Below are 72,089 nucleotides of genomic sequence, written 5' to 3'. Positions count from 1 at the left end.
GGAATATGCAGACATATATATATATAGATTTACATATCTGTGTATATATATATATATTCCATATGTTTGTATACACACATAGATATGTACATATGTATTCATATAAACAATTTCTAAAATCACGAAAATTTTATAAGATCAAATAAGCTTTCCAATAATAATTTTTTCCTCGATATAGCCTTAGAATCCATTCAGTATTCTACATAGTAGCTACTAGACAAATAAAATGAATAGACAATTATTCAATTGTATAGCCCTCTGGATAACTGAATCTCCCAAAGACTTCCTCCACTTCCCCCACCAAGCCATTATCCTTTATTTGTTTTTACTTTAACCTCATCAATTATCTGTACACTTGCTCTAATTTTTTCCATTGGTTTCTATTATATCATTTGCAGACCATCTATGTTGCTTTTCACTGAGCACTGATGGAGGTTAGTGGCTGCTTTTGTTTGAGAGGCTATTCACTGTGACTGAGAGATGTTTGCTCGGGGAGCAAGCCACGAGGGTGCCCACATGAATGTTAAACCACCCATTTCTTCCTCAGACATATTGGTCCTTTCAGAGTGGTTCCTGAGGTCACTGGTGGGGCACTGGAAGGGATGGATGCACAGCTGATTTTATTAGGGGCTATGTAGATAAGGAGCAGACCGTAGTTGCAAGGTCAAATATTTGACCAAAAGTGAAAACAAAATAAAGCTGGATGTTGAAAATAGGAGAGGAAAGAGAATCTTTTAAAAGAATGACATAAAAGAGCCAAACAGAAAAGAAACCCACTATCGTTTCCATGAGAATCTTTAGTTAGTTTCTGTTCTCTCCTTTTATGACCATTTCAAGTAACTAAGTACATATGGCATGTTTGTAAGTAAAGCAGTCGATGAAGTTAGTTACACCTCTGCATTTATGGCCATGCCCCTGAGTATTATTAACTTTTACACTCCCCATAAAATATAATTTATCACTTAAATAATTTGCTTTGTGTCAGGGCTCAGTGTGCTCCAGTGCTTTCCTGCTCATTAAATGAGATATTTTTACTTAATGAGCCAAGGATGTCCTTTGCATTTAACATTAGAATTGATTTCAAACACTTCATTTTTATAACACTTTGGGTATGTGATTTCAAAAATGTGGGTTTCATCTCAAAAAGTCAATGGGAAACAAATCAGAAATTGTTAAATGTGGACAGCATTTTAGGTGATAAGGAAAAAGTTTGATACGTGGTGAAATCCGGAGATTTAGAGCAGTGAAAAAGAAATCCAAACAAAACAATATCCTCCCACCCCCTGCAAAACCTTATAACAATGTCCCGAAGTAATCAGACTTCCTTCTTAATAGTAATACAGAAATTTGAAGATTAATATAATAATGTTTAGGGGGAAAGTCTATCCTAAATAATTCTGAAAGCAAGATTGAAAGTCTGAACCCAAAGCAGTCTTAATACCAATATGGATAAATAATATAGTTATCTTCTGATTGATCATTAGGGGGACAGGTCTAAGGACTGGACCTTTGATATCATTTTTAGAGAGAACTCCCAGGTGGGGAAATTCTCTCTCACCAATTCATGTCAGCAACTTTTCTGCAACCTATAGTTTTTAAAGAGTTAATTAGCTTACTGAGAAGTTAAGTTACTTGTCCAGGGTCATGTAGTCAGTATCATATCAGAAAGGGGACTTGAATTCATTTTTCTGGGTTCCAGGCTGGCTCCCTATCCACCCTGCTAGGCTGGCTTTTGATTTGATTTTGTCCGCATGAAAATGATAAATGGCTATTTGAGCCTTCCATTCATCTAGCTAACTAAAGATTTCAGATTTGAAAGTTTCTACTTAAAAAAATTGATAGATGTCTTATGTAATGTCCAAAGAGAAATAAGATTCCCTATAAAGGTGGAAATTCTCCAGAAGAAATGTATGGATTTCATCAAGCTACAGAATACTATAGTGTGTTTTCAGAAAGACATACGGTCTCTAAAAAGAAACCAGTCTAGCCAGCTGCATTGTAAAAGCAGTAGGGATAATAATCTCTTAAGACAAGGACATTTGAATAGGTGCTGATATATAGTGGTGAAAGCAGCATTCACAGAAATGAAAACATAATATCAAAATTATGAGGCATTAAGACATTTTAAAAGATTTCTACAATTTTTTTTGCATGATAGTAAACTGAACAGATTTTCTGTTACTGAAGAAAGTATTTATTAATTAAATTATTTTATTGTAAAAAATAGCTGTTTTGAAAAAAAACTTTTTTCTTGGGATATATACTGAATTTATTTCTTACTGTGAGGATATAGAATTTTCCTAGCATATGGCAGAAACAACACTGGGAGACTCTTTTCTCCCTTTGTTATGCTATGGAAAGGTTAATAAAAGAAGCAAATGTTCATCTGTGATATATGTTGACACAGCTTTTTAATGAACCATGGAGACCTAGTATCTGCAGCAGTTTTAAAGCCAGCACTCTCTTAGTTCAGGTTTGATATTGGAATGAAGGCATCCTGCAAGCTAAAAACATTTAATAGAGGAGACATTTGCAAGTCATTGAACATTTAATAAAGGAGGTTTATTTGCCCTAACACAGCAAAGATATATAACAAGGATACATTAGTGTGACCAATGTTTCTTCTCTGGATACAGTTCTCCTTAACTCCATCCAGAATCATATTATTCAGTAAGTCATTAGGGTTTGAGAATTCACATTTTCTTTTACACCTTCAAAGTCAAATAATCCTAGACTCATGTGACTTGGATTTTCTATATCCCTAGATAATACGGAAGCTGCATCAGGAAAGCCAGGGCCAATCAGGACCTTCAGGACAAATTAATCTTGGGCCTACTCCCATGTTGGTTGGGGGATAAAATGGGGAAAGAGAGGGACAGAGAAGGGAATAAGTATTTATAAAGTTCCTATTATCATCCAAGTTCTGTGTTAAGTGCTTCTTACTAATATTATCTCATTTGATCCCTCACAACAACCTTATTATCATCTCCATTTTATAATGAAGGAAACAGACAAACTGAGGAAACTTAACTAAAGTTAAGTGACTTGTGCAGCAAGTAAGTGTCTGAGTTCAGATTTGAATTCAGATTTTTCTGAGTCCATTTATAATGCTCTGTTTAATGCACCATCAGTTACTGCTGCATTAAAGAAATAGTGGTCTTATCACACCTAACAATGTAATATGGCCACAAACCACCATAAATTCTGAAAAAATTAAAATAGAGAATAATCAAAGGCCAATGGAGAGACTCATGGTGGGTATAAGAAGATTATAGAATATGGATGAAAATGACCTGTAGGAAAGAATATATAATAGATATTCTATTATAGACATAATAGATATTATTTGAGATCATATCTTCCAATATTATATGTTATAAATTAGAAAAATTCTATAGTCTTACAGTAGAAGATAAATTCATTATAACATTATCCAAAGAAAAACATATTTCAAAATAACTATTTTTTCAATTAAAAAAGCCTCTTTCAAAATAAAACAATGTATAATCAGAAAAGGAGCAGACAGATCATGTAGTTGAGAACCAAAGATTGTAGATTTAACTGAATACTGAAGTGAAATACCCATGGAATTTTTTTTTTTTTGCTTTCTATTTCAATATTTTATTGATTTTTAAAATTGTAGATGTATATATGTGTATCCTGTATATTGAATATACTATATAATATGTGACACATGACATCATTTTATATGTAAATATTTGTTGTCAAGTTGTTCATTCATGTCCAAATCTTTGTGACTTCATGGATCAATTGTCTGTATGGTTTTCTTGACAAAGATACTGGACTAGTTTGTCATTTCCTTCTCCAGTATTATGCAGACAGGGATTAAGTGACTTGCCCATGGTCACAAAGTCAATTTTGAACACCGGTATTTGAGTCCTTGAATACATTGTATCTTCTCATTGACTCTGTCTTCCCCCCACTTCCAAGTAAAAGCCTTCTTATGACAAATAAATACAATAAATCAAAACAAATCAGAATATTGGCTATGTCCATAAATGTATGTCCAATTCTACATCTATTGTTTGCCACTTTTCTTCTAAGTGATGGAAGACATACTTCAACATCAAGTTCATAAACATGGTTCATCGGTGTTCTGAAGTCTTTGGATATTGTTTGTATTTATATTATTTTATGTATGAAAAGTAAAAAAAAAAAAACTAAGGGGACGGTATCTAGTGAATTGAGTAGTATTTATTCAAGGACATGGATATGAATCTCTACAGCATGGAAAGTCTTGGATGGTTTGCAGTCTGAACTATTGCTGGAAAATGCTTTGTTATTGAGATCATGGATCCACTAAAGTAACAAGAAAGATATAAAATTTAAAAAAGGGAGATGGAAAGGAAAAAAAAAAACCTCAGAAAAATGGATTTCATTTAGTTTCCAGCCTAGAAAGAAGAAGTGTTTCTTGTTTTAAAAGACAAAGATTAAGATCATAATTGTGGTTTTATTCTATACAGAAGCAATTAAAATAAAAAATAATTTTCCACTTTCCCTTCTTTTATGTCACTTGAAAAAAATAACAAAAAGAGCATTTAAATTAAATTTTTCAATTAAAAAATTTTAATTTAAAATAATTTAAAATTAAAAAAATTTATTTACATTAAAATATGTAAAATTACATATTAAATATGTAAGTATTATACTTACATATACAGTGGCTCATGTGTTGCAGGTGGGTTTTTTTTTCCTGGAAAAACACCACTGCAGTTTACTTTTTTCCTGGTAACAATTAAAAACAAAAAGAATATTTATCATTCAATGTATACTGGTAAAATAATAGATTCTACTGAACAGAATAAACTTAAAAGAGATGAGGCAATAGTTGGAAAATAGTGGAAAGTTGAAATGAATTATATTTCTTTTAAGTCAATCAAACTTTCTTTAATGAAATTAGGAAAGCCCTAAATGGTTTTTATTTATAAGATAGTAACTATATTGGAGTGCAACAGTTACATAGCACAGTGGATAGAACCTTGAAGTCAGGACTCTTCCTGAATTAATATCTGACCTCAGATACATATTAGCTGAGTGACCCTGGACAAGTCACTTAATTCTGTCTCAGTTTCCCTCATTTATAAAATGAGTTGGAGAAAAAAAAAGTCACACCATTTTAGGATTTTTTTTCCAAGAAAACTTCCAAATGAAGTTGCAGATAATTGGATATGACTGAAAAATAATTGAACAATAAACAATATTGGGATTGGTACATGTCTATGCATCTGTACTAAGCTGTTTCAGACAAAATCCACTTTAACTAAAACATGGGTGAGACATGAGGATTTTTCAAATGCCAAACTCTAAAGGAAGAGTCACATTAAAAAGAGGCAAGGAAAACTATTTGGCAAATCGAATAGGTTAGAGTCTATTTGGAAAAATGGAAATAAACAATAGATTTGGGATCAGAGGACCTGAGTTCGCAATCTGCTTTAGTTATTAACTATCTGACTTTGAACAAGTCATGTAAACTCTGTGGGATTCAATTTTCTGCTTTGAGGAGGTTGAACTAGTTGCCCCCTGTTGTTATTTCCATCAATAGGTCTTGAATTTTATCATTCTTTATTGATAGTGACTATATCTCTTGAACAGTGTAAGAGATGAACAAAAGCTTTTGTTTATTTATTCATAATAGCATTTTATTTTTCCAAATGCATGCAAAGATAGCTTTCAACATTCATCTTTGCAAAATCTTGTGCTCCAGATTTTTTCTCTCTCCCCTTCCCCTAGATCACAAGCAATCAAATATGTTTTACTTGTACAATTCTTCTAACAAATTTCTACATTTGTCATGCTGTGCAAGAAAAATCAGATCAAAAGGGAAAGAAAAAACAAGAAAGAAAAAGAAATCAAGGAAAAAACAAAAGATGAAAATATTATGCTTTGATGCATAACAATTTATGTGTCCCAGTTTTCCTACATCTCCAACATTTATCATTATCTTTGCCTGTCACCTTAACTAGTATGAGATGTATGAAGTAGTACCTCAGAGTTGTCTTAATTTGCATTTCTCTAATCAATACTGATTTAGAGCATTTTTAAATATGAGTAGAAATAGCTTTAATTTCTTTATCTGAAATTGTCTATTCATATCATTTGACCATTTATTAATTGGGGAATGGCTTTTATTCTAATAAATTTGAGTCAATACTCTATATATTTTAGAAATGAAGCTTTTATCAGAAACACTGACTATAAAAAATTTCCCCCAGTTTTCTGTTTCTCTTCTATTCTTGGATGCATTGGTTTTTAATGTAATCAGAATTATCCATTTTGCGCTTCTTAATATTCTTTAGTTCTTCTTTGGCCATATTTTCCTCATTTATCTACTAAATCTGAGATCTAGACTATCCCTAGTTTTTCAAATTTGCTTATAGTATCAACTTTATGTCTAAATCATGAGCCCATTTCAACCTTATCTTGGTATGGTGTATTAGATGTTGGTCAATGCCTAGTTTCTGCCTTACTATTTCCTAGTTTTCCCAGCAATTTTTGTTAAATAATGGGTTCTTATCCCAGAAGCTGGAGTCTTTGGGTTTATCAAAGACTATATTATTATAGTCATTGATTATTATGCCTTCTGAACCTAACTTATTCTACTCATCTACTATTTCTTAGCCAGTACCAAATGGTTTCCATGACCACTGCTTTATAAAATATTGTTTTAGGTCTAGTACAGCTAGGCATTTTTTCTTTGCATTTTCTTTTATTCCTTCTTTTGCATTTTTTTCATTAATTTACTTGAAATTCTTGACTTTTTTGAACATAAGCCTTTAAAAGAAGCTCTGATACTTGAGAAATGAGACAACTAGAAGGCTATGAGAGCAATGAGCTTCTCTTTACCCTTCACCCTCTAAAACTATTTCTCAATCAACATTCACAAAATATCTACTATATAAAAAGTATCAGTAATGGAAAGACAAAAAAATGAAACAGGTCTTGTCATCAAGGAGATTACATTCAACTGGGGAGATGTAACATATACGTGATAAATAAACACAAGGTAATTTGAGGAAGGAGAGGGCACTGCTATCTGATGGGGGTAAAGTGATTTTGGCGTAGGATGGATCCAAGAAGGTTTTCTCTAGGAGGTGACACTTATGCTCAGGCTTGAATGAAAATCCATCAGACAGAGAAGAGGAGAAAGTGTATTTCAGGTTTGAGAAAATAAGATAGGAAATAGAAGGGCTTGAATAAAGAATAGCAAGGAGTGCAGTTTGAAATAAAATTGTGAAGAAGGTAAGAAGGAGCCAGATTGTAGAGAGTTTCACATGTCACACTGAGGAATCCATAGATAGACTGCAGGACATAGAGTCATTAGAGGCTCTTGAGTATGGGAGATAAACTGATTCTCACAAAGTCACACAATGGCAGCATTATTACTCAAACACAGCGTTTTTGACTCCTGGGTTTACAGTCTTTTCACCATGTCAAGCTGCCTTATGCCAGAGTAAAATCAAGTCAAAAGGCATTTATTAAACAACCTCTATATACCAAAAATAGTGGTATATATATATATATATATATATATATATATATATACACACACACACACACCACACACACACACACACACACACACACACACACACCCCAAACTCCATGCATGGGTTCCTACCTTCTAATTGTAGATTGTAACTATTCCAGATTTTACATGACTCCATTTTTGAATCTTTGTGGCTTAGAAAAGTTCATCAACTTGAATGCAAGGCCATGGTGATAAAAAGTTGAGTTAGATTGATCTAATAACAGGCAATCACTTAATGTCAGATCAAAGTCTTTGTAACAGCATAGCTGAAACCCACTGGCATAGGTTTTCTAGAACCCAGGGACATCACCTTGCCATCTTGAGAACTTTAGTGAAGGATTAATGGTGTACTCATATTTTATTTAACAAATAATAAATAATGTGTCCCATTTCTGCATGCTATTTTAGACCTTTACTGTAAGAAAGATCATTATCACCTCCAACAATTTGATTTCTAAAGAGCTTTAGTTGTCAATATTTATATCAGATTCCTTGTTTTGTTCTAATTATGCTTCCTATTTTCCCTTACAGCTTTCTTTTTGTGGTCAACATCACATTCAATGAGTAGCAGAGTGCACTCATTTAACAATTTCGTCCCTCAAAACCAGTTTGAGATAGAACAAGATTATTGTTGTTAGGCTTTTTTCCCCTCTTTCTGTCAGCACACAATACAGTAGAAATCCTAAATCAATAACACTTTTTATTCCTACACAATTGATGCATAACATCCTTCTTCACATGGAGGTTTAATGTGTTGTAAATTAATTATCTGGAATGAACACAGGGTCAATGGGCCTTGGTATGACCGGGATGTAATGTTAAAGTGTTCCATTTCCTCCCTCCACTCTTCAGCTCTTACTGAGTCTTTTATACATGTCAGTTATGCCATCTTCCGCAATTGGCTCCCTTAGGGGTAGTTAATGCCCCTCTAGGGATTGATCGATAGAAAAAATTTTGCTTTACCATAAATTTACTCAACTATTTTCTGTCTTCCAGGCACAAAAGGGACATTTTTATTCGCCATACCTCCAGCAGTGCATTTTCTATTAAGAAAATTTAATTGAAATGAATCTCACACATTTTGTCTCCATCCAGAGTGTTATATGAAAGATCCAAATGGGGCACATGTGGGTTTTATTATCCCGCTCTGCCAACGGGGAAGGGAAATAATTGTTTATTTTCCTCCCACTCCAGACCAAAGAAAGATAAAGTTATCCACCCCGTGATCTAATTGTGGAAATGAAGGCAGTTCCATTTCAAATGAAATAAAAACAACTCCAGTAAAGTGGAGTCTTCATCAGGAGCAAAGCAATTAGAAAGCAGAAATTCACTAAGTTTTAAAGTACTCAATTTTCATTTTCTTCCCTTTAAAACAAGACAAAGAGCGACAAAGTCCATTATAATTTTGAGGTAGCTCTGCTATTAGTAGCTATAGAAACAAGGTAACCGTAGTGAATACAGGCTAGACACACACACAGATGCAAGCACATATATACGCACATCAATGCAGCTAGGATAATGAGAAGACAAACAAGACCTTTAAAATTCTTATCTTGTAGTGATGTCCCTGGTTAGTTGGGTGACCCACTGGGAAAAGAAAGGTCCAACATCACTCTGTCGTGTTTCAGTGGCAAGTCTGGGAATTCACTGGGATGTGTTGTTCCCCTACCAGCAGCCACCCATCCTTCAGTAAACAAGGCTGCGCTGAAACTGCACTCACATCAAATAACAGGAAGCCCCCACTAGGGTCAACGCCATGATTTCTTTTCAGATGTTCTTTCTCTTTTGTCAAATGATGATGTCAAGTGCAGGGGTGGTGAGTGGAACCAAATCTCCTTTACTTCCCTTGACAACGAGGTCAACAGCACTTGTAAATTCAGCCTATCCCAGCTGCAGCTGTGTCAAAAGTTGCGAGCTCAGCGGGACGCTGAAATGATACAAGGAACAACGTATTTCCCGAACTCTCACTTACCATGTATCTAGGGAAAATGCTTCTCTTTGATCTTAGGACAAGTTCCTAAGGAAGATTTTTCAGCTCAGGATTTATCTCCACATCTGCTCTTGGGTCATCAGAGCTCCTCTGAGTGTCTCCTGATTTTGAGATGTGATCTGAGTGCCACACAAGGAGCATTATAGGTAGATCTCGTTACCTTCCATTCACAGCTTTCAGGAGTCTGAGTCCTATATAAAAAGAAAAATCACCTATATATCCTTGAATAATAGAGTAATAGGTAGCAGAACTATAATTCTAATGAGACCTTCTGATTCTGAAGGCAAAGTTCTTTTCTCTCTCTCTCTCTCTCTCTCTCTCTCTCTCTCTCTCTCTCTCTCTCTCTCTTTCTCATATAGTGGAATATGCTATATCCCACTATATACTACATATACACATGTATACATACACATATATGCACACACATATACACACATAAATACATACATACATATATGCATTCATATATGCACATACATAGATATATAAATGCACATGCATAAATATTAACATATATGTGCATATATGTGCTTCTTTGTATTTCTGAGATCTAGAATGCTTCATTAAACTTCAGGAGATTTGGTCTTAGTAACTTCAAGATTTTGAGGAATTATTGCACATATTTCCTTCATTATAAAAAAACAAAACAAAACCCTGAATTTTTTTTTCACCCGTCAAACAAATATAATGCCATACTTTAGTACCATGGATGATTCATGATTTGATCAATGTGATTCTTCTCCTTATTTTCTCTTATATAAATGATAATCTTCCCCATTCTATCTCATCCTAGGAAATTCTTGCCCATATTTTCAACTAAGTTTTTCATAAAGATTTGCTTTAATATACTTGGCCTTCTTTTTAGTCATGCAAGGTACCAGTATAGCATAAAGAATGTCAATCTATTGTCTCTTATTCTTATTATAAAATTGACCAATTTCCTTTTCAGATTATATTAGTCTCTATCTGTGATATAATGGAGTGAGGGATAAGTTCTTTCCTTGCACCAAAGCTGTCATTTATAATATTATAGATTGCTGTTACCTCATTGTTATTTAATCATTTCAGTTATGTCTGATTCTTCATAACCCCATTTGGATTTTCTTGGCAAAGAAACTGTTTGCAATTTTCTTCCCCAGCTCATTTGACAGGTGAGGAAACTGAGGCAAATAGGATTAAGTGACTTGCCCAGGATCACACAGCTAGTAAGTGTCTGAGATTAGATTTGAACTTAGGAAAGTTAAGTCTTCCTGACTCCAGACCTGGTGCTCTATCCACTGTGCCACATGATTGTTGTCATTTACCAGGTACCTTTCAATTATCTTTTAGTTTGATAATTTTATATCTGTTTAGACAATGTTTGGTGATCTGTGATTTGTAGTCACATGTAGCAGAAGAATGCTGGTTTTGAAAACATGGTCTTTCCCAGCAGAACATACTGACAACAATATAAATACTGAATGGGCACACTGACTAATGTAAATAGGAAAGAGAAGGGAGACCTGGAGTTAGGAGGATCAGAGTTCAAATCTAGCCTCAAATATTTATAAGCTATATGATGATGGGCAATTCCATTAATCTCTGGTACCCTCGTTTTTTCATCTGTAAAATGGTGAAAATAATTGAATCTGCCTCTCAGAATTATTTTGAAACTCAAATGAGATAATGGTAAAGTGCTTAGCATGGTGTCTGACATATAGTAAGCACTGTGCTAGCTATCATCATCATCATCATCATTATTGTTAATTACAAGGTCTCATCTTTGTCCTTCTGTATAATTGCCTGGTGACTTCTAGAAAAGGCTAGCAAGATGGAAAAAGAGGCTTAGATTGCTGTGAATTCTGAATATCTTTTTCTAGGAAATGTCATTTCTTAATGATTTTGGATTATGCATTTCAAATGGATAATGACCTTAAATCCCTCCAGTTAGTCCAATCACCATGATTGAATGAGTTGTTTACGATCCCACAAGGAGTGTGTCTACAAAATCAGGATTTGAATTCAGCTGTCCTGATCCCAAACTGAGGGCTTCCCCCACATATCACATTGCCCCTTCGTTCTCCAAATGGAAAAGAATCTCAGATCTTTAAAAAATGTGATCCTTGATAATCTGAGAAGCTGAGTTCTTACCATCATTTTTGTGTGCTCCCTTGCCAGGTATCAGGTTGCATTCTTGGATGAAATCCATTGTTGTAAATTAAGAAGAGACCAGAGTTTGACTACTGTAAAGATGTGCTATATCTGCAACCCAAGTAGAAAGTCTGTAACTCCCTGATTGGCTAATAATGTATAGAATTTAGTTAACATGTAACATAAAAACATACATGTAAACATAAAAAGAACTCACTCATACAATACTCTTTCCCTCTACCAAAAATATAATTACATTGAAAAGTTGAGATTGAAATGCTGAATTATTTTTTGGCTACCCACAAATAGAAGCAGCCTGTTACAGTGGGTAGGTTATTGGGTCTGAAATCAGGAAAAACTGGGTTCAGATCTCAGTTCTAATTCTTATTAGCTGTCTCACACTAGGCAAGTCACAACCTTTGAACCTTTAAACTTCTTAGAATTTATCTGCTTAGCTCTTGAGGACTGTGATTTGATTTGCCATACTGTTTAATGGGTATCCCCAAATAAAACCATTCTTCTACATTACTGTTTATTATACATGTATCATAGTTATCTTTGCACTTAAAGGCACTGTGTTTGTGTATGATAATGTCTCTTTTGTCAGACTTAGTCAGCATTTTAAATGGAAGTTAAAGAGACTGGTGAAATTCTATTCTGTTCCTAATTTTCAAGGAACTGACTATCATACCCTCATCATTAGGCAGAATTATCTTTTGTGGGGAATGGGGAGAAAAGAAAGAGGAGATGCAATTAAAGAATCAGAGAAGAAAAAGTTCAGAAAGAATGTCCATTTGGGAGAAAAAAGTGGATTTTATGAGGTGAACTTAATTATTTTTCATACTGGAGCTGTACACTTTGGGCAGAAATCTTAATATATGTAATATGGAGGGGAGAAGTAAGAGAGAGTGTTGTCATCCATAATATAGTATTTTATATCTTATGTGGTCATTTTCTTATTCTCTGAGTTGTCTCTCTTACTCTAATTTGCTCAATTTGGAAGATTTGGCTTCTTAGAGAAGAACCACCATCACAAGTCAAACTCAAATACTCTCACAATCCTAGAGGTAACCCTGTTGAAGAAGAATACCCTTCCCTTACTCATCCCTTTAGCTCTTGAGAGAAAACAAAATACCAGAGGGAATAGAGAACTGGACCTAGAATCAGGAAGTTCTGAGCTCAGATATAAACATACACTTTTCAGCTGTTTGACTCTCAGCAAATCACTTAACGTCTCTCTGCTTCAGTTTTCTCATCTGTAAAATGAATTAATAATGCCAACTACCTTCTTAGGCTGGTTTGAAGATAAATGAGACAATATTTGTGAAGTCCTTTGCAAATCTTCAATCATTATATAAATACTAATTATCATCATTATTGTTGTTGTTATCATTACTACTAGGACAACTATTAGTAAGCCCTCAGCTATGTATTTCTTTGTACATCTCACAACAATCTCACAACAATGCTCCTTTTAGATTTTAAACATAACTATTTAGCAATGAGGCAAAATTAAGTGATGTCACAGATATTTATTATATAATAAAGCAAAATGCAAAAGAAAAAAAATATGTCAAACTTTACATTCAACTTTGGGTCACACTCTCCCACCAAAGAGTTCAGAATTTGCAGGGGAGAGTGGGCACACATGCTTACAGAAAACTGGAAGGGAAACATGTGAAGTAAAAAAATTCATATGCTTGGGGTAATTTACAACTTTGATCTATAGTCTTTGATGTCAATACCCTATTCAGCAACATCTGCACCATATGAAGCCATTTCTTTGCCATCTATCTCTTGGTCTTTACTTCTCCCCAGGTGGGCAAGTCTTTTTCTCTTGTTTTCCCCAAACATGTAACATTTATAAGCTCTTTCCACTTATAGTCACCTTTAAAAGGAACCTTGAAGGAATGTTGGGAAAGTGTTACCCTATTTGTATTGTCTAGTGGTTCTCTTTAAGCTGGAGAATACCAAAGTCATCAGGCTGGCAAATTCTGGCAATTACAGACCAGGTATTCATTCATTTGCCAAGATTCTACTGTGTTGTCCAATAAGAGATTTAGCAAAACAGCTCAGGTTGATTCTCTCTAAGCATCCAACCGTTCATGCACTAGCATCGTAGGCTGTTCAAATAGATCTCAGCATTTTGGTTCATACAGGAAAATGGTTGTATAAATCTTTTTTTTTTTTTTTTTTTTTTTTACCCCATTTAGCTTTTCTCTCTCAAAACAGAGAGGATAGCAAAGAGCAACAATAGCTAGAACTCCAATTTTTATTAAATCAATAAGGATCTTAGCATCTTTTGTCATCTGACTATTCTTCCTGGCTTTTTTTCCTAAGTAGCTCTCGTGGAAATACTTTTCCATCCCACACTGAGTCTTCTTTTACTTTTTCTTGATCATTTCAGTTTCAGTTTTAGCCTCTACCTTTTCTAATCTCTCTAATTTGTTTCAGTGATTTCAATCACCCACTGAGTAACTTACCTTTCACTTATGAAGTAACGACCACCAAATTTCCCTCAAGAAATCAACAGTTGCTTAAAAGTTACTTAAGTCTTAAAATAGTTATATGCCAATGAACAGAGGGATCATAATGTCCTACATATTTAAGTACACAAACAACCCTCCATTTCAATCTATATTCTTGAAATTGCTTTTTTTACATTACATATGATCAATTTTTAATAAATTATAATTTTTAAAATTGGCCTTTAAACCACCAAAACATTCACAAAACATCATCTTATATCCTTTACAAGTAATATAAATCTTTATATTTAGAATATAATGAATTTTCTTGCCAATACTTTGGATCTGGCTAAAGACAAATTTCCAATGTTGAATCCAAAGCATGTTTGCTCAATATAAACAAATATGCTCCTTATCAAGTCCTTTTGTAAAAAGATATATACTTTTTAATTTTTAAAAAATTTTCATGCTTGTTCAACTGTGTAAATCTTTCCATGAGGGAAAACAAAACTTGCCCTTTCTGTCTCCTCCCTGCATTCAGGTTTCCTGAGCTTAACATTATCAAATACTTAGGTCTAATTATTTTGAGACATATCATACGATCAATTGAAATGATAGAATGATAGATAAATTCATGCTGCATTCTTTAAACTTCACCAAATAGCATATTTAATTAGAAAGCATTTTTCTCCAAGGTGAGAAAAGGATTAAATTATGAGACTATTTTATAAAGCTGGCAAAATGTTTCAAAAATGCCTTAGAATCATCTAGCCTTATGACTACCTTATTATATAGCCATTAAAAAAAAGGAAAAATGAAGGTCAAAAGATGTTCAAGGGAAATACCTTGGACCCAGGAGAAGATGGAATTTAGTCATGTTATTCTAAAAGGTGTCTATATTAATCTCTATTCTTCATCCATATCAAAAATTTAAGACTGTTCAATGCCTCTTAAATATTTTTATCTAAATTAATTGACTAATTTCTTCGTGAAGGATAGATAACCATTGGTCCATGGAAGGATCCTAGCTTTAAAGCTGAAAAAGACTTTTGAAGTCATGTAGTCCACTCCACTAATTTTATAAAGAAATTGAGGTCCAGAAGACTTAAATGGTTGAATCAAGGACATATAAGTAGAAGAATCAGGATGTTGTAGGAGAGCTTTTCTCAAAACTTTTGGTATCAGGATCCTTGAGGACTTCCCCAAAAGTTTTTGTTTGTGTGGATTATAATTGTCCATATTTGCCATATAAGAAATTTTAAAAGTCTTAGAATAAAAATAGTTTTGATCTAGTGTATCTCTGAAAAGGTCTTAGAAACCTCTGGTCTGTAATTTGAGAACTATCACTGTTTTAATAGATAGTCTTCTGCTACAGGGTAACTAAAATGATCTTTAAGGTCTATTGTAATTCTGAAATTCTATGATGTTTAAACTTTAGAACTGGGGTATTTTGGGATACATTTACCAGAATGAGCCTTATTTGCTTAAGCTCTTAACTTTCTCTCTCTCTCTCAATCTGGATATGGATATAGATATATAGATATAATATATATATAGATATTTAATATGTGTGTTTTCCCTCATTATATGTTAAAACTATTTTTAAACATTTTTTGAAAAAAAGGTTTGAGTTCTAAATTTTATCCCTCTCTCCCTTCTCCAGCGCCTCAGTTTATCTATAACTTTAATGACCTAGATCACATGACTTTAGAGGTCTTTTTTAGTTTTACAGAGGTAGAATCTTCTAATAGACAAATAGTTACTTATTCTTTGTTGGGAAATACTTCAATACAAGTATTTAAGAGGTAATGAACAAGCTGAAGATTTTTGACATGACTATGTCATGTTATACATGTGCAATCATGTAAACTATTTTCATATTAGTTGTTTTGTACAAGAAGACAATTTTAAAAACTTTTATGGAGCCTTTTGACAGTCTAGTCTTCTCAAAATAATGTTTTTAAATGAAAAAATATATACATATACACATACTTGCTTACATATAGATGGAAAGGAAGCCAAAAGCAAGTAAAAATAATGTTATAATTTTTTTAATAATCCAAACTCACAGAACCCCTGAATCTATAGATTCTTGTGGAGACTGGACTTCAGTTGAAATCTTTGCTTAAGACAGATATAGAAGCAATCTTGAAATTGTTGATAGAGCTTTGGACCAAAAGTGAGGAAAATTTGAGTTCAAATCCTGCCCCAGAAATTTATTAAGACTCTTGGCAAGTCACTTAAACCCTCTCAGATTGGTTTCCTCTTTTTAATATGAGAATAACAATAGCAACAATGTCATGTGGTTTTAATGGGGATCGGGTGGATAATTTATGTATAAAACATTTTTGAACCTTGAAGTCTCATATAAATGTCTATCATAATTGAAGGAATGGACACATGATAGATAAAGATTTTCTCTATTGGACATGACTTTATTTAACAACAAAATAGCTGGTATGTACTCAAATTATACAGATACTATTGACCACCATATTGAATACAATTTTATAAAAGGAATCTCAGGCTTTTTTTCCCTTGATGTTCTAGAAATTAAATATAAGGCAATATGGCAGATAAGAAATGTGCTGTTGTAGAAAGAATATGTCCAGATGAAGATCTAGTTTTGCAGTCTAGCTATGTTACCTATTACCTTTGTGACCTTAGGGAAATCATTTCTCTTTAGCCTTCATCTGAAAAATGAGAGGATTGGCTTAGCTGATTTTAAGTGGCTCTTCTAGCTCTAAAATCTGTTATCTAACAGTGTTCATTTTCTCTTTGATGAAATGATTTGTTGAGGAAAACTAATGTTGGACCAAACTTTATTCCACCATAACCTAAATTCTAGAAAATAGTTGATTGGGGTTCTCAAAATCCATGCAAATTACTTTTTATTCTGAATTTTTGCATTAGTTTATTAATTTCTTAGTATAAGAGATTTAAGTAAGTTTTTTTTTTTTTAAGTGTATAGCTTCTTGACACACAGTAGTACTTACTAAATGTTTGCTGATTGATGTATTGGATGATTGACTGTTCCTTCTATGCAGCCATAAGTTAGAAAAACAGTTCTCCAGTACTAAGCTTTCAAGTTCAACAAGTCTTTTGGCTCTTGGTCCCAGCAGTAGGACTAAGTCATCCCTGTTCTTTACTCATCTCCTATTATATGTGATATAGGAAGCTAAGCTCTGGCAAACCAATGATCCAGAACAGGACATCACCAAGAGCTGTCATTATTGTGTTTCCTATTGATGTCACTATATGAAAGTTATAGATTTTTATGTATTCTCTCCTATTGTATAACTGCTATGATCATTCTTCTTCATTCTTCAAATATGCCACTTGACTTAATCAAAATATGGATAGATTTTTTTTCCATAATGAATAGGATGGTCTGCTCACTGTTACAACATTTTTTTGGATACCACTGAACAAACAGAAGTCGTCATGATCAACATTAGAATCAGAGAGAGAGAGAGACAGAAACAGAGAGAGAGAGACAGACAGACAGAGAGGGAGAGAGAGAGAGAGAGAGAGAGACAGACAGAGAGGGAGAAAGACAGAGACAGAGAAGGAGAGGGGCAATGGGAAAGTAGAAAAGGGGAAAAAGAGAGGGTGAAGGAGAGATAGTGCAATATGAGACAAAAACCTTTATAGCACTACTATTGCTTTCACAGGGTTACAAGTTGCTCAGCTATGATTGAAAATGATCAGTCCCTCTTTTCCTTTTTTTAAATGTAAAGAATACAAAATGGACTGGTTGCTTCTTCTTTAAGCTTTTATTTCCCTCCCCTCACTGTCTTGCTGCCTTCAACAATATTTCCTCTCAGTGTTATTGTATGGCTCTAGGGGCAGGATTATAGACTGGCCTGAAGCATTCTGCCAGAACCTTCCCTTTAAATCTACTTCATACAAGATTTCTTTTTCTCCCCTTGGACCAATTCGGTGGGCAGAGGAGAAGAGAGAAAAATAAATTTAACATTTAGAAAATTAGTCAATTTGCTTTCCTATTTTGATGAAAATATAAACATAGGTGGGATTTTTTGAAGTGCATTCTTTCTTTTCTGGGTTCTTTTTATTTTTTGTGATATTGTTTCTATGATCATATTTATTTTTAGGTCTGAAAGACATACTTTTTTTTTTAGCCATATATACACTAAGTACAGTTGGATCAAATAGTTTTTATCTTCTGCCAATGTAAGTAGCTTTCCTTTCATTCATAGAAATAGTTCAATGTTATATGACTTAAAAATTTTTTTTTCATGTATGCTTTCTCATTTTCCCCAAAGAACATATGATTTTATTGCTCTTGTCATTTGATAAAGAAGGATTGAGAGTCCCTTACTAAAACTTCACTCAATTAGAAATTGTTTTCTTCTCTACTGTTTTCATCATGAAATTGACTTCTTTAAATTCATTCTGTTATTCATTTCCACCTTCTCTATGCAAATCTTATGTGTATCCACACATTTTCTTCATTGCATGATGGAGTTGCTTTTTTGGATTTGGAATCATAAGACAATATTGTATAATAGAAAGAGCAATTGTTTTGGCATCAGAGTACCTGGATTCACATCCTGAATCTTTACATACTAGCTGTGTGACATTGAGTTAGTCACTTCATTGAGTTAGTCACTTAACATCTGAGTTTCAGTTTCCTCATCTGCAGGTGATCATGAACGTGGGTCTCTTCCAACTCTAAACCTATTATAATTGATATGATATGATAGAACTAGGTTTGATGTCCAGCTCTGTTACTTATTATTTGAGGTTTAGATTTTGTTAAAAACACAAATGAATTTATGATCTTAACAGTGTAACTTTTCCCTCTTCTTACTCTGAAGGCTGCTTAACCATAGGTAAGAGCATCCTGTGGGATTCTTAAATCCTCTATGGAAGATCCCTATAATCATTATACTATTTTACCAATGTTAGTATAATACTTAGGCTGTCCAAGCATCTTTTGGAGACTATTTTATAGTATCAAATAGATTGGGATTATGAAGAAATTCTACTGAATTTCCCCAATATTATTCATACTGATCTTATCTTTTTATTTAAAGTAGAGGCAATTCATTCTCCATTTGCATTGTTTTTCTGTGATACCATTCTTGATATATTAACTTCTCCTATTCTGGATGACTAACTCACTATCCTCTGAGTGACTGTATATCTCTCTGGGAAGGTTCCATTAGTTGGTTCAATTTAAATTATTTTGACAAACATGTATAAGAATTTACAAATATGATATATAAAAATTTAACAAAATCTTTCTACATATAAGGCACTATGCTGTCATATTCCAGTGCTAAGTGAAATCATGTCAGAATCCAAGAGGAATATTTAGAGACCCTCTCTGATAAAAGAGAATGCCCTTTCTATTTGAATTATAAAGGTTATGTGAAGTGATTTTGAAGAACACTTGGGTTGAAATATACTTTACAAAGAACAATTCTTCCTCCTTCTTATCATTTCATATGATAAGGCTAATGGAAAGTGAATTCCCCAGTGTGAGAGGAAGCTTATATAGGTTTGAGGTATATTAGATATAAACTCATCTTCAAAGAGGAAGAAATTAGAAGGTGAGTGACAGGAGAAAACAAGGGTGGGGGGAGACTAAAGCTATCAAATACTTCAGGAGGAAGAAAAATCAGTCCAAAATCCAGAGCACAAGTTGAAAAATCAACTGTGAAAATGCTAAAATCAATAGAGTATATGAGCAGTAAGGTATTTAAAATGTCGCAAACAGCTATAAATAAATACTACAAGACAAAAGAAATTGAACTAAAACCTGTTGAATGCTTATCCACAAGAGAGCATGGAAGTGAAGCAAAATGTTCCTGAATGGTTTAAGAGAGAGAGAAAAATTTTGAAAGAAGAAGATATAAAAGAACAAACAACAGAATTTCTGATCTATACCGAGGAATAGAATTAGTAGAATAGAAAGACTGAATCACCTAAATGATGAGTCTTTGCAAAGAAATGGAAGAGAGAATGACTGATTAGGAATTCAAAAGTACTGAATTAAAGTATAAATGAGAAGAAAGGCAAAAATAGTAACATTAAAAGAACACATATCTTTTTGCAAACAAAATATAATCTCAAAAAGCAGCATAAGCAGATCCAGGAACATGCAATACATACTATCTATGATCATTTGAACAAAAGTTATCGGGAATGATTGGAAAAATAGTCTTGATGAAAACTTGGGGGAAAACTGCAAAAACATGAAACTGCTTTGAAATTAATTTATTAAAATATAAACTGATTTCTAAGGAAGTTTAGTCATTTATTTTGATTTTTAATGTTTCTCATTTAATATTTAAGTTAGAAACATTAAATGAGACCCAGTTTTTGTCTTCATGGAGTTTGTAACCTTGGAGAATTGAGAAAAATGTATATAAAAATGATTGCAATACTAGTATGATAAAGAGACATACAAATGATGTTGTCTTTTCCTCCATTTTCCCTTAGGTCCATGCTGGATCGAATACCTGAATGACCTCATACTGAGGTGATGGTATTCCTTTGGTCATAATCATTGAAGATATTAGAGATACGGTATTTGGAATACATTTGTTAAAGTAAAGATCTACCAAAGTCTACCTCTGATCTTTCATGTGACATGGAGTGAACCCTGAGTTTTCAAAGGTTGTTTCAGTAGATTTTGAGTGCTTGTAGATTCAGCCAAGTGGGGAAAGTCCAGTAACCAACTATATTCATTGTATGAGGGGATTCTTCTTTAGACTGACTAGAGAGCAGATTGTGATTCAAAGACTGCTCTGGGTTAAAACCTATGAACCTCTTCTCATAATGAGGTTTTAAAAATATACATAATAAAACACAAAGAATTAGCAAGGAAGACAATTATATTGGAATGGTTATTTATCTATTATCTATCTATCACCTCTATCATCTATCTCCTCTCTCATCTATCTCCTCTCTCATCTACAAAATACAAAGACTCAAGAAATCTTGACAGTAAATTAAATATGGAAAATAAAAGATAGTCAGAGATAAGTGGCAAACTGGGAGGAGTGGGAGGATGATAGTGTTTACTACAGTAATATGGAAGATAGAGGTAGGAAAAGCTGGGGGGTGGAAATGATGTGTTCTGTTATGAACATGTTTTTGTGTGTTAAACTTTAATACTTTTGAAGTATAAATGCTATAATTTTTATGAAAAGTCATTTGAAATTTTAATTATTTGAATTTATTTTATATTTCTTTAATTTTAAATTACACACACACATATATAGCATATTGTTACTTTGTCTTGCGTGTGACATTTTCTGAGACTAGAGGATTGATAGGAGAGGTATTCCTTCTTGGCCACATATCACCTAATCTATCTTCTTTAGACCTTTTCTTATGGGGTCACATCAAAACTGTCATGAAAACATTATAACCTCTCTTTCTTTGGAAGAACCTAAGGCTAGGATTATAAATTCACTCACTGAGTATTAGCTGACAAAAGTTCTTGTAAAGTTCAAGAATTGATTAGAGCTAGGTATAGTATGAAATGGTGGTGATGTTGAATTTTAATAAAAAACATCAATATTTTGAGAAAATCAAATTTCCATCTTTTTCACATTTTAAATATTTATTCTTCTGAATTTATTAAGATATATAATTTCAATAGAACTTTTGGGAAACCATATATACATACATACACAATATACATATCTTTATACATAAATGCAAACATATATAAAACATATACTTATATAAACATATATATACACATATTTACACACATATGTATATATGTATATCGCATATATTTTATAGGTTTGTATATATGTCTACCCAGTAGCATCTTAATCTAAACATGTTCATAACAGAACACATCATTTCCACCCCCCAGCTTTTCCTACCTCTACCTTCCATATTACTGTAGCAAACACTATCATCCTCCCACTCCTCCCAGTTTGCCACTTTGTTCTCTTTATCTCTGACTATCTTTTATTTTCCATATTTAATTTACTGTCAAGATCTCTTGAGTCTTTGCAACATCTCTCCAGTATGGCCCCATCCTCATCATCCCATGACCAGATCATTGCAATAGCCAGTTGGTATGTCTGCCTGCTTCATGTTTTACCTCATTCGATTTAGCCATTAATTTTTCTAAAGTATAGATCTGATCACGCCACCTCTCTGCTAAATAAATTCCATTGGCTCATGGTCTCCTGGCTGCTTCAAAACCAAGATATTCCTTTTTCCATTTTAAAGCTTTTTCTCTAGCTATCCCCCATTCCTGGAATGCTCTCCCTTGTCTTCTGTGTTTAATGGATTCTCTGGACCTTTCCCAATTCCTTTTAATTCTAATGCCTCCTTTCTCTTATTTACTTCCTATTCCTATTTATTTCCCACCTAACATCTGTTTGTATTTTCTTGTTGTTTCCCTGATTAGATTTTGAGTTTCCTATGAGTGGGGATTGCCTTTTGTTTCTCTTTTGTATAACACACTTAAACATGAACACACACATGAATGTGTACATATATTTATACACCATGTATACATACATGTGTATGCATACATATAAACACACATATACACACATATGCATATATGTATGTATGTATACACACACATTCACTTACACACACATATACTGATGGTTTTACTCTAAAGGAAACTCCTCATTTGGTAATTTGCTTAATCAGTGCAGATTGATACTCTTCTATTACCAGATTGATACTCTTCTATAACCTGTGGTTTTTAGAGAATATGCTGGAAAGAAGCATAGTAATTAAATGACTTACCCATGGTTACACCCCTAGTATATGTCAGAGGCAAAGATTTGAACAAAGACCTTCCTGTTTCCTAGATTGGCTCTCTATCCAGAGTGTCATGCTGTAGTCTTGCATTTATATAACAGCTTATGATTTATAAAGTATTTTCCCTACAGAGGGCTTGTGAGGCAGGTAGTATAAGACTTCCCAGGATCATGGGGTTAAAATTGAGAGAGACCTTAGAGATCATCTAATTTAACATCCTCATCGTACAGATTAGGAAACTGAGTTAATAGAAGACTGCCTGAAGTCATAAAGTTAGCAAATGAGTCAAGATCCTCAGATTTCTATCCAATATTATTTTAAGATAAACAAATTTAGCTTTTATGCATTGACTCATACTTAACACTCTATACCAAGATAAGGTCAAACTGGGTTCATGATTTAGACACAAAGAATGATATAATAAGCAAATTAGAAGAATAAAGGATAGTTTACTATTCAGAGTTATGGAGAGGGAAGAAATTTATGGCTAAAGAAGAATTAGATGATATTATTGAATACAAAAATGAGTAATTTTGATTATATTAAATTAAAAAGTTTTTGTACAAACAAAACCAATGCAGACAAGATTAGAAGGGAAGCAATAAACTGGGAATTTTTTTTTTTTTACATTCAAGGGTTTTGATAAAGACCTCATTTCTAAAATATATAAAAACAGATTTAAATTTATAAGAATTCAAGCCATTCTTCAATTGATAAATAGTCAAAGGATATTAATAGACAATTTTCAGATGAAGAAATTAAAACTATTTCTAGTCATATGAAAAAGTATGCTAATCATTGATCAGAGAAATCCAAAGTAAGACAATTCTGAGATACCACTATATACCTCTCAGATTAGCTAAAATGACAGGAAAAAATAATGACAAATGTTTGAGGGGATGTGGGAAAACTGGGACACTAATACATTGTTGATGGAATTGTGAACTGATTAAACCATTTGGGAGAGCAATTTGGAACTATGCTCAAATGGCTATCAAACTGCATATCCTTTGACACAGCAGTGTTTCTATTGGACTTATATCCCAAGGAGATCATAAAAGAGGGAAAGGGACTCACATGTGCAAAAATGTTTGTAGCAGCCCTCTTTGTAGTGGCAAGAAACTGGAAACTGAGTGGATGCCCATCAGTTGGGGAATGGTTGAATGAGTTATGGCATATGAATATTATTGTTCCATAAGAAATGACCAACAGGATGATTTCAGAGAGGCTTGGAGATACTGACATGAAATGAACAGAACCAGGAGATCATTGTATACAGCAACAGTAAGATTATATGATGATCAATTCTGATGAACATAACTCTCTTCAATAGCGAGGTGATTCAGGCCCGTTCCAGTGGTCTTTTAATGAAGAGAGCAATCTGCAGAGAGGATTGTGGGATCTGAGTATGGATCACAGCATAGTATTTTCACTCTTTTTGTGTTTGCTTGTATTTTGTTTTCTTTCTCATTTTTTTCCTTTTTTGAATTGATTTTTCTTGGGCAGCATGATATTTGTGGAAATATGTACAGAAGAATGGCACATGCTTAACATATATTAGATTACTTGCCATCCAGGAGAGAGAGTAAAAGGAAGGGAGGGAAAAAAATTGGAACACAAGGTTTTTGTAATGTTGAAAATTATCCATGTCTATGTTTTGAAAATAAAAAGCTTTAATAAAAAAATTAGCTTTATGGAGGAAGGAAGTACTTTCTATGTGCCAGACCCTGTGCTGAGGACTTTAAAAAGTTTATCTCATTAGATCCTCACAACAAACTTTGTTAAGTAGGTGCTATTATTATCCCTATTTCACAGAAAAGGAAACTGAAGCTAACAGAAATTAAGCTAATTGTCCAAGATCATACAATTAAGTAAGAAATGGATCAGGATTTGAATTCAGATTTTCCTGACTCCAAGGCTAGTACTCTATCCACTGCATCATCTAGTTCAGCACCTATGAGTTCTCAAGGGTGCTTGTCTCATAGAAGTTCATTGTGTTGTTGTTCAGTCATTTTATTAGTGACTTACTCTTCATGACCCCACTTGGGGTTTTCTTGAAGAAGTTTGCCACTTCCCTCTCCAGATGATTTTACAGATGAGGAAACTGATGCAAACAGAGGTAAGTGACTTGCTCAGGGTCACTCAGTTAGTAAGTGTCTCAGAGCAGATTTAATGTCAGGAAAATGGGTTTTCCTGTCTCCAATCCTGGCACTTTATCCCTTACACCACCAAGCTGTCCTTGCAACCTTAGAGCTCATTTCACATATCTTTCTCATTTGGTGACTTGTCCTTGCTGTTTTCCCAGCCTCATACTTTAAATATTTTCTTAAATCTTTCTCATATTGGGTCAAATTTATCATCAGTGTACTTCACCCATTATTGACTTTCCATGTTGACTGTCTTAGAAAATCCCTAATAACCTCACTCTCTGAGTTAAAGATAGAATAACTGGCTTCATTAATTAACTTGCCTTTTTTTTTTTTTTCAGGAAAGGAGGATAGTTATTCAGACTTTAGTGACAATAATAAGATATCTGAGGCAAAGTGCTCAAAGCCTGCTTAAAACTGAGTTATTTGAAAATGATAAATGATTATTAGATAATTAGGTTGAATAGTCAGTAAAATACTGGAGCTGAAGGCATAAAGATCAGAGCACAAATCTTATCTCAGATGCTAGCTTTAGGACTCTGTGACATATCACTTTTGCCTTCATTCTCCTATCTGTAAAATGGGTCTAATAATACTTCTTATCTCCCTAGGTTATTGTGAGAATTAAATGTACTAATATTATTATAGTGCTTCGCAAACTTTACATGCTATACAAATGCTATTGTTATATTACAATAGCATATCACATTATATCATGTCACTTCCCATTATGTCATAGCATACATTACCCACTAAGAAAGGAAATGAAGAATGAGAAAGAAGCAAACACTCTCCCTTTCATCAACCATTTTAATGGTGAAACAGTTAAGAGTGGCTAATGTATCCCTAAGTGCTAGCTGTCTGCACCAATCCCTGCCCCAGAATGACATCGATTCTGCCTCTAAGGCACTTGTGCTAAATGGACATTTCAGTGGATGGAATCTCACTGGTTATTCCCCTGGGAAATCCTGGGACTAAATTATGAAGAAAAATGACATGACCTTTCATAAAAAGCTGAGAAGTGATAGTAAGTTTAATATTGTTTTAATAAGACTTAATCAGATCTGGATTCCTCTGTTATTCATCCCACCTTTCTAATATACTCTATTATAGTAACTCAAGGAAACGATTTGTATAGTTTCTAGAATACCCATAGAGATTTATTTTTTTGATGGAGGCGTTCCAAAGTGCATATGCATGTGTGTGTACAAGCAAACACAGACATACAATTGTAATGGATGTAAAGTCTTTTCAACAATTATGGAATAGCTTTAAAAAAAAGTCACCTGATTCAGTAGAAAGGTCATGCCTAGAAATTTTTTTTTTCATCTGGGACAAGCTAAATCAATGAATCAATCAACAAGCATTTATTGAGTACCTGCTATGTGTCATTGTTTGAGAATGCAAAGAATCAGCTTAAGACAATATGAACATAAATAATGTATACAAAATATATGGAAATAAGTACAAAATAAATGCATGGCAGGGAGAATTGAGGACTATTAGCTGGGGCAATGAGGAAAGGCTTCATGTATAAGGTATTATTTGAACAGAATTTTGAAGGAAACAAAGAATTCTAAAAAGTGGAGGAAGACAGGGAGTGAATTACAGGTATAATGGGATGGCCAGTGCAAATGAGTGGAGGTAAGAGATGAAATGGTTAATGTAAAGAAAACCTAGAGGGTCAGTTTGGTTGGAATATATAATTCAGAAAGGGGAAGTAGGATCAGTCTGACCAGAGGAGCTGTTATACTGGGAGAGGGGTTGATCAATCTTCATCTACACAGAGGTTAAAGAGTAACTTAGGTTTACAAGAGTGGAGTTATGGGAACAGAATTCTGGAAGTGGCCAGTAGTCATCGCAACAGCTAGTAGAGAACCAGGAAGTAAGGCGTGGGAATAGGGGTATTTGTGGGCAGCCTGCTCTCTATCATTACCTTGGAAAAAAGCTGGTTACCCTCAGCTAGTTAAAATTCTACTTGCTAGGTATGGTGATGGACATTTAATCCTGTTATGATACACATACATACAATATAACACACACACACACACACACACACACACACATATATACACATAGTTATCATTATAGTTATACTTAGTTATAGTTATATTTTTTAAGTGAAAAATCAGTTCCCAAAGAGGCAAAGTTGCCAGCCTTAAATTCAGGAAGAATCGGGTATAAATGTCCTTTTTGGACATATGTTTTGATAGAGTAACCCCTGGACAAATCATCGCAAGCAATTCTGATACTAACTTATAGACCAATCACTGATCTGCCTCAGTGTGGGAAATTCCCATACCAAGGGTTCTATATGGTAAAAGGAAAAAAAAAAGAATCATATTTAGACAATATTATTCTCCCTCTTTTACCTCCTTCTCTTTTTCCTCTTAATTTCTAGAATGTTTGTGAAAGACTGAAAATGACTAATCTGAAAATTTTTACTTTTTCCATCAGAAGATGATTCTGAAGTAATAAATAAGGAATTTTTGCTATTTAATTGTTTTCAATCATGTCCAACTTTTTGTGATCCTTTTTAGGATTTTCTTGGCAAAGATACTGGAGTATTCCCTAGCTTATCTTATAGTTGGGGGAAACTGAGCAAATAGTGACTTGCTCAGGATCACACAGCTAGTGTTCAGGGATGGATCTGAATTTAGATCTTCCTGATACCAGACCTTGAAAGTTCTGAACTGGAGCCAGAATTCTAAACACATGCTAAGTCATTGAGTGACTGATTCTCAAATCTGTGTACAAAAAAAGAAATGATATTACACAGCTTGCTTCTTTAAAAAATATATTGATTTATTCTATTTATCTTCATTTTTTAATACATTCCTTCTTTCTTCCCTCCCCAGAGAGCCATCTTCTAATAACTAAGAACAATGGGAAAAGAAGCAAAAAAAAGGAGTAATGAAATTAAGCACATTTCAGCCAATGTTTTACATCCATAGCCCTCCATTTCTGCAAAACAAAACACAAACAAAAACCAAAACTCAATAACCCATAAAAGGTAGGGAGTCTTGTTTACCTTCAAAAACAGTTTTATGAGAAAAGTTTAAAACAATTTATGAGATTAAATCATCTTAAAAAAACTAAAATTTCATGAGAAAAGTTTAAAACAATTTATGAGATTAAACAATCCTTAAAAAAAAAATCTTAAAAAAAAGCCAAAATTAAACATTTTTAAAACAATTGTATGAGAAAGTTCTGACTTTGGGTAAAGTATTCTGCCTGGCATGAAAATATGGGACCCAAGACCAAAGTAAATAATTTGTCTGGGGGTTTGTGGAGTAAATAACCTTAGGGAAAAGAAGTAAAAAACAATTAATAAAAAGAAGGTGTCTGGGAGGGACTGGGATTTCAGTGGACTTCTGGAACCTTTTGGCATAACTCAATCAGCCTTTCCTAGTTTCATCCTGAAAGGTCTCCAAGCCATGTGGTAACATTATATCTTAACAAGTCTAACACCGTGAGCTGATGTACATTTTTAATCCCAACACATGGGAGGAAAACATTGCAGCTCAGAGTGGTGTTATTTTTAAAGCAGCATGTGTTTGTCTTGTAAGTGTGACAGGAGGAAGGGACGAGGTCTCAGGTTTCCCTTTGCCTTGTGTGTGAAGAGCGTTCCAACTGGCTTGATTGCCCATTGACATAAATGATCTTCAATTTTCAGGCTAAAACAAAAACAGGTCGTATTAAATTTACATTGGACTCTGCTAAAAATGTGTATGGATTTGTATCCACAGTAAAAATCCTTACCTTGGGGTGCACATTGCATAAAGCAATCTCAGGACAGAGTCTGCCAATGCTAGGTCAAGATTAACAAGGGAATAAAGAAAACTGTGTCCCTACTTAAAGATTAATACAAAGAAATAGTAAAGTTCAGATGATGTCTATTTGGAAGGCCAAAAAAAATGGCCTTTTTCATATTAGAAAATACATTTGGCAATAATAAATGAATAACCCTCTAGTAAGACAGTTGGAAATGGAAATAGTAAGACCTATTTCCCATATACAGGATTAAGGCTATCTATTATTTTGGTAAGAAATGCCTAAATTGAAATTCCAAAGGGTATTATGAACTTCAATTAAAAAGGTAATGGATTTCTTAATAAGTTCTGGGTCAAGATGTATTATAAAACTATTTTCCATAGGGCATAGTCTATCCTTGTAATAATACTAGGTCTAGTCTTACTTCCAGTGGCCAGCTGAGGCTGCTTATCTATTAAAGGCTCTCCCACCATACCTTAGAAATGAACAAATAACTGCATGGCCTATGAAACATTTTAAGTAGAACTGTCTCTTGGTTGGGAGGAGTAGGGAAGGGAACTATTGTTACTGACATAGGCAGGTTCGATCCAGACAGGGAGAACCTGCTTTAAGAAAGGAGATCAATATCATTTGGGAGTAAGTAGAGGTAAGTAAGTATTATGATGAATAAAGTAAATCATAAAACAAGTGATCTATGAACTGGAGTGCATCCTCTGGATACAACCTGATTGCACCGGTCAGAAAAAAAAGCAAGGGCCATTTCTATGAGTCTGGCAATCTGAGAGGCTTTCAAAAAAGCAATTTAAGCTCGACAAACTATATATTAGTTAGAAAAGCACTTTGTCTGCAAATCTTCACTGACCTACAAGTAACTTGCTTGTGCATTTGACAAAGAATCTATAAATTCCACATCTAAGAAGATCAGTCACTATCTTTTCTAGCTTGGGATCTAGCTTCGAATCCAGCACTCTAATCAGTGATGGAGATTGCTTTTTTTTTTTTTTTTTTTTTTTTTCAGATTCTTCTGTCTATCATTCAAATCTGTTATTTTACATTAAAGGTAGGTAGTTGGCACAATAGATAAAGTAGGGAGACTCATGTTCCTGAGATCAAATCCAGCCTCAGACACTTACTAGATATGTGACATTGGGCAAGTCACTTAACACTATTTGCCCCACCTATAAAATGATCTAGGGAAGGAAATGGCAAATCACTCTAGTATCTTTGCCAAAAAACTCCAAATGGGGTCACAAAAAGTTGGAAATGCCTGAATAATAAAATGTTTGCTTTTTTTCTTCCAACTCCATTTTTAGAATGTGTGCTTACCTGGATATTCCACCCTACCTGGGAAAAAAGTGTAGGGAAAAGAATTGTAGTTATGGAAAAACTGAAATAAGATAGTTGGCAAGGAAACGGGACTCAATTTTGTGCACTATCATATATCAAGTTACTAGATAATCAGAAGTGAGTAGTTCTTTAAAAAAAATTGTCCTAAAAAAAGTTAATTGATAGGAGGGCATAGAGACAATGCAACGCATTGTTTTTAGAAATGAGAAAATTTAACTAACTACTCTTTTTTTTTTTCTGCTTTTGTTTTTTCTGAAATACAAATTCCTAATAGAAGAAAGAAAATGAAATACAAGATAAGTATGGGAGTAGGAAGAGATCCCCTGGTAGCTGTTTTTGAAGTCAGATTGCCTGATCCAGATAAATTCTATCCCAGGATAGTGAAAGAAATTGCTTGTGTTTTTGTTGAACCGTTCTTGATAATCTTTGACAAATCATAGCAGATAGAAGTGCAATAGAACTGCAGAAGGGCAGAAATTGTTTTCCTTCTTGGAGGAAGTTGATTAACTAGGAGTTCCCTTAAATCAATGAAATTATATGTTTGGTTTAAAAAAAAACAAAAACAAACCTTTCTGACAAATGAGGTAGTCCAATTATAATCTTCTTTAGATAGATGTCATTAGGAGGGACAGTGATATGCTGGAAAATCTATAAGAGAAGATAATTAGAAGAGGGAAGAGACTAAAAGTAAGCATTTATTAAGTACTTACTGTGTTCCATACACTGTGCTAAACACTCAGGATACAAAGTAAAGTCCCTACTTTCAAGTATGGTGGAGACAATGCACAAACAACTGTATACACACAAGTATAAGTATGCCATATGAGAATTGATTGAAGAAATTGAGAAATGACATGAAGCCTGGTTGAGGAGGACATGATAGTTATCTTCAAATATCTGAAAGCTCTTGAAGAGAAATTAGACATAATCTAGTTGGTTTGAAATTCATGCCATTGGCTAGAAATTATAAGGAAGTCAATTTCTTGTCAGCCTTTCCCCAAAATTATTTTGAGATTATGGGAGTTTTTATCTTTATATTCACATATTTAGCTCTTAATATAGTGTCTATCACACAATTGGTTCTTATGAATGTATGTTGCGAATTGAATTAGAATTGATGAAAAATTAACTGGGTTACTTTTGGGTAGGGTGAATTCCTGTCATTGGATCTAGTCAATAGGTACTTTGGTGACAGTTTTTGCCATCTTGTAGAGGAGATTCAGCACTTCTAAGCACAGTGCTTGGAACACAATTGCTTAGTTAAATTAAAAGACATGACTTCTACAGTTCCTTTTACCTTTCTTTTTCTTTTCTTTCTTTCTTCTTCTTCTTCTTCTTTTTTTTTTTGCTGAGGCAATTGGGGTTAAATGACTTGCCTAAAATCACAGCTAGGAAGTGTTAAGTGCCTAATTCCAGATTTGAATTTAGGTCCTCCTGACTTCAGGGATGGTGCTCTATCCACTGTTCCACCTAACTGCTCCTCCTTTTACCTTTCTTATTTGTTATAACATAATGCACCCTCTTTTCAGGCTAAGATTATTCCACTTTTTGTCAGTGTATCTTCAAAGCTTAGAATAGTGCCTTGTATATAGTCAATACGCATTTATTAAGCACCTACTATGATCAAGGCATTGTGCTAAGTGCTGAAGTTATAAAGAGGCCCTTTCTGTCAAAGAGCTTCCAATCTAATAGGGGAGACAATAAGCAAACAAATATGTACAAACAACCAATGTGCAAGAGATAATTAACAGAGGAAAGACATTAGAATTAAGAGGGGTTTTAGGCAGATGTGAAAGAAGTCAGAGAAGCTATAGATGGATGACAAGGGAGAGCATTCCAGGAAGAGGGAACCATCAGAAAAAATGCCCAGAATCTAGAAATGGAGTCTCTTATTTGTAGATTTATAAAGAGCCAATGTTACTGGATAAAAGAGGAAGGAATAAAATATAAGACTGGAAAGGTGAGAAGGGCTAGGTTATGAAAGGTTTTGAATGCCAAACAGAGAATATTATATTTGATCCTAAAGGTGATAGGGAGCCACAGGACTTGATTGAGTAGGGAAATGATATATCTGGGCTTGAACTTTAAGAAAATCTCTCTGGTGGCGGAATGGAAGATGGTATGGAATGGAAAGAGATGAGATAAACAGACAACCCAGAGTAGGTGTTTTATATTTTCTTTTTTAATTTATTGAGAGTGTAGAGGAGAATAAGGGGAAAGTGAGGATTCAGTGTTGTAGGGTAGTTAAAACCCCCCAAAAAACAAACCAAAGCATTGGATTGGGAAGAAAAAAACTAAAGTATAAATTCTGTTCTTGCTACTAGCTTGGCCATGACCTTGACTTCGATCAAATTGTTTCTCTTCAGGTTTTAGCTTCCTCATTTGTAAAACAAAAATGTTGCATTATATGATTTCTAAGGTCTCTTTTGGTGTTAAATATCTGATTTTATAAGTATAAAGGCTTCTTATGACTGAGATTGAGCAATGTTTCATAGTAGGTACTATGAAACTTGCATTTGTTCTAGACAGTTTTTGACTAGGCAAAGGAATTTATTCTCTAAAATCATGCAAGGATCAAATTCTTCATTAAAATGTCCTATTATTTTTCTATACTTTCCATATCACCAAGACTTCAGTAAGATAAAAGACAATGTTACTGGAGACATTTTTAAGGAAATCAGAGAGAGCAGATCTGGAAAACATATTCATATTATTTTTTTCTGGAAATGGGCAACAATTCATAAAACATTAGCACATTCAAGGTCACTTTGTTCTCCTGCATGCTATTCATAACAGGCTGCTGACAACTCGGTGACATTCAATGAAGGAACAAGCTCCTGGAGCAACCAGCTTCCAAATATTGGTTGAAGAATTTGTGAAAACTCTGAAAGCCCACAACAAAATACCCCATTTCCTAGAGGTGCCATGAATATTCTGGAAACTATACTTGGTAATTTACTAAAGAGAAATATAAAAAGAGCTGATCCCAGAAGAAAACCCAAATGATTGCATTTCAAGAAGAAGCTATGGCTTATTTTATTAACTTAGCAAAGATGTGTGAAAATCCTGCTACTGTACTTTTAGAAGGATAACTTCATTGTCATTTTTTATGCATGGGGTAAATTTGTTTACCAGCTGCATTTATGCATGTTATTCTAATATCTCCTGTCTCTGATCTAATCCCTTTTTGCATTTTTATGTATTACATGTTTTCATTAATTTTAATAAGTGTAGGAAAAAAATGTGTTCCAAAATGCTTCCTATTAGTACATGCTATGTTTTAGACTTTGGACTTCAAGCTTAGAGGGCACTCCCCCAAAAGTTTCCATATGGCAATTTTATTCAAGAAAACAATCCCTGATAAGGATGCTGTCTTAAGGTGCTTTACAGCTTTCTTCTAAACCTATTAATATTTCTCCTTCACTTTCCTGCTTTACGGAACTCACCTCTAAATTGAAGTCTTAAAGACATAGGAGAGAAGTAGTGAAAAAACAAGACTTGGAGTCAGAAGAAATCTGGGTGTGAATCATGTCTTTGATACTCATTAGTTGTCTGACCTTGGGAAAAGCACAGTTTTCTCTTAGGACTATTACTTCATCTGTAAAATGGATTTAATACCAGAATTAGCTACTGATCAGGGTTTTTACATTGATTGAATCTATATCTATATATCTATTTATACATCTACATCTATATCTATCTATTTATATATATTATATATATATATAGAGAGAGAGAGAGAGAGAGAGGGAAAGAAAGCATTGTGCACATTTTTAAGGTTTGCATAAATAATAGCTATTATTCTAGATTAGACTTAGAGTGTCTGCTTTTGGTGTTTGAGATGATCATTTCAATTATTGTCAGTGTGGTAGCCTTAATTAATTAATTAATTTACTAATCATTTCTGTGTGCATAATGCCCATATTTACATATCCTGTTCTCACTCTCCTGAGCCCCAGCCCTATGTCACCAACTGCACAATGGATATTGTGCCCCCCAAACTCATTATCCTTCTGTCTTTATCGACTTCTTTTTCCTGAAATTTCCTGTTTCTGTTCTGTTTCCTATGTTCTGTTCAGGACATCATCATCTTTCTATATGTTGAGATTCACAACCTTTGTGTCATCTTCTATTTCTCATTCTTACTTAATTTATGTGTCCTATCAGTGGCTGAATCTTTTCATTTCGGCCTCTATAGTTTTTCTTGAAGCTAGGTGGTACAGTGGATAAAATTCTGGACCTGAAGTCAGGAAGGTCTGAATTCAAATCCAGTCTCAGATGCTTAATTGCCGGACAAGTCACTTTACTTCTGCCTATCTCAGTTTCCTCAACTGTAAAATAGAAACAATAACACCTACCTTGAGGAAAGTAAAAAGAGATAATATTTGTAAAGGATTTAATTCCAACCATAACACATAGTTGGTCCTAATAAATGCTAGCTTCTTTCTTCTCTTTCTTCCATTCCATTCTTTATACTCTCACAGCTACCACCCTACTTTAGATTCACCTGGACTATTAAATAGTTTCATAATTTATTCTCCCTCCTTATACCTCACTTTACTTAAATTGATCCTCTATTATAGAAGCCAATGTGATTTTTTCAAAGCATCACTCTGACCAAGCTCCTATCCTACCCAATAAACCCTAGCATCATTGTTTTTTACCTCTAGCTTCAAATATAGACTCCTCTGTTTTATAGACTCCAAAAAACCAATCAAACAAAAACAAAAGGCAAAATAAAACAAACCCAGGATTTTGGCTCCATATTATCATTCTACTAATCTAATCTAGAATCTAATGATTCTACTAATCATACATTACTTCTTTTCACATACATTATTGTTTTACCCAACTTCCCTCATTGTACTCTCTTCAACCCTGAACCTCCCTTCCTTCTTCCCCTTCCAATTGGACTTATTGCAAATCTTAAACCCATCTTCTCGGTGAGACTACAAGTTGAAAATTGGCTAATTAACATAGATAAATTTATGACTACTCACTATGGGAGACTCCAAAAACCCTTCTTTCCATTTCAGCTACTACATATACATTTAAAAAGTAATCTTGATGAGACAATTCAATTTAATACATATTTTTAAAGATTCTTTATGTGAAGTATTTTGACATTTTGGATTCAAAAATGAAAGACAGCAGATTGTGATCTCACAATGGCATATAATGTAGATGGACAAATAAATTTGATGCAAGGAAGTATATGATAAGCATATGATAAAAGAAAGAAAAAAATATAGTGATACTCAGTACCTGTCATTAATTGGTTCCAGAGGGGCATTTTGAGTGACAAAAACAAGTACTGAATGGATTTTTACCATAAGGAGTATATCTTCAGTCCTCAGCTTAACCATTCTTCCCTACACAGCTCCCAAAGGGGCAAGTGGGATTTCTACTTGTGAAGAGACAAGCCAGAAGAACTGGTCAGGCTCTTCCTTTCTCGATCCAATTTATTTTCTGGGAGGAGCCATGACTTTTACACTCTTCCCCCAACTCCACTCAGATCCAAGCTTCCTTGGGAGTGAGGGTGGGAGTGGATATGGAGGCAGAAGGTATGATCCCCATACCTTCTGTTGCCTAGGGCTCTGGTGGCTGCCCAAGCTCAGGGCTTCCAGGAATCCTGAGTGCTCTGCTGTTGCCTCCTTTTCCTGGGCTCCCACCACTGCTGCCCCACTCTCCCTCCCCTGCTCCTGTTTTTGCTGCTTCTCCTCCTGCTAAGCATAATGGCCATTCTGTGCCACTTCTACTACTATTGTTTTGGAAGCCAGCAGACTATACCTGCATTCACCTTGTCCTGAAGGTACTGCTGCTTGACCTGTACAACATCAGCATCTTGGGTTCCAGTCTGATAATTCTATGCAATGCTGACTTATGTCCCAGGGCAGTATGTCCAGTCAACTTCACATCTCTACTGGTCAACCAAAACAACAGGCAAGTGTCACAAGTGCCAAGTATTCATCAAGTGCTGAAGCATTTTTTTTTTTTTTCACATTGAAATACAACAAATACTGTATTCATGGAGTTTTGAAGCAGACAAGTGTTGAGCCGTCAGTGTGCTAGGAAAGAATTTGAAGTGAACAAGGTCATCTTCATTTGGGAAGATTGGGAAAGGCTTCATCCTGTGGATTATAGATGAAGGGAATATCAATAGATGGAGGTATGGAAACCATAAGGGGAAAGAGAGATGGTCCATAGGAATTCACAGAGGTGGATGCTTAGAGTCCTGCAGGAATAATGAAAAATAAAGACGAGTGAGAACTAGATTGTTGAGGACTGCAAAAACCGGATACTTGCTGCCATTCTCAAGGTACTTGTTATAGATGGGGTCCACGGGTTTCATATATTTCATTCTTAAAAAGAACTGTTATCTAGTTTCCTTGTTATCAGATGAGAAAATATTCCTACAAATGAGAAAATGATCATTATATAGATAGCTCATAATAGAGGCAGGATTCTTGGAGTACAAATCCAGGATTTTTTCTGTTGTACCATGCAAATTTTAAGATGGGTGAGAGAAAAATGATGAGTCTGGTAGATGTTTTTATTTACTGTGGGACCAGTGCTGGTTTTGTTTGAAATGGGCAAAAGGGGGCATGAGAAAATTTTCTACAGATGGCATGAGACAGTAGGGCTTTATGAAGGAAGCAGTGGTAAGAAAATCACTGGCATAATCATTGGAGATTTTTTAAACATTAAATTCTGCAAACTATATGATGCTCAGAAAATCATCTTCATTGACATTAAAATGGAGAAAAAAGTCCTTGGAGGGGGGAAAAAAGAGAAAATCACTGGCATTGAGTAAACACATAGATCTGAGAATAAAGGAATTCATTGTCTCTTAGTAAATGTGTTCTTTAGTGATCAAATATCTCTAAAAGGATTCAGAGTTCTTCTTGCCCCTGAAAGGCTATTAAAACAAACAAACAAAAAAAAACATATTAAAAATACATACAAAACTCCCCTTTTTAAAATTGAAATTATGTTTCAAAAGAAAATTATTTTGTTTATTTATTTTTGCTGCAAATATCTTATTTAATCAGTATATGAAAGAGTTGTAAAATTTTGCAAAACTTAAAAAAGTATATATTAATAAAAATTATTATTGTGGTTGTCAACAGCAGTAATAGTAACAATACTTATAATGAGTATCATTGTTAACACTATTATTGTTTGGTTCTATGATTTCATCAGTGAAAGAGTCCTCTAGTGTAGAAATTGCCTTCACTGATGAAGATTGGCAGTTCCACTATGACTCACTGACTTGATAGACAGGCTCAGAGTTCATATGCCTTTTGGAAGAGGGATATCTTTGAGTATGGAAATCAACTCTGATTACCAATTTATTGAGAGAATGAATATCACAATGAAGGGTTGAGAGTGACATCATATCAAAGAGAGACTATCCCTAAAGTCGTATTACCCCCAAGTTAATCTAATCGAAATATCCCCACCCAAATCTGATTAGAGCACAATGGCTTTCCCACCCGGCTGGAGTCTGAACAAGATTGTGAAGAAAGTTAATACAATCTCATTATCAGTAATGTCTCTTAAAGAGACTGAACTTTTGAATTCAAGACTTTAGAAAAAGAGGGGGAACTCTAGATCTCCCCAAATTATTAGTTTTTGATAATCATTTCTCTAAAGTACATATGAGTGAGGACTTGAATTGAATTCTTTCTGAATACTAGGCTAGTCCTATATTCACTATATCATGTTACCTCTCCAAAGGGAAGATTCTAGAAATTAAAAATTGGAAATAAACAGAAACCCTGCATTTCAGATGCCAGTGTGCTTGATTCATTCTTGTTTAGTCTTGAAAACAGATCAATAAAATACTTGGTTGTGAAATGTGACACCATAAAGACTGAGATTTTCTTCCTTCTGCAGATCTACAATCATGCGCTGAGGAAGTGAGGTTTTTCTGCTGAGTCTGAGGGTCTTGGCTAAAAAAACCCCAGAGCAACAGAAAGGCCAATTTTTTCCGTTATACAAATTAAATTTATAAAATTTCATGTCCTGGGTGGGTGAGTTGTTTGAATATAATTTGGGGATTCTGAATTTATGAATGAATGTTCAGCCTTGAACTTTGCATAAAAACAGGTACTATTCACCATTCAGAGGTTAAATTCCCTTAGATTTACATTATATTTTATCCCTTATGAACCTCTAATGCCAAATGCTGTGTCAGGGCTTCAAAGTAACCATCACAAGTAATAACCTTTGAGAGGAAAAAAAAACAATAAAATTGACATATGGGATTCCCTCCCTCCCTGAATAAATCACAAAGTCAAAAAGTCAACTTCTAAGTCTACACATTAGAAAAAGGGAATGAAGAGGAAGGAGGAAACGGCACTGACAAATGTGACATGACTCAGGGAGTTACCAACAACAGTCATGGAAAGAATTCTTAGGATAAAATTTAAGAGGCAGAAGGAACTTCAGAAGACAGCTGCTTCCATCTTCCCATTTCAAAGATGAGAAAACTGAGTCCTAGAGAAGTTAAATGAATTGCCTAAAATCTCCAACAGAATAAGTGGCTAGAACTCTGAATCTAAATCCATCCTTCTTTCTACAACACCTCATTGTTTTCTCAAAGAGGAAAACAAACAAACAAATAAACAAATAAAAATCCTGCTTTTGGAAAGAAATGAAATATACTGAAAAATAGTGAGAGAATCAAAAGGTTTCAGCCTGATGAGGGAATTGACTTGAAGGACTAATGATGAGGAATGCAAATGGCAAGGAGGGAATGGTGGGGCTGAATAGGTAGAATTCAGAGGCAAGATGCTGTTTTGTGGGAACAATGTTCAAAAGATAATAGGTTAGTTTTTTGGTTTTTTATTTGTTTTCTGTAAGGGTCTCAGGAAAATTTCTAGTAGATGAGAATCTGGTAAATATGGACTCAGTTAAGAAATCTCAGTGGGGCAGCACAGTGAGTGTTGGACTTGAAATTAGCAATAAACATCTTCCTGAATTCAAATCTGGCCTCAGACACTTACTAGGTGTGTGACCCTGGGAAGTCACTTCACCTTCTTTGCCTCAGTTTCCTCATCTATAAATTGACCCAGAGAAGGAAATAACAAATCAATGCACTTTTTTTTTTTGCCAAAATATCCCTGTATGGTCATGAAGAGCTCCACCCACCTGAAATGACCGAACAACAAAAGAAACTTGCTAATTAAGATGGAGAAAGACATGTATACACATGACATGACATGTCTTGATTATTAAAGATGGGAGAGGCAAAATAGAACAGGGAAATTTGTTACTTTAGTGCAGGCTGTAGTCAATGCAATAAGCTTTTAATAAGTGTCTACTATATTTCTTGTAAAAAGCAGCATAGTTAGAAAGCAGATTTGGAGGCAGGACGTCCTGGGCTTGAGGCTCACATAATAACTTCACAGTGCCCAGTGCAACTTTCTCAGATGATAGATCATTGATGACCAGCAGATCCTCATTATGGAGAAAGTTCTCTCCTATACAAATGAAATTATAAGTGTACCCTCAAAACAAACAAAAAACAAACAAACAAAAAATACAGTTCCTGACTTAAGAGAGCCTTTCTGGGGCATGTAACAAAATGGTAATTTGAGGATGAAGGGAGAGAGCACTTAGAAGATGGATATCAGAAATCACTTCCCATAGGAGGTAGTATGTTGTTGTAAGTCCTTTTCAACTCTTTGTAATTTCATTTGGGCTGAAGCGGTTTGCCATTTCCTTCTCCAGCTCATTTTACACATGAGGAAACTGTGGCAAACAGGGTTAAGTGACTTGTATAGGGTCACATAGTTATTAAATGTCTGAAATTAAATGAAATTTAATTTCATTTTCTGTTTATTTCCAATTTTTAACTTTTAATTTAAATTCAGGAAGATGAGTCTTCTTGATTCCAGGTCTGGAATTCTGTCTACTGGGTCACTTAGTTGCCTAGAAGGTGATATAGAAACTGAATATTGTGGGAAGCTACGGATTCTAAGAAACAAAGATAAGAAAAAAATGCATTTCAAGTAAGGGGAGAAAAGCCTATGCTTTAGACATGGAAGAATGGGATCGAAATCTTCATTCAGAGGACCATGAGCACAGAATCTGGTTTGTCTGGAATGTAGTGTAAAAAAGAAAAATGTGAAATATACCTGAAAAAGTAAGCAGTACCATCTCAAAGAAAGGTTTCATAGATTAACAATGATAGAAGAGATCTTTAGTGATTATCAAATCACTCAAATAGAAAAAGGTACCTACGGGTGCCATATTGATTTAGAAAAACATAAATTGGGGCAGGTAGGTGGTTCAATGGATAGAGCACCAGCCCTAAAGTCAGGAGGATCTGAGTTCAAATCTAGCCTCAGAGACTTAATGCTTCCTGGCTGTGTGACCCTGGGCAAATCACTTAACCCCAATTGCCTCAGCAAAAAATCAACAACAAAAATAAAAAACAAAAAAATCAAATTGACATGCTTTATATTGTATTGCATTTTTTATTAATTTTGTTCAATATTCATTAAATTTATTAAAATCTGGTTCAGGCATATTAGGGAATTTTGAGGTTGTTTGCAATGGAGTTTAACACCTCTGGCATTTTACTTCCTTTATTTGATAGTTAAGAAAACTGTTGTTCAGAGAGTAAAAAGTGAACTGTACAAGATTGTTTAGTAAGATAATTACTACTAGCCAAAAGAGCTCATGTTCTTTTCACCTCTATTCTATATCTTCCTATTGCTGTAGGGGCAGCAAATATATACTCAGTAATATAAGTCCATAATCAGCTCTTACCTTAAAAAAAAATAAACCAAACCTACCAGAAAGGATTCATTCAAAATCTTGTTATATTACTTTTAAAGATTCTCAGTGCTTTGATTATTGATGCTAGAATTAATAGCTTGCCTTTGCATAATTCTCTATTTTAGAAATTTGTGTTTACATACTTACCCCGAAGACAATACTGCAGATGTTGTCTGACCAGTACAGAATATTGATGCCAGACATAATTTTTTTTTATCAATATAGCTTATTGGTGTAACATTTTTGTGACTACAATATAATATTATTTCCTCACACTTAGTTTCTAGTCAACCAACACTTGACAGGTTGGGTGTCTTCTACCCTCTTGCCCACCCTCCACAAATTATTTTGTGTGTGTGTATATATATATATATATATATATATATATATATACATGGGTGTACACATATACATACATAAACATATATGCATCAATAAAATCTATCCTAGGGCTCCTAAGTGAAACAGTGGACTAAAGTTGGGAAAACTCATCCTCCTCAATTTAAATTTGGTCTCAGAAACTTATGAGCTCTGTGAACTTGAGCAAGCGACTTAACCTTGTTTTCCTCACACTTTTCTCATCTGTAAAATGAACTGGAGAAGGAAATGACAAATAACTAGTATCTTTGATAAGAAAATCCCAAATGGGGCCACTAAAAACTGGCCATAACTGAAAAACAGCTGAACTAAAAAATCTATCTGACAAGATTGTTGTGTGATCAAATGAAATATACATTCTAATTGATAGGAATAGAACAATAATATAGATGAATAGAACATATATGAGAATATATTCATACATATATACATATATTGTCATATGTAGTCTCATTTGATATATTTTCTATATAGTCTCTCAATAGTCTATATGTATACTCATATATATGAATATAATAATGTACAAGTAAAGTATATTCTCACATATAGTCTCACATATATGAATGGAATAATAACATATGAATATAATATAGTCTAATATATTTGTGTATTATTATATATTCTCATTTGCTATTTATTCTCTAACTAGTCTATATATGTGTATATATATATATATATATGAGAATAGGATAATAATATAGATGATAGAATATATTCTAATATCTATATATTTTCATTTGATATAAATTCTCCATATATTCTATGAATTCTATGTACATTGCATATTCATATATGTAAACTATATATTCTCATATATGAATAGTCTAATAGTACATATTTTAAATTTTATATATTCTATTTATTGTCTCTCTAGATTCCATATGTATATTCTCATGTATATGAATAGAACAATAATGCACAAATAGAATATATTAGAGTATGCATAGAATATAATAAAGAAATAGAATATACTCTCATATATGTGTATATATTCTTCTTACATATGTATGTCTATATCTATATTTTCATTTGATTATCACCACAAATTTGGGAGTTAGCCTTTTTTTTTTTTTTTTTTTTTTTTGCTGAGGCAATTGGGATTAAGTGACTTTTCCAGGGTCACATAGCTAGGAAGCGTTAAGTGTTTGAGACCAGATTTGAACTCAGGTCCTCCTCATTTCCATTTCAGGGTTGGTGCCCTATTCTACTGCACCACTTAGTTGCCCCAGGGAGTTAGGCTTTTACAAAAATCATCATACCCATTTAAAAGTTAAGGAAACTCAGAGTTTAAGTGATTCAGGAATATAGGATAATAGACAGAGCTAGAAGAGATCTAAGAGGCTATCTACTGATAACTGTAATTTTTATACTTTTTCCAAGTTTGCAAAGCACTTTCTATACATGTCAGCTCCCTTGGTCCTCACTCTGTGAGGTAAGCACTATTCATATCTACATTTTATAGATGAAGAAACTGAAGTGGAAACAAGTAATCTGCCCAAGGTGGTACAGCTAAATGTCTAAGGCTGGCAGGATTCGAATTCAAGTGTATCTGACTCCAGATTCCAATTCCATCCACTGTGCCAAGTTGTTGCTACCTACTACTCTAACGCCTTCATTTTAGTGATGATAAAATCAAGACCCAGGGAGGTTATTAGCATGCTTACTGTTATTCAAGTTTTAAGTTTTGGAGGACAGATTTGAATCCATGTTCTCTGACCTCAGAGACAGTGGTTTAAAACATTATCTTGACTCAAGGTCACAGAGGTAAGAAACTTATTCAAAATCACATCTTTATTCTTATTAAAAGCTGTCTACATAAAAAATGACTGTCATCTCTCCAGTGATCCATATCCATTATCTTATTTCATGTTCCCAGAAACCTCGTAAAGTAGCTAAAATTATTATTATTATCCCCAGTTACAATCTGTAAAATAGGAAAATAAGTCTCAGAGAGATGAAATGATGGTCTAAGCCATACAGCTACAGTGGCAAAAACCTTTACCTGAACTCAGGTCTTCTAAATCTAAACGTTGTCTCAATTATATTTGACTCTTCTCAAGCAACTTTGGACAGTACAAAAAATAAGTACAAAGTTTTTGTTGTTGTCTGAGATGTACATTTTCAGATGTATTCTCTATATAGTCTATATAGTCATATGTATATTCTCATATACATGAATAGTATAATAACATGGATGAATAGTATATATATTCTAATATATATCTGCACATTCTCATTTGATATACCTACATATATATTTATTTTCTATACATTCCATATGTACATTCTTATATATGAATAGAATACATTATAATACAGTATATCTAATCTAATCTAATCTATGTCTATATTACTCTGTAAGAAATAATGAATATGAAGCACTTAGGGAAACATGGAAAGATATTGATGCAAAGTAAAGTAAGCAAAGTCAGGGAAACAATGTAGAATGTTGGCAACAATACAAATGGAAAGAACAATAATTGACTAAATGAACAAACAATAAATAAAATTGAACTTCATCTCTTCCTAAAACATTCATGAAAAAATATTCTTCTCTATTTTCATTGAAGAATTAGGGAACTTTGGATGTGGAAAATTACATATACTGCTAGAATCAGTTGATGTATTGTTAATTTTGTGAAGTCCCCCCTCCCCTTTAAGGTGCTTTACTGGATGGTTGTGGAAGAATATTCCTATTCAGAAATGAAGGTGATATAAAAACAAAGGCTATCAATAAAAGTTTGAAAAGCAATAAGGAATCCCATTGCCTTACTGATCCAAAGTATTATCACTTGAAGAGCTTTTTAGAAATTTCACTAAATTATCTTCTGAAAATATTTACAATGCTTAGGACATTTTCTACGTCCAGTATTTCTTAGTTATTATCGTCTTATTCTCTCTTCAAGTAAGGATAGGGCTAGAAGGAGGAAAGAAGTTGAAGAATAAATATTTATGGAGAGATAGACTACTAGGAGAAACTAGAAAGGGAAAAGGAGATATCTTACAAATGAGAATATAGTCATACTCAATCTGACCATACACTTTTGTGACTTGGGAAATAGAACATGCTATAAAAATATCTTTATTTAGGACTTCACATCAGAAAGGTGTTTGAAGCACCCCCTATCTTTAGAACTGGTGTTTTGGATTTTTAGCACCATTTTTCTAACAAAAATTTAAAAAAAAATTATGTGTTTAATTATTTTAAACTATTTAAAATAAATAGTTTGTTTGTTTGTCTTGAAGATTCTCTTCATTGGTTTTTGATCTCTCTTAATGTCTTCCCTGAGCTTAGACAAGATGCTTTAGCCAGTTTGCTAAAAAGTCAGAATTGTAATTAGGTTGATAATCTCTGGTGTGCCATTCCACACACAAGAGATGCTTTCCAAATAGTAATTGGCTATTTTAAAATATCTGTTTTCTGCTATCATTTTAAGAAATAATGCCATGATTTCAAAGCAATATAGGTCTTTAATCTAGGGCATGGGTCCTCAAACTACGGCCGTGGGCCAAATGCAACAGCTGAGGACGTTTATCCCCCTCACGCAGGACTATGAAGTTTCTTTATTTAAAGGCCCATAAAACAAAGTTTTTGTTTTTACTATAGTCCAGCCCTCCAACAGTCTGAGGGAGAGTGAACTGGCCCCCTATTTAAAAAGTTTGAGGACCCCTGATCTAGAGAATGTATGTGTTGATTTGAAAGAGCTTGTTCATACTCTAATAATTATTTTTTTCTCTGAACTAAACTTTATACATACACACACATTGTTGTGTATTTATTTATTGAGCATATACTACTATGCTGAAGCATTAAAAAAAAAGGCAAGGAAAGAAAGTGGATTGCTTTATTTAGTCAGTCAGTCAGTCAATCAATAAATGTTTATGAAATGCCTACCCTGTGTCAGGGTTAGGCTATATAGAAAGGCTCTCCAGAAGGTCAGTTTAAATGGGAGAGACAATATGAAAACAAAAAATAACCACATCAAAATCTGATATGGAAAGAATAAATAGAGGGAAAACATTAGCATTAAGGGCAATGGAGAAAACTTCTAGGGGAAGGTAGAATTTTCATTGGGACTGGAAGGGAACTCAAAGAAGCCAGGAGTTAGAAATGAGGAGGGAGAAAATTCCAGTTAGGGAGGACAGCCATTGAAAATGGTTAGAAATGAAGGATAGAGAAACTTAGGCAACAAGGGCAAGACCAGTGTCATTAAATTGTAAAGTCTGTGAGTAATATAAAATATAAGATTGGAAAGGTGGATCAGTTTATGAAAAGCTTTGAATGCCAAAGAAAAAATTTTATATTTGAACTTGGAGGTGATAGAGTTATTGGATTTTATTAAATAGAGTACTTTATAGGTGGCTCCATAGATAACAATGTGATAATAAGAGATTTAAAGGAAGTATAACATCAAGTTGGGTTACCTTCCCCTCTCCCTTTGGGAACTTTTATAGAATGACAAATATTAGAATTACTCTAAATAAGAAGGGATGAATGGGTTGAAGGCTAAATCACTGGAAGGAGAAGTGAGAGAGATGAGCTCTAATCTAGCATAATACTGATGTTTATATGCATAAAATGATAATTCTATATTCAACAGGTATTTATTGAGCATCTAGTATGTATATCTAAGGCATGTATATGTATATATGTGTGTGTGTGTGTGTGTGTGTGTGTGTGTGAGAAAAAGCATAAAAGGTAGAAATAAAGTGCTCTGAAAGGTTAAAGAAAAAAGAAATCACTTCTGGATGTGATAGAGAGGTGAATTTCAAGAAGACATATTTGTTGGTTGTATATCAGCTGGATTGCCATGTTTAGTACAATAAGATAGGGGAATCTTAACATATCTGTTAGGGCACATATGCATAGTGGGACAAAAAGGCAGTAAACAAGGAAGCAATGAAACTAGGAAGGAAGGAAGAGAGAAAGGATGAAAGGGAAGAAGAAAAACAGGTAGGAAAGAAGGAAAAAAAGGAAAGAAAAAAATGAAGAAAATAAAAAAAAGAAAGAGAGAAGAGAAAGGAGGAAGAGATTTACTAAGCAAAATTCTGGCCATTATGCTAAGTATTTTACAAATATTATCTCATTAAATTCTTTCAATGATCCTGGGGAATAGGTGCTATTATTATTATTATTATTATCCTCATTTTATAGGTAAGGAAAGTGAAGAAGATTGAGATTAAATGACTTTCCTGGGATCACTCAATTAGTATTTGAAGCTACATTTTGATTTAGATCTTCTTGACTACAGGCTCAGCTCTCTTATCCCCTGTACCACATAGATGGTGGAATGAAAAGAAGACTGGATTGGAAAATTTTTTTCTAATCTTAAAATCCTTGAAATTGTATTCCTGTTCTCCTTGCTCTCTATCTGCTCCCCAAAAAATGATGATTAAAAATCAATCCAGAATAAAATCTCATCCATAGAATCCCCAGGAGCACTAAAGAATATTTACAGGTCAAAAAGAAGGAAATACCAGAGCTAGTTGAACATGGCATCTGGTATAAATTTGTGTTTGAACTTCACCTGGACCAGAAAGGACATAAAAAACTCAGAACACATGGATGCTCATTTTCTTCATAGCTTCTTAGATCTCTGGAAACTGGAGATTTGGCATTTATCAAATTTGAGTTGGAGAGTCTCAAAAGTACCTCATGGAAACTCCAAACCTCTAGAACCTATAGAAATCCTGGTGGCTGAATGTTTCAGTTTGCAGAACTTTGGGGCTAAATAATAACTGCCCAAAAGGACTGAGGAAAAGAATATAATTGATGCTCATCATTTTTGTATTAATATGTGGCATGAATTCTGTTTTAGAATCAAATTCCTATGCATGAAAGATGTTTTGGTAAATGTGCATATTTTTTTTTTATCTAAAATCTCCTGAAATTAAAGTTCATTTTAGTTTGTATATTCAATAAATGTACCTCCTGTTTTCAAGAAGTATATGATTTAACATGAAATATTTTAGCTAAATGCTTTATTACCTGTGTTAGAAATCTCAATTTTTCAGAAGATTAGAAGTTCAGGAGAACTTGAGATATGATCTTTATTTATCTCACAGAGAAAAATAAGTTTAATATTCAACTCTTGGAACCACATGCATTATTCACTTATAGCATCAATATGCATGTTTGACAATGGCAACAATGAAAAAGTTATACTTAGATAAAAGAAAAAAACTGAAATAATATAATATAGTTAACCAAAATACAGCATAGTTATTTGCTTTGTAAATAACTAGTGATAATAAATAGAATGTACTATGCTAGGAAATTCTATATTAGAAAATAATATATATGGTTCTGTGATCTTCAATAGAATTACTTTAATCATTTTGTAACCTTACTTATCCCTAATTGATATGGTCATTTGCAATTGAAGGGAAGAAAAAGGTTATAATAATTAGTTTTATTGCTGTTAGTTCAAAATATGTTAGATAATTGCTTTGTTCTTTTATCTGATTATTACAATTATTTCAGAACCACTAATCCTGCTCCTTATTTGATTATATAAAAGTAGATTGTACTTACAGGGTAAGCTTTTTGTTTTTGGGCAAAAATTTTATAGGAGAGGTAGAGAGTAAAAGAAATCTTATGTATGGCATCCCCTTCTCCCCACCCAAAAATGACTCATATATGAAAACTCATAAATGAGCCAAGATCCAGTTTTTTTACATATAATGTAATTTTTACATGAACTAATACCTCTGTTTGGCATAGTACCTGACTTAGATAATTTGTCCTCAAACTTCAAATCAACTTTCTGTTTTGGCTACTCGGTTCCTGCAAGACTGCCTAAATGCCTTTCTCGTTTAGCTTCATTCTATCCCCAAGGTCAAAACTCAATCTCTGCTCAATCCTACCTAACCTTTTCTCCATTCTTTTCCTACAGACTGGATAAGTGTTTTCTTTACTTTTCAGTTTGCAACTACTATTAGCTAATTGACTGAAAGCCTATGAATATAGTGGTGGCAATCCCCTTGAACGAGGAGGAATATGAAATAGTCCAGTATTGTTGGAATTACGATGCCATCTGGGAGAATGCAATGTGAGAAGGAACTTGGTGCCTATCAAAGGTTATTTGCTGTTCAGAAACAAGAACCCTCCCTAAATAACAATAGATAGATGAAAGAGATTATGAAAGAAAACATTGAAGACTTTAGAATGTATTACTGTGCATACATCAGACAACTAAGATTTAAAAATAAAATAAACTAGAATAAATACTTTAGCTATAAATGAATTAACATGATTTTGGCAACGCCTTTAGCAAAAATGATGTTTTGATATCCATTCCTAATACATATAGCAGTAATCAGTTTGTCTATATTGATTATTTTATAGGCTTTACTTAACTTTTAAAAATATTGTGAATAGGATGTAAAAAAGTATTGTTCCATGCAACCTCAAAGATAAAAATGATTATTTCCCAAGTTGTACCAAGCAATTAGACAAGTAGCCTGTGAATTAGTCTAGTGCATATATGTAGATATGTAAATATGCATAATTATATTTTATTATATTGAATAAGCACTATATGAAAAACCATGAGCTTGGCCAAGAATTGAGTAAAAGGAGAGCAATCTGGGTTATATCTACTATGAAGCATGAACAAAAAAGAGAGACAAGAAAATGGTACATTGTCATTAGAACTGGGAATACTTGGGTTTGTAACTCATCTTAGATAAGTTCCAAGTAACCCTGGTATGTGTGACCCTATATTACTTAATCTTTTTCAACCTTCATTCCCTCATTTGTCAAAAGGGATGATAATATCTCTAAAATGACTTGCAGGGTTGATGTTAGGATCATAGATGAGGTCATATATACAAATCTTGAAATGTCATATAAGGTCATTATTATTGTTATTATTGTTATCATTATCATAGAGAATGACAATTTAAGGATACATCTCAATTATGACATATAGAAGATTGTCTGACCTTACCGAAATCTCAGATTACTTACACTATCATTTAGTATTGAAGTTTTTTTTAGATAAGAAAAAAAACATTGCTCACTTGAATGTGCCATATTAACATAAATTTATAATGTTAAAGTTTTTAATGGAAAATAAATATACCTATGATAATAAACAAAGTAATAATAAGCATAACTGAAACTTTGCTTAATGACTCAGAATCATTGTTCTGAATATCAATGATTCGTCTTTTATTTATACAGTGATGTCTTCATGGATTATTGACTTGTTTTGAGTTGCTTACCCCTGTGCTAAATGTTCTGAAGCTACTGTGCTTTTATACCATTTTTATTATGAATAGCTCCTTTATTTCCTCGCTCCAGAGTTAGCTGTCTTTTCTTACTTCTGTCTGAGGGAACTAACAATATCTCAGGTTTCTTATTAAGTCACTAGGTAGTGGTAGCAGGTAATAGGTCATATAGAAGAGGATATTTTTCTGCTCTGTGTTAACATCATTATAGTTTTTCAGTTGCTTTAGTTTCTGATTCTTTGAGACCCCATTTGTGATTTTCTTGGTAAAAATACTTGAGGGGTTTTTCGTTTCTTTCTCCGGCTCATTTTATAAATGAGAAAATTGAGACAAAGAGAATTAGGTGACTTGCCCATTGTCACATAGCTAATAAATGTTTAAGGTCAGTTTTGAACTTTTGAAGAAGAGTCTTTATGACTTCCATCCTGGTGCTCTAATAACTGCTTTATATAAATACTAGTCATTGTGTATATACAGTGTCCCAACAGTCTTAGTGCAAATTCAAGTTATCAAAAGGTTATTTTTCAAGTTTTAGTGGCATAAAACTATAGTAAAACTTTGGAATATTCTTCATACTCCATGTAATTTATCATACATATGATAAAAATAATTTCATATAAATATATTTTGAGTTTTTTAAAACTGATTCTTGATTATTCCTTGTACAGATGCACTTTAAAGAAAGCAGTATTTCTGATTAGTATGCTTAGATGAATCCTCAAAGATGCCCTCTCTCATCCTCCCCTGATAGAAAATCCAATAAGAATGCTGAGAAATGTGTTCTGGTTTGTTCACATATTTCACGCTTGAGATGTTAATTGATGAAGAGTGATATCTCATGTTTTTAACTCCTTCTTTTCCCTGACTGGAATTCCAGTGATATATCATAGTTGCTTCCCTCCCTCCTTCCTTAGAAGGAGAATATGTAAGAAATTCAACCCTGCAAAATATTTTTAACATTTAACATTAACAAAACATTTTTAACAGTGCTTTTTGTTTTCATAGAACATGTAAATTAAAAACAGAATGACCTAGAATTTTCAAGTCCAGAATGGGTTACATTTCTTTTTTTTTTTTAAACCTGTGATTTAGGATATTGACTATTCAAGAATAATAAGTGATTTGTCCATTTCAGGTTAAATGCTGGGACAAAGATTTGGGCTATGATTTTGTGATGGTTGATATTTCATTCTTCTTTTCTTTTTTTGAGGTAGTAAAGGAAGTTTTTATACATTTTAGAATGATTAGTGATATTTTTCTTTTCCTCCCCCCTTCAGAAAATTAATTGAACAATTATGCATCTGAATTAAAGATAAGATAGTATTATAAGAGAATATTATTTAATACTTGTTTTAGATTCTAGGCTATTATTATTTTTAATGTGATCAGCTATACTTTTGTTAGCCTTTCTGACCACCAGGTCTACTGTGACCTCTTTGTTTTTAATATGATATCATCCCATGTGATAGTTCAAAGACTTTTAGACAGGTATATTGTCTTTTGGAATAACATCCTTAGCAAATTCATGTGAATAACAGTAGGCAATGATTCTATCTTAGTGGAATTCCCAATTGGATGGTAGTGGTTATAGTAGGATGAACAATGGGAGGGAGGATGGACTATGAACTCTAGGAGATAGAATATAAGTAAAACATTGGGGAAAAAAGGAGAGTAATAGATATAATTCTGGGAATCCTGGCAACTGCATTAAATTCTTTCCTTTACAAATGACATCCTTTCCATTTTTCAGGTTGAGAAAAAATGGCTATAGAAGTATCCCAAGAAATGTCAGTGCTGGGCACATAGTATTTTGTGATAAATTTTAAAATTTAAAATTTAAATATTTAAAATGGGAAAAGAAAAAAAAATTGCCATATATAGAGCAGATCATAGGAGAGATTTGATATAAAACAATAAATTTCCATTTCAAAAAAACCTATATAACAAATACTCCACATTGTTTTCAAAGCTGTTCTCTGCTGTTCATTTCCCCACACACACCAAAAAAAGAAGGCTTCAATTTAGTATGGAGATGTGTATCTACACACACATATATACTCCCAGGTATCTATAAGTACACAATACACATATATAACATATATGTGCATACTATGCTTATTTTCATCTGTTACCTGCTTTTTTAAAGGTGAGTAGCACTTTCCTTTATAGGTTCAAGTCTTTCCATGTTTTTTTTTTGTTTTTTTTTTAATCAACCATCTTATCATTTGCCACATACAACAATTTTCTAACCCAATTATATCCTTAATTTTTCATTTAAATTTTAATCTAAAATAATTTATTATACTTTTTATACTTCAACACTGCTCTCCCTTATAATATACTTTAAAGTTTGATAATTGCTGAATCTACTTCCCTCATATCTTTTTTCCTGGTTTTTTTGAAGTTCCTGAACTTTTCCTCTTCTAAATGAATTTTGTTATTCTTTTTTCTCAGTAAAATATTTTTAATAAGTTAATTGGGATGATATTGAATAAATACATTAGTTAAAATTGTCATTTAAAAATTATATTGATTTTATCTATCCATGAACAATAAGTGTTATTTAAATTATATAGCCTAAATTTATTTGTAGAAAACATGTTTTACGTTTATGTTCAGTTTCTCAGTTTCTGTGTATGTTTTGGCAGGTATATGCTCAGGTATGTTATACTATCTAGTTATTATTATTATTTTTGATTTTTTTTTGGCTGGGGCAATTGGGGGACTTGCCCGGGGTCACCCAGCCAGGAAGTGTTAAGTGTCTGTTGCCAGATTTTAACCCCGATCTGCCTGACTTCAGGGCTGGTGCTTTATCCACTACATCAACTAGCTGCCCCTATCTAATTATTTTAAATGGTTTAAAACAATATTGAACAATATTATTGACACAGTGTAGTTTCTCTGTTTTTCCCTTGTGATTAAATCCATTTTAACTTTAACTCTGTTTGAGATCATGGTTACTATCCTGGGTTTTTTAATATAACAAATTCTACTCCTGCCCCTTATTTTTGTGTGCATCTCATTTTTATAAGTTTCCTGAAAACAACATATCATTGAATTCAAATGTTTAATCTGCCATCCCTTTCAATTCAATGGGTAAATTGTTCTCATTCATATTCTAAGCTGCAATTACTTGTATATTTTCCTCCTTACTATTTTTCTCACCCTATTTACCCTATCTCTCTTCACTCCTTTATTTTTACCCATTATGTGACTTTCCCATTTCTTAACATACCTATCTCTTTAAAAGTCCCTCCGTTAGTTTCTCTTCCTATCCTAAATCCTTGCCCTTTTAGACTTCTATACTCCTCTCTCTCTTTCTCTATATCTATATCTATATCTATGTATCTATATATTAGTCCCTCTTCAGCCTATTCCCAATGAGAGAGTACCTGCCTTCTTTGTACTAGCTTCTTCTGTATTATCTTTTCCTTTTATGCTTCATTTGTGTGAGATAATTACTCCTTTTTATCTCTCCTTACAGTTTTATTTTTTTAATACTCCATGACACTCAGCTCAGCCATATAGTATTTACTAACTAGTAACTCTATCTCTCTGTCTCTCTCTTTTTCTTCTTCTTTATCTCTCTCACACATCTATCTATACTCTTTCTTATCTATTCATCTTTCCATCTATCTATCTATCTATCTACACTCTTTCTTATCTATCCATCCATCTATCTATTTATACTCTTTCTTATCTATCTATCCATCCATCTATCTATCTATCTACCTACCTATCCATCTTTCTATCTATCTATCACTTCTATCCCTCTTGGCAATGGAATCGCAGGTTTCATTGTTGAACAAAAACACCTTTATCTTTTCCTGGGTTGCTATTTTATAGTGATACTGATGTAACAATCAAGAAATGAAAATAAACTTAAAGAACTCTTTTTATGTCTAGCTAGTTTACAATACTGAGCTGATAAAATGTTATGAGAAATAGCTAGGAAAACTTACAATTTATATTCTGTAGAACTAGATGGGTAGAACATTCACTGTCACTAGTGGGGTAGTATGGCAAAGTACACAGATTTCTGGACATGGAATTAAAAAATCTGAATTCTGATCTTGTCTTTTATACTTAGTAGTTTAGTGACTTCTCTGGGCCTTAGTTTCCATGTAAAATATGGATTAAAATAATACTTAAAATGTAAATCTCATCTGTTTGTTGTGAAGTTTAAATTATATGACATAAGAAAATATTTTGTAAACTTGAGTTATATGCATGTCAGTTACTATTATTGGTGTATGTCTTGCATTCTGAGTTAAAGTAAAACATCTTTTGGCATTATACCATATGATTAATTCTGACCAGTTAAGAGAAGATTTGGAGGGAAATAGGAGCTCATGAGTAGTGGATGAACATATTTGAATAGGTTCTTGCAATCTGTGGTAATGGGGTTTTGAATTCATAGGATTTCATCAGAGAAGGTAATCCTTTATCAGCAAAAGCCTAATTCAATAATTCCTCAGTAGAAAGTCTTTATGAGGAACTGATTGATAAAACATCACAGTCCTGGTAGTCAAATGTCTGGTATTGGAGATTTTCAATGTACTCAGGTTTTCGATTACCAGGTAACCAGTAGCAGCCCAGGATCACTTTCAAACATCAAATGCAACACCAGAGTATACCTTGAATGGTGGAAGGACAGATAAATATCCCACAATCAGAATAATGCACAGATTATGTTAGCATGCATTGAATGGAGCATGGACATCTATCTATCTACAATTCTCTATCATCTACCTGTCAGTCTATGTTTCTATCTAATACCATGATTTCCATCCTAGGAAACTATAACAACAAACAAGTCAATACTTTTTAAGTTCAATAGAATCTTAGTTTTGATTGCTGGGCACCTTTCTTCATTCCCTGTCTTATACTGATATGATATAGATATTGTGATAGTGCAAGGAATGAAAAAAGTTCATATAACTGGACTAGAAATCAGGAAACCTTAGTGCTCTAAGCAAAACATTGGCAAGTCAGGCATTGTTACCAATAATACTTATAAAACATGTTTATTAAGTACTTCGATTCTGGGAGAGATACAAAATTTAGTCCTCATGATACTTACAGTTTAGGAATATAATCAAGTAACAGATACCAATAATTATAAAATGCAAAATTATAAATATGTAAAGCAAATATGTAAAAAGAATTCAATGGAATGCTAATATAAAATGGCTCCTAATGATCAGACATCCTATCTAGAAGAGTGTAATACCATCCACAGAGAATTTAATAAAGTGGTCACTAATAGATGAAAATATAAATTATATTTTATCATTTAGTCAAAGAAAGACATCAATAATGGAGAGAAAATAATCTCTACTTTTGAAACATATAAAACCCAGCATTAGACTCACATTGTCTTCTCTAACAGATTTATATTGCTAATTATGTGCCTTTAGACACACACACACACACACACACACACACACATGCACATATAAATACAAACACTCCTAGAGCATATAGAAACAGATGAGAGAAGGAAATAGCCTAGACGGAGATTTGGTAGATAATGAGGAATGGGGGAAGTAGGGGAAGTTGGGATGATGGATAATTGAAACTGGGATAATTCACCTCCAAGAAATTAGCTGAATTTCCTCCATCCATATTAAGGATTACAGCTGTATTTTAGATACTAAAGAAAATTTCGAGTAATACTTTCTTCTTTACTGAGAGCATAGCATAGCTCTCCAAATGCCCTTATATTGCCCCTTTTCCTATTATACAAGAATCCTTTAGAGTACTCATAATGATTCAATAATGTCGAGGAGAAAAATTGGTTACACTTCAGCCAACTTGGTGAAGAGCCTCTCTGAACTTGGTTAGCTTGGTCCTCAGTAATATATAAATCCATCATCGCTATAAAATCTTTATGAGATTGATCTACACACATATCTTGATGGCTTGATGAAAACAAGAGAAGACAACAAATCTGCTTTCACAAATGATTTTCTAGAGCAGACCACATCTTCAGGAAGGCAATGATTGAGAATACATGCTCCCAATGGGATTTTGTTGTTGTTGTTCTTATTTAGAAGTCAAATAATTGATTCAGTACAACAAATTGTAGTCTAAAAGTTCCCCTTCATTACATCTCCTGTGCCTATTTAGGGTTATACAAAGTTCTTTGAAACATAAAAATTCAGATACTTTTATTCAATGTTTCTTGATCAGTATCAAATAAGAAACACTGGATTAGTACTACTTAGGACATGTGCAGAGAGGCCAGGACGGTGAAATAGGGGGGATAAATGACATCTTCTAGGTATTACTTTTTGTGGATAATTTTGCATTGTATTGACTTCATCAAACCACAGAATGTTGAAAAATCTCCCATATGACATCCACAGTAACTCAGAAGAAGTTGACAAAGAATCTGATACTAGTCTCTCAATTGAAGCAATTTTTGATCTGCTAAGCTGCTTCTGTATCCCCCCTCTCACTATACTTTCCTGAGTAGTGGGATGCTACTATATCTAGAATATATATCTATATATCTATACCTATATATATATAGAGAGAGAGAATATATATCTATAATATATCTAGAATAAATCTGAATATATTATTTCAACCTGGATATTTTCTATTTGTTGCCATTAGTTACTTCCCATCCCCATCTCCACTTTTGCTTTTATATAGTTCTTATTAGGAATTGTAATCATATTAAAATATTTTTGTTGCTTAGGAAAAGCTTGCATCAAATATTTGACCTATTTCTGTGACTTCTGAGACCAAAACATAGTTCCCAGGCTATCACTCCTCTATAGGTTTTGTTTCCTGTTATAAGAAAGTGTTCTCTTTAAGGGCAGCCATTGCTTTATTTTTTAATTGTATATCCAATGTATAGCATAGTGTCGGGCACATAGAAAGTGCTTGTAAGCATTATTGTTGTTGTTTTTTTACTTGTATCTGACTTTATGGCCCCATTTAGAGTTTTCTTGGCAAAGATACTGGAGTAGTTTGATATTTCCTTCTCCAGCTTATTTGACAGAGGAGGAACTGAGGCAAACAGGATTAGGTGGCTTGTTCAGGGTCACAATGATGATTAGTATCTGAAGCTGGATTTGAATTCACAAGGAGGAGGAGTCTTTCTAAATTTAGACCTGGCACTCTATTCACTGTTCTACCTAGCTGATATTAAGTACCTTAGAAGCATGTTTTCTTTCACAAAGGAATTCATTCCAACGCAATAGATGACAAATACTTATTGCCCAGACTAATTATTGTATTAATTGGTCAGGTTATATTTTGGCCAGGCACTACAATTGGACAGTAATCCAGGTTCAAATTTGGATAGTAGGCACAGAAAGGGCTGCATTGCCTTTGGGAAATCAGCACTTTTAGCCACTTCGGGGTTTTTTTTGTTTGTTTGTTTGTTTGTTTTTGTTTTTGTTTGTGATTATCTGAAACTAAAACCCCTCTTATGAAGACCAATATTCTCCTAGTGAAATAATAAAGCCTCAAAGAATGGAATCATCTTAAGAATCAAAATATGGATAACCCAGGAGACAGTGCAGAGCTGCATGATGAGCTCTAAGCAAGCTATCTGAAAGAAATTGTATAAGATATATCATTAAGGAAAAGGATGATCAGAAAAGGAGGTGGCTCAATCATAGAGCAACAAAAAAGAATAATACCATCCAAAAACATTTTCTTGAAAATGTATTGTGTTTTCCTACCTTCATGCAGAATGACACGATGGATGGAATACTTGTTTGAACTCAGGAATGTCTGTGTCTCTAGCTGTGTGACCCAGGGTAAGATTCTTTGTCTCTCTCAAGGAAGCTTGACTTCCTTGTCTGAAAAATGGGTATCACTTTTATGGAGTTTTTGTGAAGCTCAAGTAAGATTATATTTGTAAAGCAATTTGTAAATTTCAACGCATTATTCTTGTTGTTTTCACTATTGCCTCCATGTAGAATTTCTTCTTCTTTTCTTGTATTCCTCCCCCAATCTCTGTGTCTCTAAATCATATGGGTTATTTAAGGCTTACATCAAAATTCACCTCCTCCTTGAAATCTTCTGTGATTGATCAATCTCCTCCATGATCATCTAACACTTGGATATCTCTGTATTATAGAGCTTAGTAATTCTACCTTTTATTATAGCAGATTTATGTACTCATCTTTTCCTTCAAGTACTGTTAGTTCTTTCAAGGAAAATACCAATCAATGAGCATGTATTGAGCTCCTGCTATGGCAAAGTGCTATTCCAGGTACTGAGGAAGCAAAGTAAAAAAAGAAACCAAAAAACCTTCCCTGATCTCAAGAGCCTTGCTTTGTGCCTTAATATAAAACTACTGTGAATTGTTCATCCTTGTATGTCCCACAAGAATATAAGCAAATATCGACCCTTGAACACAGCAAGTACTTAAAGAAGTGAGCACAGAACACACTATGGCACAGACCTCATTTAATCCATTTCCTGGTACCTCAAGTCTGAGCCTCACATTGCAAGGCAAAACCAGTATTTTGTGTTTTGTTTCTTTTCCCCTTTTCACCATGGATTGCAGACACAAAGGTCATTTATTTCAAAAATATTTTTTAACAGATAAGAAAACTGAGGCAGGCCTAGATTAAGAACCCGTCAAGTATCAGAGACTGGTCTCAAACCGTCTTCTTATTATAAATCCAATGCTCTTTCTAGTCATATTTATGATGTAAATAGGTATAGAAGAACACATGAGATTGCTAGCTACTGTATGTGTTGTGAAAAATGCTTTAAAGTGCAAGTTAAGAGTACCTACATTCTAATTCTGTCTTCCAAATTAGCTAGTCATTATGATCTCAGGCAGGACATTTTTTTTCTCAGGAAATTCCTTTCTTCATGTATAAAATGGATGACTTGACCCAGGTGATCAATGTTCTTGTAGCTCAGATGTTCTAGGGGAATTACAATGCAGTCCAGAGAATACATAGCACAAGGTTGAGACATAGGGAAGGTGAGGTTTTTAAAAGTCACTAATTGGTGTCCCTAAATTATACCCAGAACAGGGGCGGACTACCTTGCCACAAAAAAAGAAAATAGTTCCATTTCAGGAGCTAGGTAGTAGTTCTGGGGTTCAGAGAAACTATATTGGAGGATGATTTGGTGATCTATTCTTTAAAGTCTAGCTGAATTCTTATTTACTCCAAGAAATCTGATAATTCTGTTACATTTGATTCTCTATCTCTTCTCTATCTCTTTCTCTCCCCCATTACTTCCCTTCCTGTGTTTCAAATTGTCATTCTCTCTCTTTCCATCTTTTTTACTCTTTCCCTTCCCCCTTTCTCTGTTTCTATTTCTGTCCCTGCCCTCTTTCTATCTCTTTTTCTGCTTCTCACTTTTCCCTCTCTTTTACTCCTCTTTGTCTCTTTTCTCTTTCTCCAATTCTTTCTTCCATCTCTGTCTCTCTGGATCTCTCTTTCCCTCCTATTTTCTCTGTCTCTTATTAGTCTGTCTGTATCTCCTTCCTATCTCTGTCATTCACTCTTCTCTCTATCTTTTGATTTCTCATGACATTTGATGTCTAAATAGGACACGGGTAAGTGTACTTCTTTTGTTTCTCTAAGATTTTAGGGGCCATATCTCTTCAATGAATTTATAGGAAGACAAAGACAACTGTTGTACAGGAAGGAAAGCATGAATTGTTTGCAATATGCATCATTGGATAGAGTAACCATATAAATTAATTGAAATATCTCTACAATAAGATTATGAGTTCTCTGAAGGAAGGAGCTCTCTCTCTCTCTCTCTCTCTCTCTCTCTCAATCTCTCTCTCTCTCTCTCTTTGTCTCTCTGTCTCTGTCTCTTCCTCTCAGACACATACCCTACACAATATACATATAGAAATATTCACACATATACATATACATGCACATACTTTAAATTCTAATTAATATGCTTTTATAAAGAATAAAATGTTATATGAATATTATTATATCTCCATATACATGGATATATACAGAGTTGAATATACATGCATGCTACATTTGGGAATATCTGACAAGACAGATTATATATATATATATATATATATGATATAACTATATATTTTTATATCTCTTTATATTTTATCACCATTCTCCAAAATTATATTATGTTAGACCATAGTAGTACCTGAAAAATACTTAAAGGGAATTTGACTGCCTTCTCAAACATGTTCTTTTAGATCATATCTATATAGCAGGGTGCTCACTTTGCTATTTCTTCCAGACTGAGTTGAGAACTTCAATTCTGTCAGCTTCTAACCCACTGATGTTTCCTAATCAGACCACAAGAGGTTAATGTCATAAAGTTACTTTCCTGGGAGTCAAGGGAAGAGATGCATAAATAACTACCTATGACATGTATGCAATATTAATTGTGTGGCTAATTAATTTTTAATATTTTGCTTGTATAATTAGTAACCCTAGAAACATTTAGGCTGCTGCATAGGGATCTAGTTAAGTGTCTCATGTAGGTGTGAAAGCCAAGTTTACATTAGGGTTATAACCTTTTATTCCTTTTTTACAGATTGATGAACTCTATATGAAACCAGAGAAAGAAAAGAAAATAGAGGGTTTCTTGCCAAATATAATTACTAAGTACTTAAATTTTTGGGTCAAATTTTGAGTTTCCTGCACACACAGGGTGATACTATCTGGGAGAATTTTATCTGTCTGCAAATAATAAGATCAGGCCCTTCATGGAATTTTGCTGTCATACACTCTATAGACCAACGAAATATTGCATCTTTAAAGGAGAAAAAAAGAATTAATCACTAATCAGTGAATTGCTTTAGACTTCATATCCCAAGAACAATCTAGGTTCTGTCCTGGAAAGTCCTGAGTTCATTTTATTTATTTGTCTAAATGTTTCAAGATGATAGAGTTGGTAACTCCTCTGTCTCTATTATTTCCTGTTTCCTATGCTATGGAACCTCTATATCATTCTGTAAAGTCAGGTGAAAGGAGAACTGTGTCTTTCTTTAAAAGCAAGAGTAAACACTGCTCTTCCCTATGTATTTTAAAAGTGAATTCAGCAGTTAAGGCTTCTAACATCTCCGTTTTTTTGCAGCCATTTCATAATTATGTTTCTAGAATAAAGGATGTGTTTTTATTTTCATAATTAACAGGAAATACATGTTATACATTAAATGTGACACAAGAGATATGAATTATGCAGTAAACTCGGTATGTGCTGATCAGCACAAAGCCCAAGGCACATTCTGCAGGGTTTCTATGAAGATCTATAATGAGTTTCAAGTACATCATTTCCTGATGGAGGATAAGAAAACATCCATCAATGCAAATTTCTGCACATTTTTTCAGCTTCTATGAATACTTTACAACTTCCAAAAAGGATGAATTTCCAAAATGCAACTTGAGCAAATTCTCTTAGTAATAGAATATTAGCTTGTTCAGGCTAAATAGAATCCTCAAAGTGGCATTCATTCAAGATCCATGTGAATTTACTCTCAACATGAGGGGACTTTGCTAAGTGAAGGTGGCTCGTGTAACATAATCTGATACTACATTCTAAGGCTCATTTTACTCAATAGCCTAACATGAATATGTGTAAATCTGGGAAAGAAAACAGGCAAACTATATAAGTAATGATGAATATTATAATTCATCTTAAGTTTTTTGATTCTCACAATCCTCCTGTGAAGTAGACACTACCATTTCCTACATTTTATAGGTGAGAGTTGCACCTCAGAGAAGTTTATTTCCCAGTAATAATTTATACTAGTTTGTCGTTAAGCTAGGATTTGAACCCAGGCTTCCTAAATACAAGTATAGATCTTTATCCCTATACCATGTAACATTCAGTAATCAACATAATTTATAGACAAGATCATGGAGCAGTAGAAAGAACATTTGATTCGGAGGGAGAGGTTTGGAAATCTGAATCTAACATTTATTACTTGTATGACCCTGAGCTAGTACTTTTCTATGTCTAAATGATGAGAACTTTAAAGGAGCTCCTTCTGTTCCCATTATCAGGAATAGGGACAGAAGGGGCTTCTTTAGAAAGTTTCTGCATCTTTCAAGTAAGGGGATTTGATTTCATTTTAAAATCTATGAACTTGTGATAACTGCCTTGTGATTAAGGTCCTTAGAGGAACATTTCACCAAAAACACATCTGGTCTTTGTAGAAAGTTCAGTAGGGTTGTTGTTTATTTCAAATTTGAACAAGTCCAGGTAATTATAACTTTTAGTTTTAGTTTTTAGAACCAAGCTGAATCTAGAACTAAAATCTGAATTATGGATTTATTTTCCCTTTTAGAGAGCTTTTTTTTTTTTTTAATTTAAAATTTTAATTTAATTTTAATTTAAAAAAAAAAAAGAAAGAAAGAAAAACCAGAACAGAAAAGCCCCTTAAAAGGTGAAAAAGAAACAAAGGAAAGCAAAGGAAAGAAAGAAAATAAGAAAACTGCTTAAGATAATAACAAAATAAGAGTGCTTTGAGTTCACTGGAGGTTATCAAAATTTAAAACATTTTATATTCATTTATTTTACCATGAAAATTTAGTAACATACTTGACATTTGTGGGAACTTGGGCAAATCATTTAAGTTCCTTCCTCTGTAAACTAAAGGGATTGGGTTAGATGACCTTTGGAGTCTTTCCCTCTGTGAATCAAGGATCCCATAACCCAGAGAGGAGTTTGTTGCCAGATCATGATGGATATTTACAATAAATCTAATTCATATTCCTCTGCTTTGAAATGATACTAATTGCGCCACCAACATCTCATAATACCCATATGTATAATTTCTATTCTGTTCAAAACGGAAAGAAATGAAAGGTGGATGCCTATTTATCTGGACAAGTGAAAGAATTATTATTAGGTTTTGCTTTGTATCCAGGAAGTCATCGATATGGGGGCAAGCAGGGGGAGAACAGCCTTTTTCTCAATTTTCTAAATCCAACCCTAGAGAGTTCAGACTCAGTTATCATGATATAGGTGAGTAAGATAAAGGTAATTTCCTATGTAATTTGACCCTGTCCGTTTAGATCTTATTTGTAGAGAGTTTACCCTGAAAGAACAACCTTCTTGATCTTTTTAGTACTGGTGGAGCTATTTACAATTTTTATAGCAGGGGAACACATTGTGAATGTATATTTGTATCAAAAAGAGACTGAACATAATTATAAGTTCCATATTATCTTGAATAGTTAAGCAAAGCAAACTTCCCTTCCCCAACTCCAACCCCCTCCCCCCAAATTATTAAACAAACTGAATTGCATCCTATTTAAAGAACTCCTCTGCTTAGCAAAGCACTTAGATGAACCTTCTGTTATGCTAACAAGTTGGAGAGCATGTCAACAGCACCTCCTGGTTTAAGTACATCTACTCTTTGATCACACACAAAAAAATGTTTCCAACACTGTGGGTGTTCCTAATTAACAGGAAACTGTGATCTTTTACTTCTAGATTTCACAAGTCAGGCAACAGACCACATACAATTAATGCTTACTAATATTGTCCTATTCAAATCCCAATATCTCCCTAGACACATAACTGATTATGAATATGCGTGCTGTTATAATGGCTTCTTTTAAGAGGAGGTTTGAAGTTTCTTATCTAAATATCCCCAGGGTTTCTCTCAACTAAAAGGACTTCTTCCTAATCTAAGAAACTGCAAGATTCAGAATGAGCTTCACAGTTGAACAAGGGATAATTCTATATTTTAAAGGCAGCTTATGGACAGAATTTACAAGACTCTCAGTCTATTTAGAGTTAGTTCTCAATTATATGTCCCCATAGAGGACCAAAAGATAAACTACATCTGTGGATAAGTTAGTACTTCACTGGAACTTAAAACTTTTCCAATCTTTGTAAGTGCTCCCAGAGCAATGTAATGATGAACAGGAACCCCCAGTTTGCTGGACTGGGGCACCTTCCATGGAACTGGATATATACTCTGTCTCTTCTTTTTTAGGGATGACACAGGAAACCCTTAATTGGTTCTTTGTGACTGGGGAATTTGTGTTAAAAATGACTGGCAAAGGAGGATCAAAGGGAATAGATTCTTGTTGGAAAGTCTTTCCCCCTCAGTGATATATATAAAATCGTGGAAAAGACTTCTCTTTTGGGATTCACCTGTGGGATATTTCTCCAGTAAATATTTTTCCAGTATAATATACGGAATTATGTGATGGTAAGGAGAGTTGAGGAGAATTCTTCCTCTCCAGCTGCCCCAACCCTCCACCCAGCAATAAAGGACTTACATTGCATCAAGTAGAAACCATAAATTCAAGTTTTATCTTCTTGCTTTTCCCCTAAGAAGATGACCTAAGGATATTTTAGGTTAGAGAAAAGTGGGAAAAGCATAGTGACATAGATAAACATAGAAACAGAAAAATATGTTTGACTCCATATGAGATTTAAGACAGCCTCCACCAGAGCATCTTCTCCCCTTGCCTTTTCCTTGCCTGTCTTCCCCAGGTTTTGGCTTTCCAAACACCATCTTGTCTGGCCAGATAGTGGGAAGAAGATAGTCTTCTGCCTTTAACTTCCTCTTTCCCTCAGTCACTTGACTACTTGAATAGGAAGGGAGTTACAAACACTAATCTTTTCTTGAGATAGTCTGCCTATTTGTGATGCAGACCCCCAGCTACTATCATCTCATTTATCGATGTCACCTAAAATCCATTGGTTTTGCTAACAGCCCTGCCTACTTTATCCTTAGGACTTAAAGGCCTTCTCATCTTCGCCAGATCTGAACTTTCTTTTAAATGCCTTCTTTTCAATGCCCCTTGATAATGGGGACTCTTTCTCCTTTTCTATTTGTGTCCTCAGAACTTAGTACAGTGCTGGACATACAATGAGCACATAATAAATGTCTTTTTATTTATTCATTTATTCAGAAAAGGTATAAAGCAGCAAGCCAAGTGGGATTAGATGCGACTGATCATGAAATTAGAAAGACCTGGGCTCAAGTCCAAATGCTGATATAGATTGATTATATGATTCTGGGTAAATTATTTAAATTCTTTGTTGCCTAGGCAACATTATAAGTTGTAAAGCAGATGTCAACTACATTGGTAGAGGGAGTTTTCTCAGTAGGAGTTCCTCTACACTGATGAAATCATATGTTCAGACATTTTCAAAAGGTCAGTGGTATAATCAAGGGGCCTCGACTCTACTGCAAACATGGTGGACAGATCTCTCTCCAAAGATATGTAAGTAAAGATATGTAAGTAATTTTCCTTTATGGAAAGGAGCAGTCATATGTAATAATTTTAAAAAGATAGTGTCTAGAAGTATGACATATTCCATGGTCCATAGAAACTTCTCATCAATATGATCAGGAGAACAGTGGAATTTATTTTACCTGAATGCTAACAATTTTCAGTTATCTGTATCAGTGCTCCTGGATTTCTCAGTCCAGTTTCTTACATTTCTTCTTACATTTCACACTGGATAAATATTTTAGCACAAAAATTATCTACCAGAGGAATGATTTCAACCACCATTAAGATAGGTCTTGAGGTTTGTATCCCAATTCCAAGATTAAGATGAATGGGGCTTAGGGTCTCATATACAGTTGGGTGGTATTAAGGATACACTACTTTAGTTCCAGTCCCAGGCTTAATTCAAATACTATACATTTATATATATATATAATTTATAATCTGCATATAAATGTCAATTTTTTTTAGTTTTGAACTGGGTCCTCTTCTCTCTCTACTTTGTCTTTCCATACTCTCGTTATATCATGTGGATTCAATTCAATTATTATATCTCTGCAGATGACTACCAAATCTACAAATCCATCCTTCATCTATCTCCTAAACTGATCAATACCAGTTTTATTTATCTATTATATTTATTTAGATAGAAGTATCAAGCACCTTTAATTATGTGTTAGTTTTGTCATGTGTAACCCTAGACAATGAATGCATAAAAATATTCATATGTCCATGAGAAGCCACTAAAATAATTTCTCCTTCAAATTACCCTAGAGTAATTTCTTCTTCCCTAATCATATTGTAACTTATAGAGCACTTAATTGTGGATGTCTTTGGTCTCTCCTTTAAAATTGTAGGCACCTTTTCCTCATCATTGTCACATACTTTTTTGACTGTACTTGACACATACTTTCAAATATAAAAAAAAAAAAACCTCTGATCTCACTGATGTAGATGTTATGTATATGACTGCAGATTGTCACCCATCCATACCTGCCCAAGCTATGTAATTCTTACTCTTTCCTTCCCACTGGGTCACGATGTCACTGGATAGCTCCTGTCATGCTGGGCCACGCAGATCACAGCCTCTGGGTTCATTTGCTTGGTTTGCTGTTCTCCCAGGCTCACTTTTCAGTGGGAAACTGCAGACTTATTTTCCCACTAAATTACTAGTTGGTGTTGTGTGTGTGTGTACATATATATGTGTGAGAGAGAGAGAGAGACAGAGAGAGAGCAAGAGAGAGAGAGAGAGAGAGAGAGAGAGAGAGAGAGAGAGAGAGAGAGAGAGAGAAAGCAGAGCGCTGGGGAGAGAGAGGGAAGGAGAGAGAGAGAGAGGGAGGGAGGGAAGGAGGGAGAAAGGGAGAGAGACTTCTTTTCAGCTCATGTAAGATCTTTCTGCTATATCAGAGAATCTCAAACTTGTTGGTGTTCACAAACTTTAGTAGCTTTTGTTTATGTGGGTTTAGGAATATGTTGGAACCAACTTGAACTAGTTCATGAGAATCAGTAGTTACATGAAAAGTGTGAGCAATTATACATTGGAAAGTGAGAAAACAAAAAATTGAGAGTGGTATGCAGACTATGTTTATAAATCCTGATAAATCCTTTCCTTATAGATCCTTTCATTTGATATGTTGAATGAGTTAGAAAACAGGAAGGCACCGAAAAGAAGGTACCCAAAGTGGGGAAAAGAAAAATTATTTAGAAGAAGAAGGTAGCAGAGGAACAAAGGCTGGGGTAATTAAAAAAGAGATTCACTGATTTCACAATTATGTTTTCGGCCAGTTCTTCATCTGTATGCAGGCCAATGAAAACTGCACATGCACAAGTATACAATAAGTAACTTAATGTTGGAGCCAAAATTCAGATCCAGATTTAGATCTTCCTAAGTCAATCATTCTTTTTACACCAGACTGATCATCTTGGGCAAATCACTTCATTAATGACTTCCTCTATAAAATTAGAACTTGTAAAAGATAATTGCTAAGTTCTTTTCTAATTCTAAATATCTAATTCTGGGACAATTCAATGGTGTTCAAGCCTCTCTATCACAAATAGAATTTGCCACTAAGTCAATCAGATCAAAAATTTAAGTTTATGAGTGACCCATCAAAGCTCAATTGCTAAACAGCTCTTCTGGTGTTTTATTTATTTATTTATTTTTACTAGATTTGACATTAGTTAAGAGACCTATATTAAAATCTGATAGCAAATTTCAACATTAGACTTGCTGTGCTTCAATAGCAAGAGAACTAGAGCTGGAAAACAACTGGCATATGAGATGCTGGGTGTTTGCTGCCATCTGAAAATAATATTGGAAAAAAAAACATGTGCACATATTTTACACATGCTACTGATTTAGTTTTCTAGAGAAATGTACTCAAAAAGATACAGGGAACATATTTTTCTATTGCAAATATTACGTATAAAATACCAGATAGTTATTTTTTGTTTGCTTTGGGCTTGGGGGTATACATCACAAGGAATGGATTGGCATGTAACTCAGCAAGTCTAATATTTTGTACTCAAATCATGGGATTTGAGTACATCCCATCATGCTTTCACCATGTAGAATCTCTTCTCAGGAAGTCTTTGATATCTCAGGAAACATTACAAAATCTAAATTGGGAGGGTCCTAAATGATCATTTGTTCTAATCATTACCTGAAGAAGAATCTCCTCTAAAATATATCTAACAAGAAATTTTCAAATTTCCACCTGAACACACCCATTCGCTGAAGATCCACTAATACCCATCACAGCTTTATACTTCAGAGGATCCTAGAAGTAATCTAATCCAACTCCTTTATTGTTTTATTGAGGTAACTGCAGTCCAGAGATGTTAAATATTTTTTCTAAAGTCCCTTGTGAAGAAGTATTTGAACCAAAGTCCTCTGTTACTACATTCAGTGCCCTTTGCATGACAGACATACCAATAGTCCTATGTAGCTTACCTCATTTTGGGACAGATGGTTATTGTGAAAAAGTTGACATTGGCTTCTCTTCAACTTCAACCTGTTCTATCCTCTGGAATCCCATTCAATTAATAAAAATTGCCAACTATGGACCAGACTTTGTGCTAGCTAGGCACAGTATATAAAAAGACAAAAAAGAAATAGTCTCTGAATTCAGGGAGCTGACATAATATGAGGAGAGACAACATAAATATATAATTATGTAAGACAATCAGTGGGGAGGGAGAAGGAAACAAAAGAAGTGAGGGCTTTGTACATAATAAAACACAAATGAGAGGTATAATAATAATAATAATAATAATAATAATAATAATAATATCAGTCCTTAACTTTAAAGAATCTATCAGGAGCTTGACTCTCTGGGGAAGCAAGAGTAGTTTTTTCCTCTTAGAAAAATGAAAAGATAATACATTACTGGGTGATATTTTACAAAGTTATCAATAATCATTGACAATCATCTAAGTAGTCATATTAGACAATAAAGTGTGGGACATTCCTCCCTTCTCCTTCCACTAGTCATATCACTTGGTGTGCCCTCAGAGTTACACTAGTGGCTTGGATTTCCCATCCCTTTTCCTTTCTCTACATATACATGTCAACAAGATCATGTTTTTTTCTGCATGAATCTCAGACCAGATTTCAAGTCCCCATTTTCCCTTTTCTGCTTTGTTTCTTTCTCTGAGCACAGCTTCCCCTTCCCCTACTCTGGATGCAGATGGCATTTTCCATCCAAATTTATTGGAATTACCTTGAAACATTTTGCAGAGGTGAATGTTGAAAATTATCTATTCATAAGTTTTGAAAATAAAAAGCTTTAATTAAAAAAAGCAATTACTTTTGATCAATGAATTGCTGAGAAGAGCTAAATCTATCATAGTTGATCATTTTACAGTTTTGCTGTTTCTCAGCATCATCAACTCATATAAGTCTTTCCTTGCTTTTCTGAAATCAGTCTGCTTATCATTTGTTATAGAACAATAATATTTCATTACATTCATATACCATAACTTATTCAACATTCCCCAATTGATGAGTAACCACTCTTTTCTAAATCCTTGCCACCACAAAAAGGGCTGATACAAACATTTTTACACATATGGGTTCTTTTCCCTCTTTTATGATCTCTTTGGTATATAGACCCAGTAGTGGAACTACTGGATCAAAAGGTATGCACAATTTTATAGTGAGCACAGTTTTCTTGACATGGATGTTACTAGGTATCTGACATTATAAACATTTAATAAATGCTTGCTGATTGATATCTAGTTTAAACAGGCTACCTTGTGAGCCTCAGAAGTCTGGAGTTAATGGACGATCTAAGTGCTCATTAACTGGCAAAAAATTATTCCTTCAGTTAGTCATTTCTGATAGAATACCACAAGGAGGATGAACCACACATTCTTGGCTGACCATGGATCTTGAGTGAGTTGCTGTTTGGCAATTCTATTCCTGCTTGATGGGAAAAACCTGTTTGAGAAAGAGCAGAAGAAGAAGAGAGAAGGATTTTAAAGGCAATATGAAGAAAAAGATGACTTAGCTACCTTGGGAGATTTTGGAATAATGAAGGATGTTGGAGAGGAGAAATTTTGGGGAAGAGAAATTAAGGAAAATGTAAAGAACAATCTCTAATCTCAGATATTGGCACATATAGTACTTCAGAGTAAATAGAAGAGCAGGATCAAAGTTAATTAAAGATGATGATGTTGTTATTAATCAGTCATTCAGTTCTGTTCAATTCTTTGCCCAAACTCATAGTCCCTAAATACTAGTACTGTTCATAGAGTTTTCTTATCAGGGATACTGGAGTAGTTTACTGTTTCCTTCTCCAAATTAAGGAGAATATAAACAGAAGGATAGTCAAAGTTGCTTAAGCAATAGCACATTAAAGGGAAGATTCAAGAAGGAAAATGATAAGGTAGTTAGCCAGAAAAAAGTGAGAAAATAAAGAAAAAAAATAAATGGAACAATTTGAAAATAAAGCAAATTAATAGGGTAAATGGGTCCTTAAGGCAAGTTGATGAAACTGATAGATATTTGGTGGAAGACTGAAGAGAATGTGAATGTAACTGGCAGTTGTTCAGACTGAAAATACCAAGCTGAATGTGGCTTTTTTGGGAGGAGACAAATCTAAATGTTTTTAAAAGTTTTGATCTAGTGCTTGAGGCTGAGGCATAAGTATCCACAGTTTATTAGAGAGGAACAAAAAATGGAATCTCAGTTAGCAAGGAGAATAGGGGAAAATATAAAATGAGTTGTATTCATATTTGGTATTTGTACTCTCTCCAGAGAAAAATGACTATTAGCTGCTATAAGTATAGGCTTCACTGTTATAAGAGTGGTCACCAATACATATAAAGCAGCAGGATAAAAGAAAGACAAGAGACAATCCCTCCTCTAAAACAACTCACAGACTAATGAGGGGGACCTCATGTAAACAATTATATAAACAATCCATTCACAGGTTAAATTGGAGATAATCTCAGAGGGACCAGCATTAAATTAAGGAGGATTCAGAAAGGCTTCTTGCAGAAAATGGGACTTTAATTGAATCTTGATGGAAGCAGGAAAGCCAGGGTAAAGATAAGGCTGAAGAGAGTTCTAGGTTTGAGAACAGCCAGTGAAAATGACTGAAGTCAGGAGATAGGCTAGTTTGTTGAGTAATAGTCAAGGGGGTTGGTATAATTGATCAGATTATGACCAGAAGGATTAAGAATGGAAAGGTAGAAAGTGTACAAGTTATGAAGAGCTTAAAAAAAAAGATTTCATATTTAATACTGGATAAAGATAGAGAACCATTGGAGTTTATTGAGTAGAAACTTGATATCAGTCTTGTTATTTAGGAAAATCAATTTCTTAGTTAAATTAAGAATGAACCTGAGTGGGGAAAGAGGAGATCAATCTGCAGACTGTTCCAAGTCCAGATGTGAGTGATGAGGGCCTATATCAGACAACAGTGGCAAAGTGGTATCCAGAGGTGGCACAATGATAGAAGTAACAGGATTTTATAACTTGTTGGATATAAGTGGTAAAAGACAGAAGAATACTTGAACATGGTGGTACCCTCAACAGTAATAGAAAAGATAAGAAAAAGGAAGGTTTGGGGTGAAAAGATGAATGATTTCAGTTTTGGAAATGCTGAATTTAAGATATCTATAGATTATGTAGTTTGAGATGTTTAGTAGGCAGTTGGAGATGCAAAACAGGGTCAGAAAATAGCATAGAAGGAAACAAATACACCTGGAGAATCATCTGCACAGAAGTGATAGTGAAATTTGTGGATTAATGAGAACAAGTGAAATAATATAGAAGATGATAGAACCCAAGACTGAGTTCTGTGGGATCCCTCACTTAGCAGACATGGTCTGAATAATAGATCCAGCAAAAAAACTTCCAAATAGATTTTAAAAAAAGGAAAAAGTAGTGTCATGAAAATGTACAAAGAAAAGACAATATCAAGAAGAGGGTGATTGAGTAAAAGGCTGTTGAGAAGTCAAAAAGGATGACTGAGGATTTGTTTTACTTCTTTATATTCTCCTTTTCATGAGGAAAGGATTTTATTTGAGGGAGAAAGAGATGGAGAATTGTGAGGTAACAATAGGAAGAACATCAATGAATAAAACATGTAGAAAAGAAAGAATAGAGTGTCAATGAAAAGACAGAAAAAAGAAAAAGTTCATACTGTCATCCTGAATTTAACATATTTTAGGAGGCGAACTGTACAAAAACCAGTTTTATTAAGCCATATGTTATTTGTACTTTGTACACAGAAAATTTTATGTTTATTGATATCTGTAAATTTCATAATTTTTTAAAAAGAGAAAAAATCAAGAAAGTTGTTGCAAGAGAGCAACAACTTTTCAAAAGAATTTTGTGCTAAGGAGAGAGCATTTTGAAAATAGATGTGTAACTGTTGGCACCATTAAGTAATTTCATTTCTGAAAACTATGTCTGTAACTTATAAAAATTCTTATAACTGCACACTTAAAATTTGGAAGTCTCATGTAAAATCTTTAAAAAAGAAAAATCATTGCATTTTGGACCTATTTGTTGAAAAAATAAAAATATACTCCCCAATCAAATAAAAATAACTAACTTGATACTAAAAAAGATGAAAATTGAGTAGCTGAAATTCAACTAAAAACATTGCATCATTGGTGATTGGGATTAAAAACTGAGACTCATGGTTTAATAAATAAAGAAACAATATATTGCTTCTATTTCTACATATTTTAATAAGGATCTTTTTCAGCTAAGACAGCCACTTAACATCAAGTATCAAAATAAACTGAACTAAGAACCAGTCCTTGAAATGATTAAATCACACAATGTTAAATCAAGGTTTT

The sequence above is a fragment of the Sarcophilus harrisii genome, chromosome 4 (genome assembly GCF_902635505.1).
Source record: "Sarcophilus harrisii chromosome 4, mSarHar1.11, whole genome shotgun sequence".
Lineage (NCBI taxonomy): Eukaryota > Metazoa > Chordata > Mammalia > Dasyuromorphia > Dasyuridae > Sarcophilus > Sarcophilus harrisii.
Note: the sequence above shows the minus strand (reverse complement) of the source record.